This window comes from Monodelphis domestica, chromosome 6 (assembly GCF_027887165.1).
Source record: "Monodelphis domestica isolate mMonDom1 chromosome 6, mMonDom1.pri, whole genome shotgun sequence".
Lineage (NCBI taxonomy): Eukaryota > Metazoa > Chordata > Mammalia > Didelphimorphia > Didelphidae > Monodelphis > Monodelphis domestica.
The window spans coordinates 14,610,180-14,682,268 of NC_077232.1; the positions used below are offsets into that span (position 1 = coordinate 14,610,180).

Sequence of the window (72,089 nt, forward strand, 5' to 3'; positions counted from 1 at the left end):
ACCCTCTTAATGGGGGGAATGTAAAAATATCATTATTTAAATTGCAAAGTTTAAATTCTTTTTGAGAAGAATTTTAGGTAAAGAAGATGCTAGCTCTCTGAACCCAGAAACTGAACTGTTGGAGAAGACATAATGAAGATGCCTCCAGACCACAAGTTGCACAAAATTGAACTTTGGGTGTGGTTGATTGAACATTTATTTGTATGTATACTTTCATGCCAAAGGGGACTGCCCCCTAACGGCTTTTTGTCAATGCATTCAGTAATTATTGTTTTTTTTTCTCTTATCCTCAAATTACTGTAATCTTTAAATTGACTATGTTTTTATGATCCTTTGGGGAAGGATTTCTTTCCAAAGGATCAAATGGTGGAATATAAAAAATAGACTCGAATACAGGACTACAATCCCCACAAGACTTTGCTCCACTTCCCCAAAATGCTTTGTAATCTCACGGGAATTCTGAGGTGGGCTGAGATCGAGGAAGGATTTAAGCTGGTGGCAAAGGTTTTTGGGTCTCTTTTCTCTCTTTTGGACTTCCATTTTGGAGGAGAGGCATCTCTTCCATGATGTGAGGTCATTTTGTCTAGGCCTCTGGCCTAGGCACGTGTTTCTTACTTGTATATTCTTTAATCTTTAACCTTTAATAAACCTCTAAAAATATAATAATACTCCTTGCAGAGAGAAACTAATTTCTACCTGCCTCAGTCTCCCCTAAATTTTAACTGTTACTATATATATATATATATATATATATATATATAATATGCATATGTTCATATACATATAGCTTCAGGGTGAAATGTGTCATTTATACTTAAATAAATATATATTTGAATGTGTATACATATATGCAGGTATATTCATATATAGAGATTTGGATATTTCTGAATATCTACATATACGCATATGTATCCATGCATGTGTGTATGTATGTAAATTATATTACTTACCCCTCAACACGTTTACCTTCAAGATCACTAGGATAATAACCTGGACTGCTAAGAGATGAATCTGAAGTTGTTCTCATTGCCTTCCTATAGTAGAGTTCATAGTTAGCAAAATGGTATGAACAAAACAAACAAAAAATAAACAGTATTGTAGCATGTGAAATACAATCCACAATAAAGCAGAATAAATGGGAAACGCATGTAGACCACTCATTTCATTAAGTCCCAGGAAATAATTCAAAGATGTTTTGAACTCAGATACAAAGATGACACAAATATGACCCCTGAACTCTTAGAGTTTGTCGTAAGTATGGGATATCTGTGTGTGTGTGTGTGTGTGTGTGTGTGTGTGTGTGTATAGGTCCCTTTTACATATTTCTTTTCCTGTTGTCTTTCCCATTACATTGCAAACTCCTTGAGCATAAAAACTATTTTTGACCTGCTTTTGCATCCCTAGTACATAGTACAATCCCAGGCACACAGTAGGTGCTTAATAACTACTTATTGCCTAATAGATAAAAGTTCAGGAATATGATAAGTAACTTTTTTTGGGGGGGGGTTTGCTTTATAATATAGAATACTTCACTCATACTACTACTAGGATACAATAAAATTATTTTTATATTCATTTTACAGATTTGGAAGCTGAATTTCTGAGGTAAAATGACTTTTTCATTCATGACCACATAATGATTAAACAACAGAATAGCAATTTGAATCCAATAATCCAGGATACCTGTCCAACCACCTCTCTGTAATGTCACATTGCCTCTTGAAATAAAGACTGTCAGAGAAGAATGTAATGTTTGTCCACATTTTTGTTGTTCATTTGTTTTCACTGATATCCAATTTTATTTCTCGGGGTTTATAGTATAGTAAAATAAGATTTTTGTTCTTTGGTATCACAATGATGTAGAAACATAATATCAGTCTATCTCTTGGGGATTGGTGAAACCAATTGCAGCATATGAATAGGATGCAATATTTTTACCTCATAATTTTCTTTTTTACCTATTTTATGCCATATGAAATTATGAATATGATATTCACTGAGATATCTTGATGTATATTGAGAAGTTTACAGTTCAATTATTTGTCATATAAAAAAATCACAAAATCATTCATCTTATTACCTCAACAATATTGAAGAAGAAGACAACTTTCAAAACATCTATAACTCTTATCAAGGGAATGATGAATGCAGACTTCAGGAACTTGAAGAAGGAAATTTATTGATGCTAATTTTTCTTTTTCTGTTATGATGCGAATAGGTCCTTGTACTGCTGAAAAGAAGGAATGCATCTTTCTATTTCCATTTAATTGCTCCAGAGAACTTTAATATCTAAAATTTCTAAAATTCCATTCACCAAACTAACTTCTTTCCTGTCTCTTTTTGGTTAGGCTGAGGTTCCATACTAGAATTGATTTATTGTCTATTTCTTTCTCTACCTCATTTCACTTCACCTTTTTAAAATTCGGAGGCTATAGTAGATGATTAATGTTGATATTACTTCATTGTTAATTCCTCCTTACCAAGATATAATTTCTGTCTTCATCTCTTTTAATTAGATCTCCTTTTCCTTTAGGTATACCTGAGGTCTAGATTGCTAATCTTGCCTTTTTTACACCAGATAATACATTCATTCCAGTCACTGACATCTGCTCTCTTTCTATCTCCCTGCCTCAAATGTATTATTGTAGACAATATATCATAGAATTTTGATTTTTAATTCACGTTGTTATCTATTTCCATCTTAAGGATGAGTTCTTCCCATTCACGTTCATGGCTTTGATTAGTAAATGTGAATTCCCTTCCATCTTATTTTCCCATTTTGATCCTGCCCTGTTCTCCATTGACTCTTCTTTATCTGTACTGTTGGATTGGAACCATGCTAACTTGGAAATAACACAGAACTATCAAATAGTCAGAAAAAACAAGTCTTTAAGGAGGATAGAGAGAAGTCCAGTCTTTAATTCTCTACTCAGTCTGGCGCCACAACTTTTACAGGATATAAATCAGAAGTCCCCAAACTTTTTACAGAGCAGACCATTTCACTGTCCCTGAGACAGTTGGAGGGCCTGACTATAAAAAACAAACAAACAACAAAAAAAACCTCAACTATGAACAAATCTGTATAGTGCTGTCTAGGACAGCAGAGGCTGCAGCCCAGGCTGTGATGGGCCTGTCATAACTTGCACAGGCCCATCAACACCACCACTACACCAGGCAGCAGTATACACAGGGTGGAAATCCCTCCCCCAGATTGCCACTCACCATGCTGATGTCTTCCATTGTGCAGCCACATAATCTTTTGTGCAGTGCCTCGTTCTCCTTCAGTTACTCTCAGAACAAAGAGCCATGCAAAGGACTATGCCACCAGAAGTAGTATTGTACATGAGCAATGCCATGCTTTGTGGCACCTCCCCATAGAGTGTTCCTCTCACTGACCACCAATGAAAGAGGTGCCCCTTCCAGAAGTGTGGTGGGGGCTGGATAAATGGCCTCAGGGGGCCTCAGGGGGCCTCATGAGGCCCACAGGCCATAGTTTGTGGACCCCTGGTATAAATCCTGGACTCTGGGGATATTATCTTTGGCAGTGCCACCACAATAGACTCCAAGGAACAAAAGAATTTGGGGAACCTATATAGCATTTGGGGGAAATCCAAGGGCAGGGAGAGATGACGGACATTTCAATAGCTACAAAGGAAATCAGAGTGTTCAACCTACACTGACAGGATACAATCAAGCTTGAGAAAGGAATCCTAGCTAGAGGTAGGGTGTAAGAGAAGGGGATGCTTATAATGGATACTAAAGGATGGTTCCTGCCCAGGTATAGATCTTCTTGGGAAAAGTTCTGATACAATGGGTAGACTACCTAAGACAAAGAGGGTCCTTAGCATATGCTTAGTCCTACATAACTACAATTGTCATTCATCTGAGGGTCCCCCACTCAATCTGAACCTGCTAGACTGGGATCCCTTTCAGGGCAGATTCTCATGGGAACAGGGCACAAGTACAAACTTTGGAGTCTCCAACCTACAAGTTAGTCATGAAACCTGGGCCCACTAGGCCAAGGGGTTTATGGGTTTCATGTTGACAAGTACTATCTCCCTCACTTTATCTTACCTTCCATTAATTTCAACCCCCCCCACCCTCCCGCTTTGCTTCTGCTTCTTAGAGTGAACGTGTTGTGGAATACACCCTTCTCACCTCAGTGTAACTCACCCTCTCTGTCTTTCTCCCCAGATGTTTTCTATAAATAGTTGTTGTTTCATTCTGTTTCTGTGTTAGTTTTACTCCACGAGAAATCATTTTAATCCCTCTTTCAAGGTTATTTGTAGAGTAAAGTCAGAGAATTTTGAGCTTTCTTTGCCTCTCTTCCATCATCTTGGATCCACTTTGTAATAGTTAAATTTAGGGACTGGACATAAATTATATGGAAAAAATGTGGTTCCCAGAATTATTATATTTAAGTCAGAGATATTTACCAAATTATAAGGGAAACAACAAGGTAGAGAAACGTGAGAGAGGTTAGAGAAAATACTAGTCCTTAGCCAGGTGAGCTGGTAGTGATTAACTAAATGTCTTCCTCCCAAACAGAAGCTAGTCTCTTAGGAAACTAGGAAGAGAACCAGCTCTTTTTACTCACCCAATGAAACAGTCCAGGAGTCAGAATCTAAGTTGAAGCCTCAATTTACAATGCAGGCTCCAGTAAATTTCCCTCTAAGACTAACTCCATGAGACTCAACTTGACCAGACTGCCTCAGCCAAAGTGTTTTGTGGCTTTTATGATGGTTTCCTGTCTCCTCTTCACAGGGGCCAATCACAGTTTCCAAATTGTCTAGCACTGCTCAGAGGCAATGTCTGAGGGACTGACTTAACACTATAGGTGTTTACTCTCCTCCTAAGATTCACACATTTTTGAGTGTGAAAACTCTTATGTATGAACTCAAAAGTTTCTGACCATTTGAGTTAGAGGAAAAAAGGTAGAGTTCTATAGTATCTTACTGGCTTCTCATCTAAATCAAGCTTATGTTGATTTAATCAAAAGGTAGAAAGAGGAGAGTTAATCCTGTCCTCACAATCTTCAAAGGTTCTAAGTAGGGGTAATTCAGTTTATTGTTAACCAAAGGTTTAACTCCAAGTAGACAAAATAAAGGCTTCCTTTTCATAAGTGTGAACTCAAAGAGATCAAAGAGAAATTTGAATCTCCTTTCACAGTTACTCAGCTTTAACTCTTCAAAAGAATACCTTCTTTTCTTTAAAATGGAAGAGAAGTTAGCCCAAATTTCCTAAAAATCATGTAGAAGACCAAATTTTGTCCATATTTCCATATTTGAACTCAAGTGCTGTTATTTAGCCATCCTCTACTACAGACTACAGTCAAGGGTTTTTGCCTTCTCCCAAATGGATTTTGATAGCAAGAAGCCAGGCAGCATTTCTTCATCACCTTTTACATGTAAAGCACTGTTCAAGACATTGTGAATAGAATGGCTGGCCATGGTCCAGTGTAGCTGTAGGTAATCATGGGCTGAGAATGAAATTGTCCTTAAGTAGTTAATTCAGGAGGGGTCACAGGAATGAATTGATAGAACATTACATAGAAAACTATAATTCTTTAATGAAAAGAGCAACATTTTAAGAATAAATAATTTAATAGGTAGTATCAATGTGGGATTTGTAATAATAAAGGCCATATAAAGGAAACTAGTGTAGACATCATCATTCCTCCTTAGCAGGTGAAAAACATAAGTAGCCTGGATCACATGACAGCTGTAGCAAATAGATGAAGTGATAGCATATCCTTTGGTAACATTTGCCTGTGTTGATAAATTAGGTATACATGTAGAATAAGTGGTGGTCCCACAAAGGGAAACTGATGGGAAGATTAAGAAAAGAGTCTTCCAGAATGGACAGGTATATCTGGGTTGTGATCAAAATCTCTGGAAGAAAAATTCATGGTAAGATTATCATCAACTGTTGAAATGCTTTTTATTACTATTATGTATAGGTTCATTCAGGATTCACTTAGTGTGTGTTATCACAGCTGGATTCAACCCCATCTAGGAACTGTCGGGCCTTGTCATGGAAACTATCACTGACACTTTCGGCTTCTTCATACAAAGCTGGAATCTGCCTGATGTAATATCTGGAAATATCAAGTCATTGCAGTGAATTAGATTGGTGAGAGGGGAAGTCTCACTCCAGAAGTTCTTCAGTCAACAGCACTTTTGACCTCTCAAACCCCAGGGAAGCTGCTAATACAGCAGAGATTGAAACAGGGAAGCAGGTGGCCAAACTTATTTCATCACTTGAGTTTTTAACTCTGGAAGGAGGATGCAGGTGGGGAGTTGCAGGCCAGGACGGTCCCCAGATGCTCTCACTTTCAGACTCTGGTCAACATATTTTTTGACTAACACTCCAGAGGCATAAAGATGAGGACATTTCCACTCCCTATCCATGGGGAACAAGGTGAAAAATATCCAGAAGGCAAAAATGTCTCATAAATATACCCTACTCAGCTATCTTTTTCCTTTATCTTCAATAGAAGCCTGTGTCATGTCTCCTATTAGGATTTCCCAGATATGAGGAACTGTTCAAAATAGAACAGTTTAAAATATTATTAAAAAATCAAAATCTTTAGAAACAGAGAATGTGTCTGTAGATTCATGAAAAAAGATGCCCAATATTAGACTTCTCTTTTTTTTAATACTTCATATATTGTGCAGTTTGGACATGGATTTGAGGAAATTGGGGCTCTTTTTCTTTAGATTATTTTTCATCCTGATTTTTCAGGGTTTATTTTCTGAATATCAGATTGGGAATCCTCCTTGTCACTTAAAAAGAGATTATAGCCTCACTTATACAAAGGAAGGAGACATCGTTATAGGGGCCTTCCTGTCCTTGTATTTGAACCCTGAATTATGGATTGACAAGAAGTCTTTCAAATCCCCTCCAGTACCGTTAGCTGTAGAAATACCGTAAGTTGATATTTCTGTGTTATTTTTCTCATTGCTGAAATGTCATCATTCTCATTCCTGACTGACTGGTCTTGTGGGCAGAATTGTCCTTCACCTGGCCTCACAGCTTTGGGTAAGGAAAAGATTTGGCTTTGAATGTTACGAGGAAAATAATATTCAGGAAGCAGTTAAAATCATAGGCTTTTGCAATGTATATTGTGGAGGAAACAGGCAGACTGAAAGTATATATACATACTATGTGGCAACACAGATCATGAGGAATTTGTCACCATGGATGGAAGATAGTCATGAAGGGAAATGATTAGGTAGACAAATCAGGGAAGGAAAACACTGAATATTGGGATTCAAGTGGCACAATTAGGTTCCCCAAGAATACCCTTATTCGAGAAAAGGCTACGAGTCTCAAACATGGAGAGACAGACTTCTTTTCAGACACATATTGGTGAGGAAGTTTTTGCAATCAATTTCTTATCCTCTGATTGGATAAGTTTGCCAGGGGCAGTCTCTGAATCTGATGTACCAAATTGGAAGAAGAATCTACAATTGACTTACTAAGACACCAGGAAAGAGATTTAATTCAGAAATCTACAATCACTAAAGTTTTATCCAACCAAAAGCTTCATGTCTTACCTGTCTGAAAGAGATTTAACAGTAGAAATTTACAAAATGTTTATCTTTCCCTAAAAGCTTTTATGGACTTTAGGACAAGTTGATGAAAGTAATTGCTTATTGAGGTTTTATCATTATAATATATTAGAAAATATGAATAAAATACCAAGCAATGTTAAGTTTTAAATGTCCACAACGGCCCTGTATTTAGATGCCTGAATAATTTGTCAATTAAGAACATGGCAAAGTTAGCTATATTTGAGATTATTGTTTGTGTCAATAATTCCCCTTTTGAATAAGATTGCTCTTTTGCAACCTCTAGAGAGTAAGTATGTAAAATCCCCTTACTTTTTTTATTAATCCCAATCTTTTTACTCTGATTTCTCTATTTTTCTTTCTGACTCTTTTTCAACCTTCTTATTTTTTCTTTAGTTTTAGGAGAGAAGATGGTGATTTAATCTGATTTTAGAATCACCAATAAATGGTTATCACAATGTGCTCCATGTAAATGGCATTGTGTTCTTTTCTAGAATATATCCAACCAATATCTAATATATTGTTTGAAATGCATGATATTTCTTATTCCTCTCACATGTATTATCTAGTCAGCAGGGGGAGTTTTGCTAAGTCATGGGCATGGAAAATCACTCACAACTATTTCCCTTACTCTTATATTATTCTTTTCCTTTACATATGACAAGATATTATGGATCCTCATAGTCTTCTTCAAAGTTGTACTCCTTTTAGTCCTTCTATGAGTTGATAATTATCTTCTGTTTTGCCAGAATTTCTTCATCTTGTTTTTATTATGAACCTACAACACTGAGGATGGAGAAAGTATTTCAGCAATCTCATTAGGTTTTGTTATGAAGAAAGTATTTCTTCAAACTAATAACTGTTAAGGATTCTCTTTTTAAACATCTTCAATGTTAGTTACTGACAATTCTTCTGAATATAATGGGAGGACCCCAGACTTTTCCACCAATATGTCCTCCAAAGGCAATAATTTGATTTCCACCATTTTTAAGGGCTTGGTGAAGAACAAGACTGCAATCCATCCTGTTTTCAGAAGAAACGTAGCTAGAAAGTTTTAATAAAAGAATGAATGTAAAATTAGAACAAAAACAGTCCTGGAAGCTGGGTGATGGCAAAAGAATCAAGTAAGCAGAGACTTGGCTGTGTTATATGCAGTCTTTACTTTGCCACTAAAATTAACAACAGCAAAATAAAATGACTGACATGATTAAAATGAGGGGAAAATATTGGATAAATTTAGAGAGAAATGAAATGATTGGAAGAGAAGAATTTTCTTATAGTACAAAGAAAGTGAGAGTCTCTCAGTATAAAATTCTAGTCACACCACTATTGGAGGATTATGTTATATTCAGCATTATAGAAAATTCAACAGATGGTTGAAGAGGATGTGGAAACCTAGGAGAAATGTGTAAAGGTTATCATGTACAATTGGTGGTAAATTTGGACAACTCACTTCATCTTTTATTCTCTTGAATCAAGTCAATAAACATGAGAGCTGCTTTCAATTTGCCAAAAGAGAAATTTAGAGTTTTTAGAAAGAATGATCTCCTAATGGCTTAAGTGATGTAAATATTGATGGAATTCCTTTTGGATACAGTGGTGTCTTGAACCTTAAAAGAAAGCAGAAGACCTGATGTGTCTTGGAAAGTTTAGTTTTGGGTAGGAATGGTTGGGTCTCCACAAAGCTACTGGAATAATATTTGATGACATGAGTGTTTGTGCCAATATTATTCCTTGGCTCCAGGAACAAAGGAACATCAATGGCTAATTATGCCCAACAGTACCAAATTAGAACACATCTATTGCAATATTAGAGCTTTTCAGTCCCTGACACAAAAGAAATTTTCCTTTAAAGATTTATTGCCCGACAATCCTTTTCAAGTTATTGACTTTGAGTCTAAACTGATTTTCTTGCTTTCTTTCAGCCATGAAATCACAGCTCTTTCATGCTATTTCAACACAGTCTGTTACGTATGTCTGAAAGATGCTCTCATGATTACTCTATCAAAATACTTTTTCTTCCTTTAAAGCTGGCCATTTGTACTACATACAATGAGGATTTTACTTTGAGTCTTCAAGTTATTTTAACTAAATTCCTGAAATTTCTTTGTTAACATTTTTGTATATATTTTGTAATTTTAATAAATGTATAAATATATATATATATGTGTGTGTGTGTATAGGTATACAAGTTATTTCCTATGAATCAAATTTATAGAAAAATATGAATTAGAATTTAAATTTTATATTTAAATTTCTAGCTCCAGGAATGGTGTTTGGCAATGGAAAGGCATTTTACAAATAAATATGTAAATAATATATGACATACAAAAATCAGATAATAGGACAAGTGGTTAGTCCTTTCCACTGCCTGCCAAGTTGTGCCTAATTCTTACTTTTTCCTCATCACATTAGATACATGCTCAAACATTATCAAAATTTTCTCACTGTCCAATTCACTGTGGATGAGATCAACAATGACCCCCATTTGCTGCCCAACATATCTCTGGGATACCAGCTGCTCAATAACTTCCATGAAAGTGGATTGGCTGTGGAGAACTCATTGATGTGGTTGTCAGGGAAGGGGCCAACGATCCCTAACTATAGCTGTGACAGGCAGCACAAATCAATCGTTGTCATTGGAGGGATGTCATCTACACTGTCCATGGCCATGGCCACTTTGTTAGGACTATATAAAGTCCCACAGGTAAGTGAGGCAATACTATTGCCCATTTTCACCCCATACACTCTATGAGTTTATAATACACAACTCTTTATATAATCTGTACTGGCACCAGGGAGTCAATTCACATTCATCAAGAAGCCCTAGGCACAGATTTGAAAAAAGAAATAGAAAAAGTAGATAAAAGATGTCCCTTCCATGAATGAACTAACTCTGTCCTATAATTTAGGTGATGCTATATTGAATTATTCATTTTGAGTGATGTTTTTGAATCAAATAAATATCTTGATAAGAAGTAGTCCTATCCTCTCAGTTCACTTTTTCATATGGGAGAAAAATTCTGAAGAGTTTGGAGAGGTTATTTTTTTTCAGTTTCAGAACAGAAATTTGCCAGGGTAAGGACTATGCTTCTATATATTGTGAAATTAATTTGTACATTTATCCTGCATATATGAAGCATTTGTCTATCCCTTATGCTCTGTTTTAATAATTATTTTCTAATTCTGTTTTTACAGTGATTTTAAAATTTCAGCTCAGAGTTTGTTCCCTTCTTTAATCTGGGCTTGGTTTGTTAAATATGTGATGTATTATTTAAACACAAATTATTTATATTTTCAAGTAAATTCATTTCTGGGGAATAATATCAAGTGCTTGATATGCATTTTCTAATTGGATCTTCAGAGAATATTATGATGAAGAAGAAGAAAAAACCCTGGGTGTTCTGGATATAGAGTCATCATCATGACAATGAAGCGGAATCAAGAGTTGAATAAGTGCAAAGTCTGGTCTCCATTTACTTGCTTGTCCAAATTCATCCCTCCATAGGCAAGGAAGATGGGTATTTGCATTAGGAAAGTAAGAAATTACATATTTCAGTAAATTCCCTGATGTTTCCCTGCCACAACTCACTTATAATGTCATTGTTTCTTTACATTGCCCTTTGGTAGTTACACAGTTTTATTCTTCAAAGATCTTGGTGATGGTGATGCATCATCCCCCTTTTTTTAGCAACTTCCTATGAGTAGCAATTGTGAATATCAACATTCCTTTGAAGTTTGGATCACTCAAATAAATGACTAATTTCCCAACTAGGATTCAGTACAATTCCATTCAAACCACATTGAGAATACAGTGTCATGTGATATTCATAATACAAAAAAGTCACTAATAAGGAGAATACAATTAGTAAAAAATGAAAGTATCCTCATAATTTTATGTAGTTTTTATTATTCTGTTGGGTCAGAAAGGGGTGCACTAATTATGTTATCCTCATAAATTACATTTGTACTACCTTTGCTCAATAGCTACTGCATTAGCTGCCTTCATAGCCTTCGGAACAAATTGTTCTCATCGTCCCATTTTGATGCAGTAGCATTTCATTCCTAACTGAGTCTGTGGATGGGGCTGGACACTTACCCTCCACCAGGTTTAGACTGTCTGCCAATAGTTTTACTAGTAGGTGGTAACATTGCATGCTAGAGCTCCTAGTAGCTACAAATGAGTGTTGATAGACATTAAAAAGGTATTGGGTTTTCAGGGGAGGATTAGCAACTCCTATTAAGGCTGAGTCTTATTCAGGGTTGATCAAATTATTCTTATATACATCTTATATACACTTGATTGGGAACTTTTGTGGTCCAGTGATTAAAAACTCTTCGTCCTTCAAATTCTCCTTCTTACCTTGACATGAATAAAATCCTCGATGCAGAAAGGCTGGATAAAGGAAGGGTTGTTGTATAAAGTTAAAAAAATGATGAGATCAATTAAGATAATATATTAAGACATATAACTGTGCTCCAATATTGAACTCGTAAGTTCCTTCAAGATACTTAAAATCTGTTCTGTTTGCATCACAATAAAAGAATTTGGAGCAATGAGGAGATGTTCCATAGAAGCTGATTTTGAAAAAAAAAAGAATGTAAGAAAAAAGGCACTAAAAGAATAGGTGTAGTGTTTTTAAAGGAAAATGATATTACTTCATTTCAAAGTTTCAAACAGAGATAATTGTTTGAGGCCATATGAGTAAAAGGATATTTTATACAGTAGAGATTAGGAGTTCCTTTCAAAATGTCTCAGTTCTTAATTCTGTCATGTTGTGATCTGAATCTTAAGTCTTCCTAGACAATTGAACTCTATTAAAACTATTGTAGCCAAGATCTATCCAATTATATTAAAGATAATTTTTCAATACCTTCAATGTATGAGACTTTGATATTTGCTTGAGATGAAATTGAAAGAACTCAGAAATTGCCTCTATATAAGCACTCCAGTTATTTCTTCTTTCTATTCATGTAGCTCAGCTATGGCTCGTTTGATCTTCTCCTGTCTGATGAGGTCCTGTATCCATATGTCTATCAGCTGGGCAGCAGGGAATCCACTCTACACCTGGCAGCAGTTCAACTGATGCTACATTTTGGTTGGACTTGGGTGGGGCTGATTTTTTCAGGTGACCTGACAGGGGAGCAATTCTCCAAGCATCTAAAAGACGAGATGACCTGGAATGGTTTATGTCTGGCTTTTACAGAACAAGTTTCTGAAAAATTTAAACAAGGAGATGATGATATTAAATTCTTGGCTAGGATCCTTGGGTCCTCATCCAATGTGATTTTCATCTATGGAAATACAGCTTCCCTTAAATTTTTTTCTGAATTATTGATGATTTTCGCATTTTATGGGAAGATGTTTGTCATCAGTGCTTCCTGGGATTTTTCTGCATATTCTGATGATGAAATGATGAGCAATTTTCATGGTACATTAATATTTTCTCAATTCAAGAGAGAGATTCCTGGTTTCATAGATTTCCTAAAAAGTGTGCATCCCCGTGCCAACCCTGAGGACATTTTCCTAAAGTCTTACTGGGAGATAGTCTTTCATTGTTTACTTTCAGAAAGAAAGAATTTAAATATGACTTCTCAACAGTGTGATGAAAGTTTGACCTTTGCAGATGTACCTCCTATTTTTTTTGACAAGACCACAAAGGAAGAGAGTTCTAATATCTACAATGGAGTTTATTTATTGGCTCATACTCTCCACCAAATGCTTCAGACTGAGGCAAAAGATCTATCAGAACTTCTAGCATACCCGCTTCTTTCTTGGAAGGTAACCATCCTCTCACAACCTAGAATTTGGCACAGACTACTCCCAACACTTGTTTTTGTTTTATCATTATTTTATTTTAAGAACAAATTTGCATTTGTTTTCCAAAATTATATTATTCATGCTCTCTCCCTCTCTTTTTCTCTCCCCACTCCTGGAGTTGAGATACAATTCCATCTGGATCATACATATATTATTCCTCAAAATATATTTCCATAGTATACATATTTGGAAGTGAATAATCTTATAAAACCCCAAACCCAAACCATATACTAAAATAAAAAATACATTATTCTATGATGAATAATCTATCTTTGTATGACATTGCAATGATCTGAGACTTCAATTTGAGATCTTGCTCCCTATTTTTCTCTATTTTATTTGATTATATGACATTCTATGTAAAAACCATGGTATTCCCTTAGATCATCACCATTTACTCCAATTCTAATATAATAATCTTGGGGAAAATATTGATATTCTTCTTTATACACATTTTTCAGCATATAATTCTATGTGGTAGGAGAGTTCCATGAACTCAACTCAAATTTAGCATATTTATTCAGTGCTGGTTCACAATACTACTGTAAAAATTTAATTATAATTTCTAATAATAGAAATTATATATTGTAAAAGATTTTTAATGATAATTAGAAATCAAGGAATAAGGAAGATTCAAAATATAGATCATGTATCCATGGCTGATCAGCCAGTTCAAACAATCCCCATTATCACGACCAAGCTTAGGACATTAAGTAAACAGCTGGGACCTTCCACAACCCCACCTAATATCCTTTATCCATAGGTAGTACTTAATGACAGAAAGTCAGTGGGCTCCTGGGAAATGTAGGGTATTTTTGGGTAACAGATTTTCAATTATATACCCCACCTCAAGAACCAAGGAAGAATGATTTCTCTGATGGATCTTGTAAACATAACCAACTTTGAAATTACAATAATTTGGGGGAAAAAGGAAAAGTGAACAAAATCAATTATTGCTAAGTGCATTTACAGAAAGGCAGTTAGGAGGCAGTGCCCTTTTGCATTAGAGGATACATACAAAACAATGCATTCAATCCCACACAGGTCAAATCACCATATCCCAAAGTTCACTCTGGATCTTCTGGTGAAATGTGTGGTCTGTGCAGGCATCTTCATGGTGCCTTCTCTAAACAGTTAACTTTCTGGATTTGGAGAGGTAGCAAGTTTCTTAACCTAAAATTACTCTCAAAAAGAATTTAAACTTTGCAATTTAAAATAATACATGTCCCCCTGAAGAAGATGTTGAATAACACAGGGATAACTTAGGGATGCATGACTGAGTTATGAGGTATATGAATCAGTTATCAAAAGAAAAAAAGATAAACATAAAAGAAAAAGAAATGGAAGAAAAAGTAAGCTTTTATGGGAGAAAGAAAAAATTCAAAATCAGAATCAAAATAGCAAAAGTTTATGTACATATACTTTTGAGTAAACAAGAATAAATTGAAAACAGGCCCTTATATTAGGATTCAATTAAAATAATTTCTATCCCACAAGTATCTAGGACAAACCTCAGTATTAATTTACTTACCCATTTGCAGTCAAGTCTACAGGAAGTTGCCACACTATGAAAGACAGAATAGAGACTAGAATATGAGCCAGGTAGGAGGCAAATTTGAGATACTTGGTAGAATGTGGGACAAGGAAAACCTGCCTCTGATATATGTCAAAACAGCCTCAACCTCACACCCCAAACAAGTTAAAGTCCTCTTGTCTTGCCTCAAAATTATATCAATCCCATTGGAATTGGTTGTACTCTTTGACCTTGTGCTCAGTTGGCACTATGCAGTTTAGCTTTGTGTTTCTATGGCACTGTGCAAGTTCATTTTGTATTCTCTTGTCCTGGAATCAGACAGGATCATTAAGCAATGTCCCGTAATTATTTTTAATAAATGGCAGGTTTCTATACACTAAAGCTTTTGGGTATACATTCACATTATAGCAAATATATATTTAAACTTATATTACTACAAATTCAAAGAAAGTTAAAGAAAAATCTTCTCAATACTGTTGACATGTGCTTCAAATAGTAAAAGGAGAGAAAAATAAAACTGAAATAATGTATTGCACATGCAAGTGAAAACAATAATAAAAGTTTTTTTTTTTAATATGTAGCTTATAATCATTGACAGACTGTGTCAGCTAAGGAAATGTAGAGTATAAAGATTTCTCACCCAAAATATGAGATCCATTTCCTTTTTTTCTTTTTTTTTCATTTTCTTTTTTTTATTTTTTTTTAAATTTTATAGTATTTTATTTGGTCATTTCCATGCATTTTTCATTAAAGACAAAGATCATTTTCTTTTCCTCCCTCCGACCCCCCCGTGGCCGACGTGTGATTCCACTGGTATCATATGTGTTCTTGACTTGAACCCATTGCCATGTTGTTAGTATTTGCATCAGAGTGTTCACTCCGAGTCTTTCCTCTGTCATGTCCCCTCAGCCATTGTAGTCAGGCAGTTGCTTTTCCTCGGTGTTTCTATTCCCTCAGTTTGTCCTCTGCTTTTGGATAGTGTTTTTTTCTCCTTGATCCCTGCAGATTGTTCAGGGACATTACACCACCACTAATGGAGAAGTCCATTATATTCGATTATACCACAGTGTGTTTGTCTCTGTGTACAATGTTCTCCTGGTTCTGCTCCTCTCACTCTGCATCACTTCCTGGAGGTTGTTCCAGTTCACATGGAAATCCTCCACTTTATTATTCCTTTGAGCACAATAGTATTCCATCACCAACATATACCACAATTTGTTCAGCCATTCCCCAATTGATGGGCATCCCCTCATTTTCCAATTTTTGGCCACCACAAAGAGCACAGCTATGAATATTTTTGTACAAGTCTTTTTGTCCATTATCTCTTTGGGGTACAAACCCAGCAGTGCTATGGCTGGATCAAAGGGTAGACATTCTTTTATCGCCCTTTGTGCATAGTTCCAAATTGCCCTCCAGAATGGCTGGATCAGTTCACAACTCCACCAGCAATGAATTAATGTCCCTACTTTGCCACATCCCATCCAGCATTCATTACTTTCCATAACTGTCATGTTAGCCAATCTGCTAGGTGTGAGGTGATACCTCAGAGTTGTTTTGATTTGCATCTCTCTGATTATAAGAGATGTGGAGCACTTCTTCATGTGCTTATTAATAGTTTTGATTTCTTTATCTGAAAACTGTCTATCCATGTCCCTTGCCCATTTATCAATTGGGGAATGGCTTGATTTTTTGTACAATTGATTTAGCTCTTTATAAATTTGAGTAATTAAACCTTTGTCAGAGGTTTTTATGAAGATTTTTTCCCAACTTGTTGTTTTCCTTCTGATTTTAGTTACATTGCTTTTGTTTGTACAAAAGCCTTTTAATTTGATGTAGTCGAAATTATTTATTTTACATTTTGTGATTCTCTCTATGTCTTGCTTGGTTTTAAAGTCTTTCCCTTCCCAAAGGTCTGACATGTATACTATTCTGTGTTTACCCAATTTACTTATGGTTTCCTTCTTTATGTTTAAGTCTTTCACCCATTTTGAATTTATCTTGGTGTAGGGTGTGAGGTGTTGATCAATTCCTAGTCTCTCCCACACTGTCTTCCAATTTTCCCAGCAGTTCTTATCAAATAGTGCATTTTTGTCCCAAGACCTGGGATCTTTGGGTTTATCGTATACTATCTGGCTGAGGTCGCTTTCCCCCAGTCTATTCCACTGATCCTCCTTTCTGTCTCTTAGCCAGTACCAAATTGTTTTGATGACTGCTGCTTTGTAATATAGTTTGAGGTCTGGGACTGCTAGGCCCCCCTCATTAGTGTTTTTTTTCATTATTTCCCTGGATATCCTTGATCTTTTGTTATTCCAAATGAACTTTGTTATGCTTTTTTCCAAATCAGTAAAGAAATTTTTTGGGAGTTCCATGGGTATGGCACTAAATAGATAAATAAGTTTGGGCAGGATAGTCATTTTTATTATGTTGGCTCGTCCTACCCATGAGCAGTTAATGTTTTTCCAATTGCTCAAGTCTAGTTTTAGTTGTGTGGCGAGTGTTTTGTAGTTGTGTTCATATAGTTCCTGTGTTTGTCTTGGGAGGTAGATTCCTAGGTATTTTATTTTGTCTAAGGTGATTTTGAATGGGATTTCTCTTTCTAGTTTTTGCTGCTGAGCTGTGTTGGAGATATATAGAAAAGCTGATGACTTATGTGGGTTTATTTTGTATCCTGCAACTTTGCTAAAGTTGTTGATTATTTCAATTAGCTTTTTGGTTGAATCTCTAGGATTCTTTAAGTAGACCATCATGTCATCTGCAAAAAGTGATAACTTGGTCTCCTCCTTGCCTATTTTGATGCCTTCAATTTCTTTTTCTTCTCTAATTGCTACTGCTAGTGTTTCTAGTAGGATGTCAAATAGTAGAGGTGATAATGGGCATCCTTGTTTCACTCCTGATCTTATTGGGAATGCATCTAGTTTATCCCCATTGCAAATGATATTAGCTGATGGTTTTAGATATATACTGTTTATTATTTTTAGGAATGACCCTTCTATTCCTATGCTTTCTAGTGTTTTTAATAGGAATGGGTGTTGTATTTTATCAAAGGCTTTTTCTGCATCTATTGAGATAATCATGTGGTTCTTGTTGGTTTGCTTGTTAATGTGGTCAATTATGTGGATGGTTTTCCTAATATTGAACCAGCCCTGCATCCCTGGTATAAATCCTACTTGATCATGGTGGATGACCCTTCTGATCACTTGCTGAAGTCTTTTTGCTAGTATCCTATTTAAGATTTTTGCATCTATATTCATTAGGGAGATTGGTCTATAGTTTTCTTTCTCTTTTTTTGTCCTGCCTGGTTTTGGAATCAGTACCATGTTTGTGTCATAAAAGGAGTTTGGTAGAACTCCCTCTTTGCTTATTATGTCAAATAGTTTGTATAGTATTGGGATTAACTGTTCTCTGAATGTTTGATAGAATTCACTGGTGAATCCATCAGGCCCTGGGGATTTTTTCTTAGGAAGTTCTTTGATGGCTTGTTGGATTTCATTTTCTGATATGGGATTATTTAAGAATTCTATTTCCTCTTCTGTTAGTCTAGGCAGTTTGTATTTTTGTATATATTCATCCATATCACTTAAATTGGTATATTTATTGCCATATAATTGGGCAAAGTAATTTCTAATGATTGCCTTAATTTCCTCTTCCTCAGAGGTGATGTCCCCCTTTTCATCTTTGATGCTGTTAATTTGCTTTTCTTCCTTCCTTTTTTTAATTAGATTGACCAGTACTTTGTCTATTTTGTTTGTTTTTTCAAAGTACCAGCTTCTTGTCTTATTTATTAAATCAATAGTTCTATCACTTTCAATTTTATTAATTTCTCCCTTAATTTTAAGGATTTCTAGTTTGGTTTTCTGCTGGGGGTTTTTAATTTGGTCACTTTCGAGTTTTTTTTATTTGCATTTCCAATTGATTGATCTCTGCTCTCCCTAGTTTGTTAATATATGCACTCAGGGATATGAATTTACCTCTGATTACTGCTTTGGCTGCATCCCAAAAGGTTTGAAAGGATGTCTCGCCATTGTCATTTTCCTCGATGAAATTATTAATTGTTTCTATGATTTCTTCTCTAACTAAACGGTTTTGGAGTATCATATTGTTTAGTTTCCAATTAGTTTTTGATTTGGTTTTCCATGTACCATTACTGATCGTTATTTTTATTGCCTTGTGGTCTGAAAAGGCTGCATTTATTATTTCTGCTTTTCTGCATTTGTGTGCCATGTTTCTGTGACCTAATGTATGGTCAATCTTTGTGAATGTGCCATGTGGTGCTGAGAAGAAGGTGTATTCCTTTTTATCCCTATTTATTTTTCTCCATATATCTATTAATTCTAATTTTTCTAAGATTTCGTTCACTTCTTTTACCTCTTTCTTATTTATTTTTTGATTTGATTTATCTAAATTTGATAATGGTTGGTTCAAGTCTCCCACTAATATGGTTTTACTGTCTATTTCTTCCTTCAATTCTCCTAGTTTCTCCATTAGAAATTTGGGTGCTATATTATTTGGTGCATATATGTTGATTAGTGATATTTCCTCATTATCTAAAGTCCCTTTTAACAAAATATAATTACCTTCCCTATCCCTTTTGATCAGGTCTATTTTTGCTTTGGCTTTATCAGATATCATGATTGCCACTCCTGCCTTCTTTCTGTCACTTGAGGCCCAGAAGGTCTTACTCCATCCTTTAATTCTGACCTTGTGGGTGTCTACCCGCCTCATGTGTGTTTCTTGGAGACAACATATGGTAGGGTTTTGGATTCTAATCCATTCTTCTATTAGTTTACGTTTTATGGGTGAGTTCGTCCCATTCACGTTCAATGTTATGACTGTCACTTGTGGACTCCCTGGCATTTTGATATCCTTCCCTAATTCTAACCTTTCTTCTTCAGCTCTACCTTTTAGTCCAGTGATTTACTTTAAATCAGTCCCCCTTGTATTTCCCTTTCTACCCCCCTCCCTTCTAATTCCCTCCCTTATTTTCCCCTGTAGTCTTTTTAAAAATTCCCCCCCTACCCTCTCCCTCCCTTGTACTGCTTCCCTCCCCACCAGTCTGTTTTTTACCCTTCTACTCCTCTATAGGGCGCAAATCTATTCTCTTCCCCAATGGATTGGATTGTTCTTCCCTCTTTGGGTCAGTTTCAAAGTACGTAAGAGTTGAATATTTCCTATCTCCGACCTCTTTACCCTTCCAGTGTATCGATGTTCTCCCCCCTCCCGCCATGAGCTTCTTTGTGACATATAAATTTACCCCCATTTGTTTCTTTACCCATTTCTTTTAGTCATAACCTCTTTTCTTTTTTAGCTTTAGTCATGTATATATATATTTATATATATATACATACACATGTATAAGTATTTATGCATGCATATCTCTATATACCTATTTATGTCTTGTCCTTTCATCCTATACAGTTTGTCACTGTTCCCTCTGAGTGTAGTTCTTCTAGCTAATTAGGTGATAGCAACAGTTTTTAAGAGTTGCCGATGACCTCTTTTCTTATAGGGATACATATCATTTTAACTTATTGAGTCTCTTAAAAAAAACCTTTGTTGTTGTTGTTGTTTTTCCCCTCTCTTTTAATTACCTTTTGATGATTCTCTTGAATTCTGTGGTTGGACTTCGAATTTTCTGTTCAGGTCTGGTCTTTTATTTATGAATGCATGGAATTCCTCTGTTGTGTTAAATGACCATACTTTCCCCTGTAAGAATATAGTCAGTTTTGATGGGTATTTTATTCTTGGCTGTAGGCCTAGTTCCCTTGCTTTCCGGAATATCATATTCCATGCCTTTCGGTCCTTCAGTGTCGATGCAGACAGATCCTGTGTTATCCTCACCGTGTTTCCATGGTATCTGAATGGTTTCTTTTTGGCAGCTTGTAATACCTGTTCTTTTATCTGATTGTTTTTGAATTTGGCTATAACATTTCTTGGTGTTGTCAGTTGGGGATTAAAAACAGGGGGTGATCTGTGGATTCTTTCAATCTCCACTTTCCCCTCTTGTTCTAGGATTTCAGGACAGTTTTCCTGGATAATTTCCTCTAGTATTATGTCCAGGCTTTTTCTTTTGTCGTGGTCTTCTGGTATTCCAATTATTCTTAAATTGTCTCTTCTTGAACGATTTTCTAAATTGTCTGTTTTGTGAATGAGATGCTTCACATTTTCCTCAATTTTTTCATTCTTTTTGTTTTGTCTTATAGTGTCCTGCTGCCTTGTGAGGTCACTTGATTCTAGTTGTTTTACTCGGGTTCTTAAAGATTGGATTTCATCTTTTGCTTTTTGGTCGTCTTTTTCCTTCTGGTCTGAGTTTCTTTGAAGACTGTCTTTCATCCTCTTTATCTCGTCTTTCATCTCCTTTGCTTCATCTTTCATCTCCTTTGCCTCATTTTCCAGCTGGATGATTTTGGCTTTCAGGACACTATTTTCTTGTTTTAGTTCAAGTGCCTCTGTTTCCAGATGACTTATCTTAATTTTTAAGTTCTTTTCCCAATTGTCTTCAGCCTCTCTTAGCTGTGTTTTGAGTTCTTCCACAGCCTGTATCCAATTCGCTGGGATTTCTGGTTTATCGTTTGCTGATCTCTCCCCCTCTGTTCCATTTGGTGAGTAGTAGCTGTCTATTGTAGTTTCTTTCTTCTGTTTCTGTTGTTTGTTCAAATTCACCCCTTCTTTCCTCCCTGTATTTGTCTGTGCTCTTGTTCCTCTCATTTTTTTTTGTTTTTTAGGGACTTCTATCAGTCTCCCCTCTTGGAGCTTTAACAGAGGATCTCTTGGTGTAATCTCTGAGGGAGGGTTGTTGGGGGTTTGAGCTTTCCTGTCCTCTGGAGGCTTTTGATTGGCTTAAAGTTCAGCAGTCAGTGAGGATGGATGGGGAGCCTGGGCTTCCCTATGTTCTGGAGACTTTTGATGGGATTGAGTTCAGCTTATTTGGGATGGGTTTATTCTGAGTTTTAAACTTCCTGGACGGCTGGAGCAGATATGGAGGATCTCTAAAGCTCTGGCCAGGCTGCCAGGTCTATGCTCCTTCTAGGCTGCCATCTTGACTTCGCCTCTAGGTTTCTGTTTTTTCAGAAGACCCAGCTCTCTAAGGGGGGAGGGGTTGTGGCTTGCCTGGACTCTGAGGGCTCCTGATGAGATTAGGTTCAGGTGGTGTGGGCCGAAAGATCCCAGAGCCAAAAAAGGGAAGGGAAAAAAAAACAAAGCAGCCACCTCCTCTTCCACAGTCTGTGTTGAGTGCCCAGAGACTGGCCGAGTTACTTTCAAGGAAAGCTCTTTGGAGCAACCCCTTTGCCAGCCCTGAGTTTTCTGTCCTTTCAGTAGCTCTGAGGGCTCCTGATGGGATTAGGTTCAGCTGGTTCTTTCAGAAGACCCTGCTCTCTAAGGGGGGAGGGGTCGTGGCTTGCCTGGACTCTAATGGCTCCTGATGGGATTAGGTTCAGGTAGTGTGGGCCAAATGATCCCGGAGCCAAAAAAAAAGAAGAAAGAGAAAAGCAGCAACCTCCTCTTCCACAGTCTGTGTTGAATGCCCAGAAACTGGCCCGGGTTACTTTCAAGGCAAGCTCCCCGGAGCACCCCCCTTGCCAGCCCTGAGTTCTCCGTCCTCTCAGCAGCTCTAAGGGCTCCTGATGGGATTAGGTTCAACTGGTTCTTTCAGAAGACCCTGCTCTCTAAGGGGGGAGGGGTAGTGGCTTGCCTGGACTCTGATGGCTCCTGATGGGATTAGGTTCAGGTAGTGTGGGCTGAATGATCATGGAGCCAAAAAAAAGAAAGAGAAAAGCAGCAACCTCCTCTTCCTCAGTCTGTGTTGAGTGCCCAGAAACTGGCCCGGGTTACTTTCAAGGTAGGCTCTTCGGAGCCACCCCTTTGCCAGCCCTGAGCCCTCTGTCCTTTCAGTAGCTCTGAGGGCTCCCGATGGGATTGGGCTCAGCTGGTGCCCAGAAGCTGGGTCCTCCCCCGAGACCCAGAGGGAAGAACCCAGCCAGGGGGCCACAGGCTTCCCCCTTCTCTCTATGCTTCCCTGCCGTCTGTGTTGGGCGCTCCGGAGACTGGCTCGGGTTGCTTTCAAGGTGAGTCCTCAGAGCCCTGAGGTTCCCGCTGCTGCCTTGGGCTCAGCACTCTGGGTTGGGGGGGATGGGTCCTGGGACCTTCTTTCTGTCTACCCCTTAGATCTGAGTGATCTAGGGTTCTGGCTTTTGGGGTACGGTACCTTTTGATCCAGGTCCAGGAGGAGGTTTCCCCAGGTCTATCCTGTTGTTCAGCTTGAATTTCGGTGGCCTAGGAGCACTTTGTTTGTGATCGGTAGGGAAGGGTTTCGGAGGTCTGAACTTTCGCTGCTTCTACACCGCCATCTTGACCAGAAGTCCCCATTTCCTTTTTAACATAATCACTGTGTGAGTACAAATGATTTTCAGAATAAAACAGTAATACAGTAGATAATGCACATTCAAAGGAGTGCCAAAATCCCCCAAATTCACATTAGCCCAGTTAATAGCAAATAAACCCAATATCATATTTCATATAAATTGCTGAATAACAAAAAAAACCTATCTAAACTGATGGATATTTGTTACAATATTTACAGATGCAGCAAATCTTTCAACCTTGGCATATATATTTTTAAACAAAGTAAAACTTATTTGTGTCTAGAACATCACCAAGAAATCTACATTTTTCTGGTGAAGTCAACTAAGTTGAAGAGGTTTTTCAGGAGCTCCCTTTTTGACTTCCTCATTCACATAAACACTTTGGTAGGAATATTTCTTACTTTCTCTAACTCCAATACAGTGTTCTTAAAATATAAGTATGAAAAAATTAATCCATTCAGAAACCACTAGTTAATTAAAATTATTTCTGAAAACCCCTTAAAATCACCATTAAATTCTTACCTTATTAAATTCTCTAAAGGTTGTTAGCTAGGTTGAGTCCATACAATATCAATGTGACAATTAACAAATAAAAAATGGGGGAAAAACTGTTTTTGGACTTTTACATTTTCTTCAGTAGCCCTATGAGAAAGGCAACAGAATATATCTAACAGTTAAAACACACAGTAGATTAAAATGATTCAGGTTAACAAAATAGTATTGAATACATTAATATATGAACTGAAGACAAAATGAAATCTTAAACAAAATAGTCAGAAAAATACAATAAAACACAGAGGACTTTATAAAACTTTGGAGTCTGAAAAGGCCTTAAAATTTCACCTCTAGTCTCTTTAAAGTTCCTTTTTATTTCCCTTGAGATTCCTTTTGTCAGTACTGGGAGAACATGGGTTTTAGGAATCTCAAACTGGGCCATCCCAAATGGCAAAGAGTTGCAGGGAGATGAATGTCTCCTTTGAATCGCAGGTAAGATAAGTGAAAGCATCACTGCATTCATGAATGGTAGAAGCTATTTGAAATATGCAATGCACTGCTCTTTCATAGAATATGCCATGTTTATAATCACATTCCAGTTTGGAAGAGTCTCTTCCTTCTCCGCATCCCCCCACCCTCCCCAGCTACCCTGCCATGGCAGGTTAATTGTTGCCTAAGGAAAGAACACCCCAGGTTTTTACCATCTGCCCTGACTCCTAGGTTCTTGCTGGCAACAATCAGCAACAGCAGTAGGGGTCCATCAGGGTCTGTTCAGAAGGCCAATTTTATGAGCATAGCCACAGGGGACCTGGGACTGTGGGCCAAATAAGTGATTGTGGTCAGGGGCTGGGGGAAGCAATGTCAACAATGCCATAATCAGCAGCAAGGAACAAGGAATGAAGGAGGAACAAAGAATGAAGGACTCAGGCAGAGGGGCAAGAGTAGCGTTTTAACTCTTCTTCAACAAGAGTCCCCAGTCTAAAAAAAGCCAGACCAGTAGAGCCAGCAAGCAACCGGGCAAAAAGTAGGAAAAAATTTTGCAGCAACTATAAACAGATTTGGAGTTTGTGGGGCTGGGTGGGGAGGGCAAAAAGCCTTGGCAGGAGTGACTTTAAAAAAAAATTATCTAGGCTATCTTTAAAAAAAATGGAAGAGGGGGCACCTCGGTAGCTAAGCAGATTGAGAATCAGGCCTAGGGATGGGAGGTTCTATGTTCAAATCTGGCCTCAGACACTTCCCAGCTGTGTGATCCTGGGCAAGTCACTTGACCACTATTGCCTAGCCCTTACCACTCTTCTATCTGCCTTCTGCCAATACTGTGCATTGGCTCCAAGACCAAAGGTAAGGGAATTATAATCACTAATAATAGAAATGTTATATTTTAATGGATTTGTTAATGATCATTAGAAATCAAGGAATAAAGAAGCTACATTATGAAGACTATGTGCCCATGGCTGATCAGCCCTTTCCCCACCAAAATCAGGACAGGAAGTAAAGAGCTGGGACCTTCCCTGTCCCCGCCTATTATCCCATATCTACAGGAAGTACATAATTACAGGAAGTCAATGGACTCCTGCGAAATATAGTTCTTTTTTAGGGTAACACATTTTCAATTATACACTACCAATACTATGATGCTTATATACAGTATCTCATTGATCAATTTTGTTTTAACTTCTAACAACAAATGAATGCTGACCAAAATATGTTATATTTACACATGAATAATTATACACACAGTTGCAAGAAGGATACATTTATTTCTTAACAGGTAGAGAACCCTTTAGTGAAAATTGTATTCTATGTCTTATTCCTACATGCTAGAGTAACTGGTTGCTTTGGTGGACATTTTTAAGGAATCTTCTTAGCCTGGTAGAATTCATAAAATAAGTTCACGTATCTGGGTACAGAGAGCCTAGACTTTGCATGAGCATATTTCAAATACAATTACACAGAATATTTGCTATGAACTAAAATTCTATGGGATCAGTCACCACAGAACTGACTAGAAGTTCAAAGAATTTTATTCATTGGCCATTAAGAGAAATTTAAGGAAGAAACATATGACTTTCTTATATACACTAATGATGAGGCAGAGAAAATTACGTACCATAGGAGATGCTTGTTACAAGATCACGAGAAAGAAGTTTAGCCAGGTAACAGATGATCCAGAAAAACAAATACAAAAAATGATGAAGTTTCTGTCCTTTGTGTCCTGACTTCACTACCTCCCATCTCTTAAGTAACCAGTGTATTGATTTAGAATCTTGAACCTTAGAGACTACATTTCCCACAATACCCTTTTCATTTTCCTGTTTGTGTGTCTCCTTACATAGGGAGAATTTTAAGTTCCAGTTTCTACCCACCAGTCTCTGGGATACATGGTGGAGGGAGGAGCAGCTCTTGGTTTTTGCTAGCCTTAACTCCTTATGCTTCAAGATAAATATTTAATAAATACTATGAAATAGAATGCCTGGAGTACTGGATATTAATTTTAATCTTTATATTTTTTGGCAGATGATGAAGAGATTTGTAAAGATTAAAAATAGGGAAACTGATGCAGGTAGAAATTAGTTTCTCTCTGCAAAGAGTATTATATTTTTAGAGTTTTATTAAAGGCTGAGAATTTAAGAAAATATACGTAAGAAAGCATGTGCCTAGGCACAGAGAGGACTAGACAACCTCACCTATATTATGAAAAGAGATGCATCTAGTTGCAAGCTGCAACACTAAAGAGAAGACACCCCGCCTATGGCAGAGACCCTTTAAATAATCATTTGTTCTCAGCCCAGGTGAGAATTCAGTGAGATTACAAAGCATTCTGGGGAAGCGGAGCAAGGATTTCTTGGACTGAAATCCTGGATTCAAGTCTCCATTTTTATATCCCCTTGTTTGATCCTCTGGGAAGAAGGACTTCGCCAAAGGATCATAAAAACATAATCAATTTAATGATTACAATAATTTGAGAGTAAGAGAAAATAAAGAACAAAACCAATAATTGCTGGATACATTGACAAAAAGCTAGTTAGGGGGCAGTCCCTTTTGGCATGAAAGTATACATACAAATAAATGTTCAATCAACTACACCCAAAGTCCAATTTGGATTTCTTTTTTGTGCAGCTTGTGGTCTGGAGGCTTCTTCATGGTGTCTTCTCCAACAGTTCAGTTTCTGGATTCAGAGAGGTGGCCTCTTTCTTTACCTAAAATTCTTCTCAAAAGGAATTTAAACTTTGCAATTTAAATAATGATATTTTTTTTACATTACCCTCTTTAAGAGGGTGATTGGGAAAAACAAAAACAAAAAACAACACAGGATTATTTAGGGATTAATGGCTGAGTTATGAGGTATATGAATCAGTTGGTAAGAGAAATCAAAAAGACATAAGAAAAACCCAAATAAAAAAGAAATATTTCTGGATGAAAACGTAGACTATCAAAGTCTGATGTGTAAAAATTCTAAGTAAAAGAAAAATAAATCTATAACAGGTCCTTGAATCAGGGCCCAATTAAAATGATGCTTAGATCATTTTGCAATGATGCATTTACCCAGTCAGTAGCCAGGTCTACAGAAAGGTACCACACTATGAAAGGCAGAGAAGGGGACCAAATTATAGGAGCCAAGGTTTTGGGTATATTTGGTAGAATGTGGAACAAGGAACACATGTTAAACAGCTGCAACCTCGAACCCCAAATACGTTCAATTCCTCTTTGTCTAGGCTCAAAATTATATCAGTCTCACCAGGATTGGTTGATCTCTTTGACCTTGTGCTCGATTGGCACTATGCAGTTTAGCTTTGTGCTTCTTTGGCACTGTGCAATGGCTCTTTTGTGTATATTTTGTCCTGGAATCAGACAGAATCATTAAGCAAAGTCCCAAATTTTTAAAAAATAATTAGTGGCATCATTTTTATAGTCACAAGGTCTTGGGGCATGCATTAGCAATGTATCTTAAACTTGTATTACTGAAAAATCAAAAAGTTAAAGAAAATCTTAATGCTGGTGACATGTGCTAGAAATATAAAAATGAGAGAGAAAAACTGAAAATGTATATTGCACATGCAAGAAAAATATAATAAAAGTCTTTAAAAAATTAAAAAAAATATAGCTTATAATCATTGACACCCTGTGTCAACTAAGAAAATAAAGATTACAAGGCTTTCTCACCAAAAATGAGATCCATTTCCTCTTCATATCTGGCTGTGATCCACTGTAATTACTAGTCTCTCGGTAACTGAGGATGATAATTGTCTTTGTGCGTTTTCATCTATGGTAAGACACTTGTGCTTGAAGGAGATTTAAATGGAAAAGTCGTTGCACAGAGACAGTCCCACTCTCTTGGCGTTGGAAGCCTGGGTCCAGTGGCATGAAAGGTCCTTACACCTAGAGACTTCCTCAGCTGCATTGGATGGCCGTGTTGTCTTTTGTGCTCCAACATGCCCTAAGCACTCCAGAGTGCTTTGCTGCGTCGCCATCTCAGCCGTTGAACCTTCTTATTGGTTTCTTCTGTCTGCTCAGCTGAAGCAGGCTTCACATGCTGGGTGAGCAAAATCTTGGTTCCCCAGTGGTCTACGACCTGATGGCTACCCTCACAATGTTTAGCTGGCCGGTTGAAGCTGTTGCCCGGGGTGTGGCCGCTGCCACATGCTAGCAGCTAATGGGAGCCACAAGTGAGGTCTGGGTGTCAGGTGGGGATCTGAGGCTGGAGAGATGCCCTAGAAGGGCAAGACAAGCCCTCTATACCAGAGATATTACCCCTCCCTGAATACCCCATACACCCCACTGTAAGTATGAGCAAACGAATTGAACAAGGTAACATTTTCATTTTTTTTCTGCTTATAAATTCTTTTTTTTAAAACATTATTTTATTTGGTCATTTCCAAACATTATTCATTGGAAACAAAAATCATTTTCTTTTCTTCCCCCTATCCCCCACCTCTCCCATAGCCGGCACATGTTTCCACTGGGTATCACATGTGTTCTTGACTCGAAACCATTTCCGTGTTGTTGGTATTTGCTCTCGAGAGTTCATTTAGAGTCTCTCCTCAGTCATATCCCCTCCACCCCTGTAGTCAAGCAGTTGCTTTTCTTTGGTGTTTTTACTCTCACAGTTTATCCTCTGCTTGTGGATAGGGTTTTTTCTTCTAGATCCCTGCAGATTGTTCAGGGACATTGCATTGTCCCTAATGGAGAAGTCCATTACCTTCAATTGTACCACAGTGTATCAGTCTCTGTGTCTAATATTTTCCTGGTTCTGCTCCTTTCGCTCTGCATCACTTCCTGGAGGTTGTTCCAGTCTCCATGGAACTTCTCCACTTTATTATTCCTTTTAGCACAATAGTATTCCATCACCAACATATACCACAATTTGTTCAGCCATTCCCCAATTGAAGGGCATTCCCTCATTTTCAAATTTTTGGCCACCACAAAGTGTGCGGCTATGAATATTCTTGTACAAGTCTTTTTTCCTTATTATCTCTTTGGGGTAGAAACCCAGCAGTGCTATGGCTGGATCAAAGGGCAGACAGTCTTTTATCGCCCTTTGGGCATAGTTCCAAATTGCCCTCCAGAATGGTTGGATCAATTCAAAACTTCACTAGCAATGAATTAGTGTCCCTACATTGTTGTATCCCCTCCAGCATTCATTACTTTCCATAGCTGTCATGTTAGCCAATCTGCTAGGTATGAGGTGATACCTCAGAGTTGTTTTGATTTGCATCTCTCTGATTATAAGAGATGTAGAACACTTTTTCATGTGCTTATTAATAGTTTTGATTTCTTTGGCTGAGAACTGCCTGTTCATATCCCTTGCCCATTTATCAATTGGAGAATGGCTTGATTTTTTGTACAATTGATATAACTCTTTGTAAATTTGAGTAATTAAACCTTTGTCAGAGGTTTTTATGAAGATTGCTTCCCAATTTGTTACTTTCCTTCTGATTTTAGTTACATTGGTTTTGTTTGTACAAAAACTTTTTAATTTGATGTATTCCAAATTATTTATTTTCATTTTGTGACTCTTTCTAAGTCTTGCTTGGTTTTAAAGCTTCTCACTTCCCAAAGGTCTGACATGTATAATATTCTGTGTTCGCCTAATTTTCTTATAGTTTCCTTCTTTATGTTCAAGTCAATCACCCATTTTGAATGTATCTTGGTGTAGGGTGTGAGCTGTTGATATAAACCTAATCTCTTCCACACTGTCCTCCAATTTTCCCAGCAGTTCTTAAGAAATAGTGTATTTTTATCCCAAAAGCTGGGTTCTCTGGGTTTGTCGTATACTGTCCTTCTGAGGTCACTTGCCCCAAGTCTATTCCACTCATGCTCCTTTCTGTCTCTTAGCCAGTACCAAATTGTTTTGATGACAGCTGCTTTATAATATAGACTGAGATCTGGGACTTCAAGGCCCCCTTCCTTTGTATTTTTTTCATTATTTCCCTGAATATCCTTGATCCTTTGTTACCTTGTCCTACCCCTGAGCAGTTAATGTTCTTCCACTTGCTCAAGTCTAGTTTTAGCTGTGTGGAGAGTGTTTGGTAGTTGTGTTCATATAGTTCCTGTGTTTGTTTTGGGAGGTAGATTCCTAAGTATTTTATTTTGTCTAAGGTGATTTTGAATGGGATTTCTCTTTCTAGTTCTTGCTGCTGAGCTGTGTTGGAGATATATAGAAATGCTGATGACTTATGTGGGTTTATTTTGTATCCTGCAACTTTGCTAAAGTTGTTGATTATTTCAATTAGCTTTTTGGTTGGATCTCTAGGATTCTTTAAGTAGACCATCATGTCATCCGCAAAGAGTGATAACTTGGTCTCCTCCTTGCCTATTTTGATGCCTTCAATTTTTTTTTCTTCTCTAATTGCTACTGCTAGTGTTTCTAGTACAATATCAAATAATGGGCATCCTTGTTTCACTCCTGATCTTATTGGGAATGCATCTAGTTTATCCCCATTGCAGATGATATTAGCTGATGGTTTTAAATATATACTATTTATTATTTTTAGGAAAGCCCCTTGTATTCCTATGCTTTCTAGTGTTTTTAATAGGAATGGGTGTTGTATTTTATCAAAGGCTTTTTCTGCGTCTATTGAGATAATCATGTGATTCTTGTTGGTTTGTTTGTTGATGTGGTCAATTATGTGGATGGTTTTCCTACTATTGAACCAGCCCTGCATCCCTGGTATGAATCCTACTTGATCATGGTGAATGACTCTTCTGATCACTTGCTGGAGTCTTTTTACTAGTATCCTATTTAAGATTTTTGCATCTATATTCATTAGGGAGATTGGTCTATAATTTTCTTTCTCTGTTTTTGACCTGTCTGGCTTTGGGATTAGTACCATGTTTGTGTTGTAGAATGAATTTGGTAGAACTCCTTCGTTGCTTATTATGTCAAATAGTTTGTATAGTATTGGGATTAACTGTTCTCTGAATGTTTGATAGAATTCACTGGTGAATCCATCAGGCCCTGGGGATTTTTTCTTAGGCAGTTCTTTGATGGTGTGTTGGATTTCTTTTTCTTATATAGGATTATTTAAGGAATCTATTTCTTCTTCTGTTAGTCTAGGCAATTTATATTTTTTAAATATTCATCCATATCACCAAGGTTGGTATATTTATTGCCATATACTTAGGCAAAGTAGTTTTTAATGATTGCCTTAATTTCCTCTTCATTGGAGGTGAGATGCCCCTTTTCATTCTTGATGCTGTTAATTTGCCTTTCTTCTTTCCTTTTTTTAATTAGATTGACCAGTATTTTGTCTGTTTTGTTTCTTTTTTCAAAGTACCAGCTTCTATTCTTGTTTATTACTGCAATTGTTCAATCATTTTAGATTTTACTAATTATTCCCTTAATTTTTAGGATCTCTAGTTTGGTTTTCTTCTGGGGGATTTTAATTTTTTCCTTTTCAAATTTTTAGATTTGCCTTTCCAATTCATTGATCTCTGCCCTTCCTAATTTGTTAATAAATGCACTCAGGGATATGAATTTTCATCTAAGTACTGCCTTGGCTGCATCCCATAAGGTTTGAAAGGATGTCTCACCATTGTCATTTTCCTCATTGAAATTATCGTTTCTATGATTTGTTCTCTAAGTAACTGATTTTGCAGTATCATATTATTTAATTTCCAATTAATATTTGATTTGACTCTCTCTGTACCTGTACTGAACAATATTTCTATTGCTTTATGATCTGAAAAAGGTGCATTTATTATTTCTGCTTTTCTGCATTTGAGTGCCATGTTTCTGTGACCTAGTGTATGATCTATTTTTGTGAATGTGCCATGTGGTGCTGAGAAGAAGGTGTATTCCTTTTTGTCCCAATTTATTTTTCTCCATATGTTTATTCACTAAGAAAGTGAAAATAAAGCAGTTTAAATTTGCAAATGCGTCAAGGGAAGAGATTATGGAGAGAGAGAGAGTAGGTTGTTTTTAAGTATATCATTAACAGATATCTCCTGTGTTTTTTCCCATAACATTTTAATACTTAAATACACTTAAATTACAATATTCTTTTCATTTTATAGTTTCACTTCTGAACTCACTCCACCTTTCCACCTTCCACCCTTACTTCCATTCACTAAGAGGCAAGATAAATGATGAAATATACATGTGAAATCATGCAAAACTGTTCCGTATTAGCTTTTTCTCTGAAGAAAAAGCAGGACGAATAAAAAAGTGAGAAATTAAAATCCATTTTACAGTAGGAGTTCATCATTAATCTCTTTAGTAGTATATAGTATGTTTTCATGTTATTGATCAGAGAAGTCAAGTCTTTCACAATTAATCATCACAGCTAGAATGTTATTACTGTGCATAATATCCTGGTCCTTCTTCTTTCACTTTCCAAAAGTTCATAAAAGCTTTTCCATGTTTCTCTGAAACCAACCCCATTGGTATTTCCCTTAGTACAATAGAACCCCATCACAATTATTTACCATAATTTATTCAGTTTTTTTTTCCAATTGAAGAACATTCCCTCAATTGGTAATTCTTTGTCACCTGGAAATGAGCAGCTATATGCATTTTAATAAACATAGATCCTTTTACATTTTCTTTGATACTTTTCACCTATAGATCTAGTATTCTTATAGCTGGGTGAATGAGTATTAGTAATTTATATATCTTAGGGCATGAATCCAAATTGTTCTGCAGTGTAAAGGGAGATATTTATTGCTCCACTAATAGTTACCAAATTATTTCCCTCATAATCTTCAGAATGTTTTTTTCTATAATCTTAAATTGGCGCATCTCAGTTGATTCAAAATCTACTTTTTTCATTTGTACTTAGATAGAGCATTTTTCATATGATTGTATTTAACTTTGATTTCTTATTCTTAAAAAAGTCTTTTTGTATTTTCTGACCATCTATCAAGTGAATATTTTAAATGTTATAATTTTAACTCAGTTGTAGATGAAATATATATTTCAGAAATGAAATCTTTACCAGAAGATCATGATGTTAAAATTTTTTATATTATTTGTTGCCCTTTGGCATAACAAAATTTCCCTAATTTTCTCTTTTAATTAGGTCTGTTTCAGCTTTTGTTTTGTCAGAGATCTTGATTGGTACCTTTTGATTTTTGACCTCAGCAAATTTGTGTACTTTCTGCTAAAGCCGTTATTTTAATTCTAAGAACTTTATGGTTCCGGTATTTTTTATGGCACACAATATATTGTCTGACTTTGATTTCTAATGCATTGTGCTTTGATGCTATTTACGAGTGAATCCATCTCATTTACACTCTTATTCATGTTTCACTCACTACTGCCTATTTCTCTCCATTATATACATTTTTTGTTTTTCTTTTGTATTCTTTTTGTGTCCTGTCTTTTCCTTAAAACTCTGTTTTCTTTCATTTGCTTTGTATTTTACATTCTTTTATTCCCTTCACTAGTACTTGTCAGAGTTTCAACTATTGCTTGCTCATTTTTCTTTTATTTCCACTGCAAAAGTTCTTTCTTGAGTACCCTTTTATATAAATTAATCTCTCTATTTGTACTCTCACTTCCAATAAAATAATTATTTTGGTATTTTTAAAATGATTCTCTCTCAAATCTTCCTCAATTTTGTTATTATTTCATTTTCTTATAATCTATCGTAATGCAACAACATCTTTCCTTTTCTCTTTTACTGGAATTATTTTCCTTTATTTTGATTCAATGAACTTTTTGGAATTGTTTACTCATTTAAGTATCTATATTTTCCTTTTCTTCTTTACCTTGAATTTCAGCAGTATGAATTGAAAGAGTTCTTTAATCCTAAATTTACCTAATCAAATATTCTATAGATTTTGGATGGACATTTTTTCTAAGGAAAAAGACTTCTTCTTGAAAGCCATATATTGTCTGTGAATACAGATTTTTACAAAAGAACTTGGAATGCCAGATATCAGAGGTATTTCAAAGAAATTCATGATTTGTTGAAGGGAAGTTAAAATTACATCTGAGGTTGGTTCATTATCTAGAACATTACTCTTATGGCACCTATGACTTGCTAGGAAAAAAGTGAAATTGAGTGTGGAATGCTGGGTAAAACTCAGTAAGAAGAATTTATGAAAAAAAAGAATAATAGTTTTTGTAAGCTTCCAACACATAGCCATTTTATGTTGATTATCAAGACTTAGAAGTGTGAATGAACCCTTCTTTCCCTAAGGAGTAACAAACTTCTGCCCTTGCCTTCAGCTCCTCCACTTTCTAAAGTGCGTTAATCCTGTCAATGGCATCAAAGATGACTTATGTGTAGATGGACCCTCCATGACTGCTGAGACATATGATATCCTGAATTTTAGATCATTCCCTGATAAGATTTGGTCAGAGGTGAAAGTTGGAGAAGTGATTCCTCATGAAAAAGTGTTAAGCATTAGTGAAGAGGACATAGATTGGCCAGAAGATTTCCCCCAGGTAAGAGTCAGGTGAATGAGAGCTACATAGATGAGGCTGTTAGAAGCCTGGACACTGCTGTCTTCTCATTAGACCTTAAAACTTCCAAGAAGACATTGTGAATGACTAGGACAGGACAGAAACATCTACTTTCCTTTTTTGCTATCAGTAAGACAGAAGCTTGATTCCTCTCATTTCTTTTTCTCAATATTCCTTTATTTGTTTACCCTCAAAAGAGACCTGTAACACCAAAGTATAGCTTATATAAGCATTTGATCATGAATTTGTCTTCCCAAAAGTCCCATGACTGCTTTTAGAGGCTCTTAATTACAATGTTCCTGCATAACGGGAAGAGTGTCAGGAGTCAGGGAGGCTCCTTTTCTCCAATTCAAATCTGCCTTCAAATACTTACTAGCTCTATGAGTCTGGGTCAGTCTCTGAATCCTTTTTCCTTCAGTTTTAATTTTGGTAAAATCTGTTGGAGAAGGAAATGGTTAACCACTCTGGCATCCTTGGCAAGAAAATCCCAAGTAAGTTTGTGAAAAGTGGCACAAATGCAAAATGACCAAATGACAAATCGAATGTTGTGGGTATTTCTTCTTCAGATATAGAACTTCTATATAGATTCAATTCTATTTGTCTATGTGAAGTCATAAATCCCAGTTTCTCTGAATCATCAGAGGTACCTCCAGATGCCACACTAAGAAACAAGATCAACCATTCAAATAACTTGATTCTTATTAATCAAGCAGATTCATTCAAACAAATATTAATTATTTATTGCTTTAAATTTTTTAAAATTATATTTTATTAAAAAATCTGTAAAGTTAAGACTCCCTGAAAAAAACACGATACCTTACTCAAATACCAAGAACAGGACTTTTTTAGAGAACAAAAATATAAAGAAATATTTCCTCTTCTATGAGCAATATGTTACATCAACATTCCTAGTACAAAAAGAAGTTCACTGTAGAGATGTGCTGTCACATATTTGGTGGAAAATGTACTATTAACATGTTTGTATTTTAAAAATTGGAGCAGTTGTAATGTGTCTTGGGTCAACTGTGTTTATATTCATGTCTTTAGGAAAAGATGAGATAGAGTACAAGAGGGATAATTGGGAGACAATCTCCCTTCAGAAATATATCATCCTTGTTTTTCCCTACTTCAAATATTTTATTCTAAAAGTCTCCTGCAGAAGAAGTCTTAAATCACCATTTCCTCATCTTGCACTGATATTTTTTCTCTTCCTTTTATGGAAACTCAGATTCCTAGTTCTACCTGCAGTGTGGCCTGTGGCCCTGGCTTCAGGAAGCAATTTCGTGAAGGCCAGCCCATCTGCTGCTTTGACTGTACCTTGTGCCCTGATGGGAAGTTTTCCAATAAAACAGGTGGGTGCCTAAAGAGAAAGAGTTCTCCCAAATTATAGGCATTAGATTTTTTTTTCTTTTTATTTAATTTTAGTTTCATGGCTGAACCTCAGAAATTTTTCTCTTACCACAGTAATATGGAATATTTCTATGTCATTTGGTGTCCTAAGAGTATTTACTTCAATTAGCAAAATTCCATTTACCATAGCTTAGACCTTGAAAATTATATTCCCATATTTTCCATTCAATTATTTTCCATTCATTTTTTACTTATCAATTAAAACTAACTTCATTTTGAGGCTTTAGAATATAGAGAATATATTGCAGCAGATTTATATTTATGTATTGTCATTATATCTTTAATGTATTCTATACATTTAAAAGGTTTTTTAATTATAGCAAAATTATTTTCAAATTAAGGTTCTGTTTATTATAGTGAACTTCATATTTTCTTTAAAAATATTCCATTAAATATTCAATTGTGTTGAGATAACTGTTGGCATTATCTTATTGGTAAAAAAAGATCAATCTATACTCTAATAGCATCCCCTGTTTAAAATATATTTTAACTGTAATTCTGAAACAAAGATTTCTTAAATTTCAAAAACACAAGATAAATTAGAAATAGGGTATTAATGTACAATATGATATATTTAAAACGAAGTACAAAGAACAGTAACAAAAACAATTCCTTATTCCCTGATAAGTATCTTTCATTTAAACTAGAAAGAGATGACAGAATTATTGAGCATTTGAAACTAATGAATATAATATTTGGTTCACATCATTTTATTTCCCTTTCCCCTAATTCTTCCATTTGCAATGCATGGGCAGAATAGTGTATATAAGACTTAGAACCATCTTTTATGGTGTTTGTTTCCTTTATTTTTCTTCCTTGTTTGCTAAGATTGAATAAAATAATGAGGGTCTAACATACTAAGAATCCATTACTTTCTCCATTTCTTCCCTGGGAAAAAGGATTAAAAGATTATTAATATCATAGTGCTAATATTCAAATGAAATGAAAAAACTGAGTATAAAAATGCCATGTATAAATCACAAAGGGTGACTGGTCACTCTTCCTTCTACCTATTATTGATTTGTTTTTCTTTTTTTTAATTTTTTCCCAATGCTCAATGGTAAAAAAGAGTTTATATCCAATACTTGCAGATTATGATGAAATTGACATCCACCCTCTAACTGAATAATGAATGATTTCTAATCCACCACATTGTTTGAATAAATGCTATTTAATCTAATTCCTTTTTCCTATAATATTTCTCTTGTAGAGCTCTAAATTTCACTCTCTACCCAAATCTCATGAGCCCAAAAAATTTCTACTTAATAAGTATATTCTTTATTAATAGTTCAGGTAAAATAGAGCAAAGAATTAGTACTTATGTACATTTATAAGAAACACACTTGGTGAGAGTAATAGTCCCTGATGACAAAATAATGCTAATGCATGCAATAAAAGTATCATCCTGATGAGTGAAAATCATGAAAAAGAAAGATTTGAAATCGACATTTAATAACCTGAAGAAAGTTTGGAGCCATTGCTATAGATTATATTTTTAAAAATCAAAATAATTATGAAAACTATCTTTAACAACATTCAATGGGACATGTTTGATTACCATAAACAGAATCCTGGACCTAAAGAACCCAGAGGACTTGCAATTGTGCATTTTCTTTAAAGAATTTTTATAATAGATAAAGATCACAGAATAAATTCTTCTCTATTTCATTACTATTGTGATAATATTGTATACAAATATAAAAATATACACATACACTATATATATATATATGTATATATATATATATATATATATATAGTCCTCACATAGGCCTTAAGGTCTTTCTGTGAAGAGTTAAATTTTGGAATGGGTCATAGTTTAGATTTCATTAAGAAATATGTGACAGAATGAATAATTAACAATTTTTTTTCCCACAAGTAGAGATAAAGAGAAACCCAAATATGTTTTTTTTAATTTCATTGACTGTCTAGAATTCTTATTCTTCTGATTGAAGAGGAGTCCCCCAAAAAGTTGAGGTTTAAGTGGAATGTCTAATTTTGACCTTATTGGAGAAAGAAAAATATACTGCATATAAAACAGAGTGAGATTAATTTTTATTGTATTTCCAGATGCAGAAGAGTGCATACAATGCCCTGAAGATCAGTACCCAAGCCAGGAGAAAGATAGATGCCTGCCCAGGACAGTAACTTATCTGGCTTATGAAGAGACTCTGGGAATGATTCTGACCTCTGCAGCTTTCTGCTTCTCCATTCTCACAATATTTGTCCTTAGAGTGTTTGTTATACACAGAGATACCCCCATAGTAAAAGCCAATAATCGCAGTCTCAGCTACATTCTGCTCACCTCTCTCACCCTTTGCTTCCTTTCTTCCTTGCTCTTCCTTGGTCGTCCTACACCAGCCATCTGCATCTTAAGACAAACCACATTTGCCATTGTGTTCACGGTGGCCATTGCTTCCATCTTGGCCAAAACCATCACTGTGGTTCTGGCCTTTAGGGCCACTAAGCCAGGGAGCAAGCTCAGGAGGTGGCTGAGACCAGCAGTATCTCATTCCCTCATTTTCCTTTGTACCCTTATACAGATGTTCCTCTGCAGCATCTGGCTGGGGACATATCCCCCATTCTTTGAGATGGATACACACTCTGAGGCTTCCTTCATTGTTATTCAGTGCAATGAGGGCTCCCTTGTGACCTTCTACTGTGTCCTTGGCTACATGGGCTTCCTGGCCTTGGTCAGCTTTACTTTGGCTTTCCTGGCAAGGAATCTGCCAGATACTTTCAATGAAGCCAAGTACCTGACATTCAGCATGCTGGTGTTTTGCAGTGTCTGGATTTCCTTTTTGCCCGCATATCAGAGCACCAAAGGGAAGGCCATGGTGGCCATGGAGATCTTTTCCATCTTGGTCTCCAGTGCTGGGATTCTCATCTGTATCTTTGCTCCCAAATGCTATGTGATCCTTCTGAGGCCAGACAGAAATACCCTGGAGATATTGAAAAACAAAGCTAGTCCTTGAGGAGCAATGTGTTCTGAAGCTCTTCCTCTCAAATCTTAAAGATATAGCTCTTCCTTCTTAATGAATGATTTAAAATACTCTAGCTTTTATACCATTTATTTTCTGTTATCATCATGTCTTTCTTTTGTCCTAAATTCCAAAATTATATTGAAGAAAGTCATATTGCTTGATTTCTTAAGAGTTAAAATTACTTACTCTGTATATAAAATGACCTCTAAAGAACAGAACCTTAATATGTTGATGAAATGAAAACAATATTCTAAAAATAAATTACATATTTGTGTGTTTGTGTGCATGACTGTGTGTGCGCCTGATTTTGGATTCTTGGTTTAGTATTTTTCACTTTTCTATCTGTAAAAATGGAGATTTGAACCTCAGACTTCAATCCCCAGACGTCAGTCCCCAGAAGTTCTTGGCACTTCCCAGGATGCCCTATAATCTCACCTGAGTACAAGATCAACATTTGTATTTAAACTGACAGCAATGCCTACTTGCGTCTCTCTGATTCTCCTTCTAAGCACACACATCTCTCAAGATGTAGTAAGTGAAATTGAATGGGCTTAACAGCCCTAGGTTGTTTTTTTTTTCTATTTTTCTTTTTCTTTATTCTTGATTTCTAATAATCATTAATAAACCTCTAAAATATAATACTTTTAGTAGAGAAACTAATTTAACTGTTACAGTTCTGGCAACCACTAGATGGGATGAAATTTCTCATTTTTTTTTAAAACCCTTACCTTCCATCTTGGAGTCAATACTGTGTATTGGCTCCAAGGCAGAAGAGTGGTAAGGGCTAGGCAATGGGGGTTAAGTGACTTGCCCAGGGTCACACAGCTGGGAAGTGTCTGAGGCCAGATTTGAACTAGGACCTCCTGTCTCTAGGCCTGGCTCTCAATTCACTGAGCTACCCAGCTAGCTGCCCCTCATTTTTTTTGAAGATAGACTAGATAATGATTTCTAAGCCACATTTCTCCAATGCTTTTTAGAAAAGCATCTTGATCAGCTTCAGCCTGCTTGCCTGCACTCCTACCTGCAGCCATCCACTTTGGAGTTTATTTATTCAGATTGCTCACCTGGTCCCAGTCCTGTCCACCCAGGCCCACTTCTAGGCTCCTATAATCAGGACCTGTATGACCCAGATCCGCTCTCCCGGTCCCAAAGCGCCCAGCCCCAGCAACTCTGGCCTCCAAGCGGATCACTCATTGCCCCAGAGCCAGGACTCACTTCCAGCAACTGGTAAAAAACAGGGGTGATTTTTCCTTTGAGTACAATTAGCCTCCATGTGGCAAAGGCCAGGGGATCACAGGTGGGGAGAATGAAGAGAAGGAAAAGACTTTTCCAAATAGGAACTTACAACCATGGCTTTAAACGGATATCTTTTAAGTACACTGGTCCTTTTATTCATCTCCCCAGATGCTTCCTTATCTTTGGAAATACCTGATGAATCTTTAAATTTACTCCCTGTAATTCGCTCAGAGATTCAGGAGAAAAATTCAGCTCCCTGCCATCCTTTGGCCCAATTTGAGATTCCAAAAACCCACCCTCACTATGGGGAGGCAGCTCAGTGGCTCAGTGAATTGAGAGCCAGGCCTAGAGATGGGAGGTCCTGGGTTGAAATCTGGCCTCAGACACTTCCAGGGAGTGTGGCACTGGGCAGGACATTTAACCCCATTGCCTACCCCTTATCACTCTTCTGCCTTCTTACATTAGGCATCTAAATGGATAAAAAAAAAACAAGGAAATTTAAAGAGACTGGAGGTTATATTTTAAGGCTTTTCATACTCCAATGTTTTAAAAAACATTTTATTGCATTTTGCTGATTGCTTTGTTTATGATTTAACTTTGTGATTTTAAGTTCATATAGGAATATAATCAATACCATTCTGTTATGCTGAATAATTTATTGTATGGTTTTAACTACCGTTTAATTCTGTTGTGTTTCCCCTAAAACTATACTGAACAAAAAATATTGAGTAAACCCATATACAAACAGCCTTTCTTTTTTTGACTTTGTAACTTGTCACATAGAGGATAGATGGACTCCATCAGAACATTGCTACAATTATATAACAACCTTTGGAAAATATAATGAGCTAAATATCTCAAATTGATTTTAAGGGTTCGTTAGAATTTTTTTCCCCAACAATATCATTTTAATTGGGCCCTGATTCAAGGACCTGTTATAGATTTATTTTTCCTTTACTTAGAATTTTTGCACATAGGACTTTTATAGTCTATATTTCATCCAGAAATTATCTTCTTTTTTATTTGGATTTTTCTGATGGTTTTAGTTATTTCTCTTGCCAAATGATTCATATATCTCATAACTCATCCATGCCTCCCTAAATGATCCCTGTATTTTTCAATCACCCTCTTCAGGGGGGTAATGAAAAATTATTATTATTCTATATTGCAAAGTTTAAATTCCTTTGGAGAATAATTTAGGTTAAGAAACAAGCTACCTATCCGAATCCAGAAACTCAACTGTTTGGAGAAGATACCATGAAGATGCCTCCACAGACCACAAGCTGCATGAGAAAGATCAAGAATGAACTTTGGGTGTGGTTGATTGAACATTTAATTTGTATTTATATTTTAACACCAAAGGGGACTGCCCCCTAACTGGATTTTTGTCTATGTGCCTAGCAATAATTAGGTTTGTTCTCTTCCCTCTTATACTCAAATTATTGTAATTGCAAACTTTGTTTGTTTACAAGCCCCAGCTGAGAGATTAGTCTTCTTTGGTCCTCAGGGGGGTAATGTAAAATGGAGATTTAAACCCCAGACTTCAATCCCCATAATTCCTTGGTACTTCCCATAATTCCCTAAAATCTCACCTGAGTCCCCACCTGAGCGAGATCTGTTACAAGGGAATCACTTTAAAAGACTGATATATATTAATTTAAGGTCGCCAAGGAATCAGCTATGTAATTCCTAAATGAAAAACTCAAGTCAGCCGTCAGCCTTTTTTGGAGTTTAATTACAATAGGAGCAAGAAAGGAATTAGAGATATATATAGAGAGAGAAAGGGGAGAGAAGGGAATAGGGCTTAAATACCCCTTCTGTTTAGGCTGGGCCAAAAGGCCCAAGCCCTTAGATAGCTGGGGCAAAGAAAAGAGATCAGTCCCTTTCACTCACGTGTCCAAAATGGAGAAACAGTCTCAGAGGCCCCCACCTTCAGCTTCCTTCAGAGCAAGCTTCCTCAGAGCCCAGGAACCACAACCGACCAAAAACTCAATCCTCTCTCCCGAGTCTCCAGACCCTCCTATCTTTAAGGACACCATCCAAGTTGCCTCCCCTCAGTCCTCACATCTACCAATCACTCTTCATCAATTTCCCTGTCAATGGAGGCTCTCGCTTAACCCAGGACCGCCCAGAGGTTTCTGGCTTTTGCACATGTCTGTTGAAGGTCATATTTTTCAAATGATTAAATCTTTACTCCTTTGTTCCAGCCCTTTCTAAATCCTGTTAACTTGAGTATGGTAGAGATTGGAATAATTAAATTTTGATCTAGGCTGCAGCCCTTACTCAATCTTATTAGGACTGAATAGGGTGGAGTATCTCCATTGTATCAATTCTAAAATCAATCAAGACTCAAAGAAATTCCTGTTCTATGCTTAAGCATAGGTCAAAGTCCTTTCCATTGTTCAGCAAAAGGTTTTTGTCCTAAAGTAATCTTAAGAAGGGAAGAGAAGGAACCTCCCATGCCAATGGAGTTCCCATTCCAATAGACTATCAGTAAGAAATTTTCCAAGTATGAAATATCCCAATGGTGAAATTTCCAACATTTATAAGTCTAAGGAATTTTGAGGTTTACATCCCCCCTGATGATCATTGGGAGACTAGTCTCCCCATTGATCATTTAACATAATCATTTTGTAGTTCTAAATTCACTTCTAACTAAAGATATACACAATATTCAATTTTCTAAGAGAAATTAGAATAGTGAGAGAGGAAATAGAAAAGAAAAGAAAGCAAAACCAGTGTTTGCTAGGCGCATTGACAGAAAGCCAAATTAGGGGCAGTCCCTTTTGGCATAAATGTTACAATAAATGTTCAATCAAAAGTTCAGTCCAATCAATCACATCCAAAGTTCATTCTTGATCTTCTTGATGAAGTGTAGGTTTTTGGCATCTTTCTGCAACAGTTCATTCTCTGGATATAAAAGTTTCAAGCTTCTTTCTTGAAGATCTTTTCTCGAACAAAATCAAAATCTTTGAAAATTTTTTATAACAGTAAAATCTTAAACAAAAGTCTTGGATTTTTATAAAAATAAAATCTCAAACAAAAAAATTCAAAAATTCTTAGATTTTAAATTAAAATACAATCCCCCCTGAAGTAAGTATTTAAAAAAAATATATCAAGTTTAGCTCAGAATGCAATGTTCAGTTATGGGGGTGTATGTGTCAATTATCAAAAGAATAGAAAAATAATCAAAAACATAAGAAAATTTCAAAATAGACCTTGTATAGGTCCAGTTTAAAGTAATTTCTATCCCACAAGTATGTAGGACAGAATGCAGTAATATTTCACTTAGCCATTTGTAGCCAAGACTACAGGAAGTTGCCATAATATAAGACGAAAAGAATTAGAATTCTATTTTGATGGGGAAATGTCATTCCCTTGTCTGATTTTTTTCCTTCAGAGATATAGGGAGCCAGCATGATAGTCAAGCTTTGTACTTGTTTGAGTACTTCAAAAGGAGTGTAGATACAAGGAAGTCCTACGACTTAAACATAAGTTAAGCGTCGCAACCTTGAGTCTCACTTTAATATTTCATGTGTGCTCTATTGGCACTATTCAGGTTTTGTCTGTGCTCCTTGTTTTTATCCCTTTTCCTGGAATCAGACACAAACATTAATCACAGTCCTATAATATTTTATCAATAAATGGCAGATTCCCATAGTTTAAAGCTTTTAGGCATATATTGATATTATAGCAAGAGTATATATATTAACTTGTATTACTGCAGGGAAAAATAATATTAGTATTAATTATGTGTACCTTCAGTACAAAAAATGAGAAAAAAATCAAATATTCTGATAAAAAAAATAAAAGAAAAGAAATAAGAAAAAATAAGAAAAAAAATCAGTAATTCAATATATTCTTGAGAGAAAAAAAACCAGCATCCATTTGTCTATGGATTATTATCTCCAATTCTTATGATAAGATAGAGTCACAATTCATATGATAGGATAGAGTCAATCAGTCTCAGCAGAAGATGCTTTCTTCACATGTGAGCAGTGAATCCAAGAGTCTCTTTCTCCAATCTTTATAGATGTTGGAGTAGTTAATAATATTTGGAATGGTCCTTCCCATGAAGGTTCAGTTGCTCCAGTTCGCTTGAAATTCTTGATATAAACTTTATCTCCTGGGTTCAGGTCATGCAGAGAAAAGTCTAATGGTCCAGCTTGTACTGCAGCTCCGGATTCATGAAGTTCACGTAGTTTGTGCTGTAACTCCTGTATATAGGAAGCAATAGTAATATCTCCCCCTAATAGCGATGTATAAGCCGGGGAGAAAGGCTTAGCCTGTATAGGTGGATGTCCAAAAAGCATCTCAAATGGTGAAATATGTAAGTCTCCTCTAGGCCTGCTTCTAAGATAAAATAGGGCCAGAGGGAGAATTTCAGGCCATTTTAAATGGGTCTCAGTGCATAATTTGCCAATCATAGTCTTAAGTTCTTTATTCATCCTCTCCACTTGGCCTGAGCTCTGGGGGTTATATGGAACATGGAATTTTGGAGTTATCCCCAAGCAAGAATATATTTGATTTAAGACAGAATCGGTAAAATGACTCCCTCTATCGGAGTCAATACGTGCTGGTAGGCCAAAACGAGGAATAATTTCTTTTAAAAGTATCTTTGCAACAAAATCTGCTGTGGCTCGGGTCGTAGGAAATGCTTCCAGCCATCTGGTTAGTTGATCTACAATTACTAGACAAAATTTATAATGTCCAGCCTTTGGCATTGTAATGAAATCTATCTGTAGATGTTCAAAAGGTGTGTAAGCCAGAGGATGTCCCCCAAAGGCTTTTCCACGATATGCATGTTGGTTATATGCCTGGCAAATAGGGCAGGCTGAACATACTTTAGAGGCTACAGTAGTTATACCAGGGGCTATCCATACTCTCTTGACAGAGTCCACGATGCCCTGGGTGCCAAAATGACCATTTTTATGAATAGATTGGCAAATTTGGTTATAGAAACTTCTAGGGAGCAGGGGTTTTCCTTCAGGTGACACCCATACTCCATTAATTTGTTTTGCTTTAAATTTTTGTTTCCATTTTTCCACTTCCTTTTCATTATAGGAGAGTGATAAATTTAAATTATCAGTGGTTGTTAATGTTAAAATTAATCCAGGTCCTTCTATGGCTGCTAGTTTTGCAGCGGCATCTGCTCGGTCATTTCCTCTAGAGACAGGGTCAGAGCCACCTGTATGGGCAGAGCAATGAACTACAGCTAGGGCTTTAGGCAGTTTGAGAGCAGAAACAACTTCATTAATAATTTCTGCATTAGCTATGGATTTTCCAGCTGAGGTTAAAAATCCTCTTTGGAGCCATAGCATTCCGACTGAGTGACAAATGCCGAAAGCATATCTAGAATCCGTATAAATTGTTGCCTTTTTATCCTTGGCAATTATACAAGCTTGTTTTAGAGCTATGAGTTCTGCTCCTTGAGCGCTAATGTTAGAAGGTAGTGAAGCTGACCATTCAGTGGCAAATTCTGAGACTACGGCAGCTCCAGTGTAACGTATGCCATCCCTCATAAAAGAGGAACCATCGGTAAATAAAATCAGATCTGCATTGTCTAAGGGAGTGTCCAAGAGATTATCTCGAGGCTTTTCTGCCATGGACACTAATGTTTCACAGTTATGTAGTGGTTCTCCTGAAGTAGGTAAATCTGGAAGCAAGGTGGCAGGGTTAAGAGTTGAACAGCGTTTCAAGGTAATATTTTCACTATTTAATAAGGTTATTTCATACCTTGTAATTCTCTGATCCGAGAATGCCTGTGTTCTATGTTTTACCAATAATGCTTCAATCTCATGTGGGCACATTATTGTTAATGGACATCCCAATACTAAATCAACGGTTTTTGTTACTAGTAAGGCTGTAGCAGCTACTCCTCTAAGGCATGGTGGTGCTCCTGCTGCTACTGGGTCTAGTTGGGCAGAATAATAAGCAATTGGGCGCTGAGAAGGTCCCAAAGTCTGAGTTAACACACCAGAGGCTACTCCTCTTCGCTCATGCACATATAAAGTAAATGGCTTGTTGTAATCTGGGATGCCTAGAGCAGGGGCAGACATGATAGCCTTTTTCAGATCTTTAGAGCTGACAAGTGTTCAGGCTCTAATTTGAGGGGTTCAGGAACTGAATCCTTTGTTAATGCTATAAGGGGTTTAGTGATTTCCCCATAGCAAGGAATCCACTGTCTACAAAACCCTGTTGCTCCTAAAATTGCTCTCAGCTGTTTCTTAGTGGTAGGAGCACTCAATTTTTGAATGTTCTCAATTCGTTTTGGAGAAATATAACGAGCACCCGCAGTCAAGATGAATCCCAAATATTCTACTTTTTGGAGACACCATTGAACTTTATCCTTAGAGATTTTATGTCCTCTTTTATGCAATTCCAAAAGAAGGTGTTTGCTATCTTCTTGACATGTTTCTGCATCTGTTGAAGCCAAGAGTAGATCATCTACATATTTGATTAATTTGCTATTTTTAAATGTTATATTGTCTGTGTCTTGGCTCAAAATTTGCTCAAATAAGCTCGGACTTTCGACATAACCCTGTGGCAGCCGACACCAGGTATATGTGAGCCCTTCCAGGTGAAAGCAAAAATATGCCTGGAGTTTTCATGTATTGGTATGGAAAAGAAAGCTGAACACAAGTCTACTACTGTAAAGTATGTAGCTGTGCTAGGAATAGATGAAATAATAGTATGTATGTTAGAAACTACGGAGTGTCTCTTTATAACGTGATTATTCACTGCCCTTAGATCCTGTACGAATCTATAGATGTGTTTGCCATCGGGTCCTTTTTTTTGTTTTTTAATTGGCAGGATGGGCGTGTTGTATTCAGATTTGCAAGGGATTATTATTCCCTGTTCTATTAATGAGTTAATAACTGGTGTAATACCCTCAATTGCCTCCTTTGAGAGGGGATACTGAGGGATAGAAGGAGGTGGGCTAGATTTAGTTTTTATCTGCACAGGAACAGCAGATTTAAGTAAGCCTACATCAGAAGAAGATGTGGCCCAAAGAGACTCCGGTATATCTTTAGGTATTTCAAAAATGGAAGGTTCTTTTGCCTCCTGGTTTTCCGAGAGAAGTACAGGGAGTAAATTTAAAGATTCCTCTGGTACTTCTAATGATAATGAGCCATCTGGGGAGCAGGTTATTGTGGCTCTGAGTTTGCATAGAAGGTCCCTCCCCAGCAAATTTAAAGGGGAGTCAGGCATCAAAAGGAAGGAGTGTTGTACCTCTAGGGGTCCTACAGACACCATTCTAGGAGGAAGTCTTTTAACTCTTTGGGTTATTCCTGATACTCCCATTACATTCTCTGAGCCAATAGAATAACATTGTAAATCAGGTGTTCTCTTTAATACAGACCAGGAAGCTCCGGTGTCTAATAGACAATCATAATAGGTGTTACCCACTTTTAAGGTAACATGGGGTTCATTAGTATGGGGAGGGCAGTGGATAGGGACAACGGGTAGTAGGACATCAGGGTCTGGGAAATCAAAGGTTGTATCCTCTGATTCCTGTGCCCCAGCCCCCCCCGGGCACCATCATTGTGTTTGGGATATTCCTTGGGCACCCCCCTGAAGGGCACCTCTCTGAGGGTCATTAGTACCTCGAGTAATTTTTGGACGAGCGCCATTTCTCATATATTGTTGAGTATTATCATTAAAATTTTCTTCAATTTGAGCATTGTCATTAAATTCCCAATTCCTATTTCTATAATTCTGGTTTCTAAAGTTCTTATTTCTATATTCATTATAGTTATTTCCATAGTCATTATTATAATTTCTAGAATTCTGATTTCTATAACCATTATCATAATTTCTATAGTTATTATTTCTAAAACTATTATTAAACTGTGTAATCCTTCCAAACATCTTAAGAAAGGTTCTACATTCCATCATTTTGTGGCCCTTCTTCTCACAGAAGTGGCAAGTAATGGATTGATAATTGAATTTCTGGAGAGGGGCAATTGTCGTTGGTTCATTATCATGCCCACTTTCTAATTTAGTTATCCTATCTATTACACATCTCATTTTTTTCTTCATTTCCTCCATGTCATCATTATTCTCTTTCTCCTTTTCTTCGTTTCCCTTAAAAACATATATAGCTGTTTTTCGCAATTCTTCAAGGTCCATATCTGACCATCTTGGGCATTGTGTTTTAAAATAATTTTTAATTACTTTGCAAGAATTGTTTACAAAGATTCTTCTAACTTGTCTTAAACTATTCTCTTTATTTAAGTCCCAATCTAAGTATCTGTCCCCAAACTCGATAATTCTGTCCATAAATCTGGAGGGTGTTTCGTTTTCCTTTTGCTTAATTTTTTCCAGTTCCATCCACTTATCTGTACTGTCCGCACATTCCTTCATGGCCGTGAGGATGGCCTCTCTACAACGGTATAGTTGTAGATAGTCCTCAGGATTATTATAGTCCCATTCGGGATACTGAGATGGCCAATGTGCTGCATTACGCCCCCGGGTTTTGTTGACATGAGCAATTATTTTATTTTTTTCACGTTCACTTAAAAAAGCCTGTAGTAAGCTCTCAACGTCCTTGTAAGACGGATTATACTGAAAAAATATGTCTCCCATCTTTTTTGTTACTAGAAAAGGATCTTGTTCATATGTGGGGATATTTCGTGTAAATTCATTTATTTCTTGGGGAGTAAACGGTATCCTATGTCTTAAAGTCACCACATCCCCATTTCGTCCTATTTCAGGTACTTCTCTTAGAGGAAACAGGCCTCTAGTTGAATTTTGCACCTGTGGGTCAGTTTGACAAGGACAGGTTTCTCTAGGAGGACAAGATCTCCCTTGCATTGGAATTTGGTTTTCTGTAGGAGAAGGAACATGAGAAGCTGGGATTGCAGGGGAAGGGTTTTGGGGACAGATACTTAGTCTAAGGAATTTTGAGGTTTACAGATCTCATTTTGTTTTTAAACTGGCTGTAACTCCTACTTCGGCCTCCCTCTTCCTCTATTCGGACATAGCAAGATTTAGTGAGTAAGATGTGAATGGGCTAATGAGCCCTAGGCACATGTTTGATTATTTCCTATCTCTGATTTCTAATAATCTTTAATAAACCTCTTAAAATATAATACTTTTATTGCTAGAAACTAAATTTAACTTTTACATTATAAAACATTAATAATCTATCAAAACAGAATGCTAAACATGTTGGGTCATTCCAGAATTAATGTCAGACCATGTTTCCATTTTAGTGTTACCTGAAAAAGAGCTGTAGAAAATACAATTGTAGATGTCCATGTTATGATGATGGAGAAGAAATATGAACTCTCCTTATCTCTCCTAAATTACCATACAAAAACTTTGATGAGTCACCTTTAAATTAATGGCTAAGCAGTATAAAGCCCCCTCAAAAAAAGGCAGCATGGACCAATATTCTATACAAGACCACTTTGAAAGTGATCAGGAAAGATCTGTCACCCTTGTATTGCAGTTGAACACAGCCTAGTACAACAAAGCAGAATTCACACAGTCAAGTCACAACAGGTCTGGGGAAAGCTAAATTAGTGGCAAGAGTTCCTGGAGCTTTCTGGCCCCAAATGGTAAGTTGATCACCCAATGTATCCAACAGGAATTATGAGAGTCCTTTTTTCTGGCTCTCAGTACCGGACTCTATTGCTTTACTCCAAACAGATCCAGGCTATATTCCCACTGGGAAGCTGAGTACTACCACACCAGTGCTTGTAGTGAGAGGAGTATATAGATCTGAGGTCATCGTAACAGGGTGGAAAATTGTGCTTGTAGGCTCTCACAGCCCTGAAAAAGTTTAGAAAGATTTGAAACAATCCTGTCCTTAGATCATACCCACCTGGAAGAGCTGAAAACTTATGAATCTCCAGACCTAGCTCTGAAAGCACTTGCTCAAATAAACTCAAGCTTTTCAACTCAGGAACAGAGATTAACTTTAACATTTTTTAAATTAAAGATAAAACCATGAGAAAGGCTATAAAATGGATAAAAACAAAAATGAAATACAATACAGTGTTTTATTTTGGTGACAGTAGAGACCAGATCGCAAACCCAGAAGAAGAAAAGAAAATCAATATTGCTATATCCAAAGCCTCAAAGAAAAATTAAATTTTTCTTAAGTCCAAAAGGAATTCTAGGAAGCACTCAATTCCCTTACTTTGTGCACAGTGATTGGAGAACTTGGGATACAAATTAGGGTAGTTAGCAGCGGGGCTGTCAGTTGCTGTGTTTTCCTTCTCACTTGCTAAGGCTGTGAGTTTTCTAGGAGACTAGAACCTTTCCTGGGCCTGGTATCCACTCTCAGGGCTTTATTCAATTACTGAGTTCAAGGTACCATGATTGTTGGGGAGGCTGTAATGTCATTAAACATAGAATATTCTCTTTAAATTATAAAGTGCAAAAGGGTGGTATTTGGGGTTGGGATTGGAAGGATGCAATTGGGTCGGTGTCAGTAGGTTGACTGTGGTTGAAGGCTAATAGACACTCTGACCAGGGCAGAGCCTGCTCTGAGATCACACACAGACCACTCAATAAAATTGGACAGTAGCTTAATGAAACAGGGAAGGGTTAAAAGGGATTGGGATAACTCTAATGCCAAACCCCTCTAACTAGAAGTCCCAGGATCTAATGTCTCCTCATGGAGATTCTTCTCAGAGGTTTATGTCTACACTAATCCCTCTCCTCTCTGCCTAGATCAATCCCAGCCCTAGTTCTTGATAAACTACAACTAAATCCCCTCTTAGATGATATTAAGGAACTGGTCTGTGTAAGCCTGGTAGGGCCCTAGGAAGGTCCTGGATCAAAAAAGGACCCAGACCTGGTCTCACAATCACTGCAGCTTGTTGGTCAGATTCCCAGGTTCTTCTGGGATGAAATTAAGCACACAAGACCACCAGCAGGACAGGAATAAGGATAGGATGAGCCCCTGAGGAAAAGCAACTGCTTCCTCCAGAGAGACAGCAGCCCCCTCAGACTAACCCTTCCTTCAAAATTCCAGAATCTCTTCTTGCTGGTCTCATGCCACTCTCCTTTGCAAACTGATACACATTCCTTCTTGACTTACCTTTTCCTTATAACAGTTCCCCACTTTGCACAAAGCCAAAATAGTGTTGAAAACAATGTTTTGGCATTTGTGCACCAATAAACTAAAATTACACCCAGACTAAAATTCTTACCCAAAATAATAAACAGCCCACACTGACTTGTCTCATCCTATCTAACACTACCTTACTCTAGGGATTCAAACAGTGAAAAGGAAAAAAGAATAATTTTATAATGTGCTGTCCCAAAGCTCAAAATGTAATATAAGCCTATGCAAAAGCAAAACAAGCAAAGAAAATATTGAAATAGAAATAGAAACACAAAACTTCATGTAAAACAATGAAGTCCGAAAGTACTATCTTTATAAACTTGAGAGAGACAACCCAAGTTTGGGGCTTAGGAACTGAGGCAAAGGTGCAAACTTTGTACGTAATATTCCAGGTCTAAGGACAAAGGTTGGAATGTCATCATCTCCCCAATCCCAGTAGACAATACATATAATATTTGCGTACATGTTATACACATACATATATTTGTATATGCATATAAATACATTATAATACAATTTTTGAACCCTAAGATACACACTATTTACTTTATATATCTTTTTCATATTTATTTGATACATAATACATACTATATACTATATATAATGTATTGTGTAAAATGAAATGTTGTTTCAAAATAATTTTCTACCCTACCTTAACCTATCATCCCTAAACTCTAATCTAACTACATCGCTATCTACTACCTAACATCATCAAAATAGAACGTTGACCTACGACATCCTATCTTAATGTGATCTAGTAAAAAACCACCTACCTACCTATGCTACTACTCTTCCAACCTATCTAAAATCTAAACAGAATCCATTTATCTACATGACATTTATATATAAATAAATCCTATAACAAGTAGTTTTTCATGTATTCACTACTTGAATCCATGTATACTAACCATGTTTATGTTTATGTTTATATCTATAGGTTTAGGTTGTGTTGTGTTATGTTTCTGTTGTATGTAACATACCTACCACAACTTCAGATCCTCCATCTTCTCATCCTTTCTGATGAAATCTCTTCTTCTCCAAAGTCTATCTTAGTAATATGTACTGCTGAATGCATTGCAATATGGATATGTAATATTACATTCCAAATTCTTACAAGCAATTGTCCATTAATCACCTGATCCTCTTCATTGAAAAATCTTCTTTATGTGTGTTTTAAAATTAATAATCAATCATTAAATATTATATTTTATAAAGTTTTATTAATAATAATTAAAACAAAAGAACTTCCTGACTTCAGCCCAGTTGTAGGTCACAGGTTCAAGAGAGATACGAGGGAGGAATTACAGCCACTTAAATACAGTCACGCAAAATGTGGAAATGCAGGAAAAGGGAATTTTGGGAAATATTTTGGGACTCCTGGGGGATGAAGCCAAAGGCTGAAAGTTGCCATTTACACATAAACCCCTTGTGATCCTATTGGGAAACTGGTTTCCCAAAAAGGATCATGGAAACCTAATCAACTTAAAAATTGCAATAATTGTTGGATAAAACGAAAAGAGAACAAAAACAATGATTACTAGGTAGACAAAAAGCCAATTTGGTAGAAGTACCATTTGGTATAAGAGGATACATTCAAAACAGAGGTATTTCAAACCCTTCATAGTTCAATTAACATCCAAAATTTCACTCTGGATCTTCGGGTGAAGCATGTGGTCTCTGTAGGCATCTATCTTCATGGTGCATTCTGGATTCTGGGAGGTAGCAAGTTTCTTATCCTAAACTTGCTTAAATTTAAATCAAAGTTCACAACAATAACTTGCCCCCCCCAGGTGAAGAATAATAAACATAGGGATCACTCAGGGATGCATGGCTGAGTTATGAGGTATATGAATCAATTTGCAAAAGAAAATTAAAAACATGAAAAATCCAAATAAAATAGAAAAATAACTTGTGGATGAAATACAAAATGTAAAAATCTTCTGTCTAAAAAAATCTAAGTAAAGGAAAAACAAATCTATAACAGGTCCTTGAATCAGGGTCTGATTAAAATGATATGAGCAATTAAGCATTTACCCAGTCAGTAGCCAGGATTACAGGAAGTTTGCCACACCATGAAAGACGTAAAAGGGACTAGATTATAGGAACCAGGTATGAGTCAAATTTGAGATACTTGGTAGAATGTGGGGCAAGGAAGACCTGCTTGTGACATATGTTAAAGAGCCTCAATCTCAAAACCCAAACAAGTTCAAGTCCTCTTGTCTTGACTCAAAATTGCTTCAATCCCACTGGTATCTGATCTCTTTGTCCTTGGGCTCTTGGGCACTATGTAGGTGCTCTGTGTTTCTTTACCACTGTACAGAGGCTCTTTTGTATATTCCCTTCATCTGGAATCAGATAGAATCATGAAGCAAAGTACCATAATTCTTTTAAACAATCAATGGCATGATTTTTATAATCTAAAGTTTTTTGGACATGCATTAATATCAGAACAAATGTATTTACAACTTATATTACTGAAAAATAAAAATAATTAAAGAAAAATCATCCCAATACTTTTTCCATGTGCTTCAAATACAAAAAGGAAAGAAAAATAAAACTCAGATACTATATTTCACATGCAAGGAAAAATCATAAAAATAAGTTTTAAAAATCAAAAATCTATAGGTTAAAATCAGTGACACTGTCAGTAATGTGTGAGTACAAATGGTTTTCAGAATAAAAAAGTAACACATAAAATAATGCACATTCAAAGAAGTACCAAAGTCCCCAAAATTCACAATTGCCCAGTTATTTAAAATAGCAAACAAACCCACTATAATATTTCACATAAGTTGCTGTATGACATTAAAAATCCCTATGAACGGATGGGTATCAGTCACAATTTTTACAGATGTAGCAAATCTTTCAACCTTAACAAACATTTTTAAACAAAGTAAAATTAATTTGCATCTAGAACAACATCAATAAATCTAGATTGTTCTGCTGGAAGTAAATTAAAATGAAGAGTTTGACAGGAGGTCTTTTTTTTTCCTGATTCATAGAAAAACTTTGGTAGGGCCATTTCTTTGTTTCTCAACTTTTAATACAAAATTCTTATATATATATAAATAATCATCCACCATTCAGAAACTACTAGTTACTAAAATTATTTCTGAAGACCTCTTAAAATGACCATTTAAATTCTTAGCTCATTAAGTCCTCCAAAGTTGGCACACAATTTAACCAGTTGTGTTGAAATCCATCCATCATCATCTATGTGAAAATTCCCAAAGGCAACATGTGATCTTCAATAGATCTAGTGACAAGAATTTTAGGCAAGATATTCATGGACTTATACAGTGATATTTTATTCTTCAGCAGATGTAAAAGTACAAATTAAAGATCAATATAGGCAAAACATAGTAGCTTAAAATGATTCAGTGTTACAGAAAGTTATTGACTAGATTAATATAGGTCAACTTAAAAAAATTTAAACCTTAAAGCAATCAGTAAACACAATAATATAAACAAATGAGAAGGTGCAGGCAGTGCAGTCAAAATCGTTTTTTACCAATCCCAATAGATTTATTCTATATTATAGGAGGAGAATAAACTCAAAATAGTTAGCAATAAGCTTCCAGATTTCTTTTAAAGTTTCCTTCCCCTCCCCCCACATTTATGATCCATTTAGATTTCATTCATCAGAGGTCTGAATTTTTTCATAGAAGCACAGGGCAGAATCTCATCTCTGCCTATTGAGAGCAGTTAGGATTTTTAGAACTTTGTCAAAGTATTTCAGATTGTTTTGTAGCATGAGCAGCCGAGCTTGTGGCATATTCTTGAGGAGAAGGAAATAAAGTGGGAAATCTCCAATGAAAATAAAAACTCCCAGGAAAAGAATTCAGTAGATCCAAACTGTACTTTACAGCTCTACCAACTCAAACTGTTGAGTTGTTGAGGGGGGGAGGAAAAGAAAATTATCTTTGTCTCTAATGAATAATGTTGGAAATGTTCTGATAAAATATTATTTTTAAAAAAAAGTGGGTGTTTGTTGCCATTCCCCATTCTCCATGGAACTTCCTACATGCCTTGGAGAATAAACGTGGTTTGGGACAGAGTCCCACAAAAAAAAAATAGATTTGATTAGAAGAGAGAAGGAAGATAATTATATCCTGATGAAAGGCAGAACAGACAATGAAGAAATATATGCACTAAATATTAGAACATTTAAATTTTTAAAGTAGAAACTATTGGAATTTAAGGAGGAAATAGAGAGTAAAATTATAATAGCAAGAGACCTCATTCTTCCTTTGTCTGATCAAGATAAATGAAACAAAAAATATAAGAAAGCAGAGAGGTGAACGAATTTTTATAAAATTTCATAAAAATTAGTTAATAGATATGTAAAAAAGTGAATTTACTTATTAAGTACTATATCTATCAAACTATCAAAAAACTTTTTAAATAGAATTAGAAACAATTTTACATATGTAATCTGGAAGAAGAAGAGATCAAGCATATCCAGAGAAGAAATTAAAAAAATGGGAAGGATAGAAGCCTAGCAGTATCAGATCTCAAACTGTACTATAAAGCAGTGAAACAATATGGTAGTGGCTAAGAGATAGAAGATAGGATCAAAGGAATAGACTCAGAGTGAATGATAGCAGCAAGATAGTGTTCAATAAACCCAAGAACCTAGTATCTGACAAAAACTGCTGGGAGAATTGGAAAACAGTATGGGAGAATTTACGTTTATATCCATATCTCATACCCTATACAAGATAAATTCAAAATGGGTAAATGACAAATAGAAAGAGGGAAATTATAAACAAATTACATAAACATTGATGAGTATACCTGTCAGATCTATGAGAAAGGAAGAGACCAAGCAAGAGATAGAAAACATTACAAAATTTAAAATGAATAATTGTGAAAAAAACTTGTCATAATTAATTAGAGTAACAAATTGAAAAATGATATGTTTCAATCTGCATTCAAACATTTTCAAACACATTCTAGGGCAGTCAAAAGGCTTTGATATCATGAGTTCCTTCAGGTTGTCCTGGATCCTTGCATGGCTGATAATAGTCAATTCATTCACAGCTGATCATTCAACATTTTTGCTGTTACTGTCTGAATTATTTCTCTAGTTCTGCTCAGTTCATTGTATATCATTTCCAATTAGTCTTTCCAGTATTTTTTGTTTCAGAAAATTGCACAATAGTATTCTATAATAATCATATAGTAAAAATGTTTCAGTTATTCCAAAGCTGTTGAACAATATTTGTTATTTTCCAACACAAAAAGAGCTACAGTAAATATTTATGTATATGCATGTCCTTTTGCTCTATGGAAATGTTTTATAATACAGATCTAATAGTAGTATAACTGTGTCAAATGCATGGGCAGTTTTATGACCCTTGATCATAATTGCAAATTGTTCTCTAGAATGATTTTACCAGTTCTCATCTCTAGAGTATATTAGTGTCCCTACTTTTCCTTATCCCCTTGAACATTTATCATTTTCTTTCTTTTTTATATTAACCAGTCTGATAAATATGACAAAACAAGGTACTTTGTGGGTTTTTCCTTTAATGAGTGAGACTTATATATCTCCACTCTACCTCTATTACTTCTTCATGAGGATAAGGAGAGTTATTCTTCAGATATGTGTGTATATTCAGTATGTTAGGACTAAGTGCCTGACCTGCCTTTTGTCAAACACATTAGGGAAGTTATTCTAATTTATAGATACAGAAAAACTTCTTCCTTTAACAATATTCTGTAACAAAATACAAAATGTCTTAGCCCAGATTGGAGCCTTGGGTTCTAGTAGTAAAATATTTTTTCTATCTACTTTTTCTATCTCTATGCTGAACTCGGTTGGCATGTTTTACTCCCTGACTTTTACTCTTGATTTATTGATTAGGACAAGGTTTGTTTCCTTTTCCAAATTGTTAAGGGAAGGACTCTTAGGAGTCTGTAGGCTGATTTGATGCTAATGATTTAATTTCCTCCTTTATTTTTAAAAAATCAAATTAACCAAAAGTCTATTCCATTTACTCTCCTTTCTCTCCAAAATTATTTTCTATGGCTAGGGATTTTTTAAATATTTCTTCATTTTCCTAGCCTTTTTTCTTGACTTTTATTTTCTGTTAAAGGTAGGTAGAGAGGGCACTTTCTTAAACATCAATTTTTTCTTGGTGCTACCTTCACTTTTAGCTATGGGTTTCTGAATGTTTCAGTTCTTCTAGAGTGGTATGATAGCCTGTGAACCATTATCACCTCTATTATTTAATATTGTACTAGAAACACTAGCAGTAGCAATTAGAGAAGAAAAATAAATTGAAGGTATTAAAGTAGGCAATGAGGAGACCAAGCTATCACTCTTTGTGGATGATATGATGGTCTACTTAATGAATCCTAGAGAATCAACCAAAAAGCTAGTCAAAATAATCAACAACATTAGCAAAGTTGCAGGATACAAAAGAAACAGGCATAAGTCATCAGCATTTCTATACATCTTCAACCCATCTCAGCAACAAGAATTAGAAAGAGTAATTCCATTTAAAATCACCCTAGACAATATAAAATTCTTAGAATCTATCTGCCCAGAGAAACACAGTAACTATATGAACACAACTACAAAATACTCTCCACACAATTAAAACTAGACTTGAGCAATTGGAAAAATATTAACTGCTCATGGGTGGGATGAGCTAACATAATAAAAATGACCATCCTACCCAAAATTATTCATTTATTTACTGTCATACCCATAGAATGTACAAAAAACTTTTTTTACTGAATTGGAAAAAAACATAACTAAGTTCATTTGGAAGAACAAAAGATCAAGGATATCCAGGGAATTAATGGAAAAAATGCAAAGAAAGGTGGCCTTGTAGTCCCAGATCTCAAACTATACTATAATGCAGTAGTCATCAAAACAATTTGGTACCATCTAAGGAACAGAAAGGTGAATCAATGGAATAGACTTGGGGTAAGTGACCTCAGCAAGACAGTCTATGAGAAACCCAAAGATCCCAGCTTTTGGGACAAAAACCTAGTATTTGATAAAAGCTTCTGGGAAATTGGAAGACAGTGTGGGAGAGACTAGGAATAGATCAACACCTCACACTCTACACCAACACAAACTCAGAATGCATGAATGACTTGAACATAAAGAATAAAACTATAAGTAAATTAAATGAACACATAATAGTATATATGTCAGATGTTTGGGAAAGAAAAGATTTTAAAACCAAACAAGACTTAGACAAAGTCACAAAATGTAAAATAAATAATTTTGATTACATCAAATTAAAAAGTTTTGTACTAACAAAACCAATATAACCAAATTTAGGAGGGAAATGACAAATTGGGAAATAATCTTTATAACAACAGCCTCTGACAAAGGTCTAATTACTCAAATTTGCAAAGAGCTAAATCAATTGTACAAAAAAATCAAGCAATTCTCCAATTGATAAATGGGCAAGGGACATGAATAGGCAATTTTCAGTTAATGAAATCAAAACTATTTATAAGCACATGAAAAAGTGTTGTAAATATCTGATAATCAGAGAGTTGCAAATCAAAACAACTCTGAGGTACCACCTCACACCTAGTATATAGGCTAACATGACAGCAAAGGAAAGTAATGAATGCTGGAGGGGATGTGGAAAAGTAGGGACACTAATTCATTGCTGGTGGAGTTGTGAATTGATCCAACCATTGTGCAGGGCGAATTCAAACAATGCCCAAAGGGCACTAAAAGATTGTCAGCCTTTTGATCCAGCCATAGTACTGCTGGGTTTGTACCACAAAGAGATAATAAGGGAAAATGCATGTACAAAAATATTCATAGCTGTGCTCTTTGTGGTGGGAAAAAAATTGGAAAATGAGGGGATGCCCTTCAATTGGGGAATGGCCGAACAAATTGTTGTATATGTTGGTGATGGAATACTGAGACTGGAACAACCTCCAGGAAGTGATGCAGAGCAAAAGGAGCAGAACCAGGAAAACATTGTACACAGAGACTGATATACTGTGGTACAATCGAAAGTAATAGACTTCTCCATTAGTGTCAATGCAATGTCCCTGAACAATCTGCAGGGATCTAGGAGAAAAAACACTATCCACAAGCAGAGGACAAACTGTGGGAGTAAAAACTCCAAGGAAAAGCAACTGTGTGACTACAGGGATTATGGGGACATGTCTGAGGAGAGACCCTAAATTAACACTCAAAGGCAAATACCAACAAAATGGAAATGGATTCGAATCAAGAACACACGTGAAATCCAGTGGAACCGTGCCTTGGCTATGGGGGGTGGCCTAGAGACAGAAGGTCCTAGATTCAAATTGGACCTCAGATACTTCCCAGCTGTGTGACTCTGATAGTTAGATAGAAAACAGCTGTTTTAAATCTTAGCAACAGGACCCTAAAGTCCTGGCTGGGAGAGCTGTTTCTAAATATCGTTTCCCTTAAGGAACAACTGCCTAGATTAGGAGTAAAAAAAAAAACAAAAACCTGTGGAAAGTTTTTTGCTTTGTCCTGCTCCCCACATGTTTTGTGAAGATTGTTAGAAATATAATATAATATATATATATATATATGCATACATATATATATATATAATGAATACTATATTCTTTGACATTTATATGGCAGTTGAAGAATTAGGGGCATTAAGGAATGCAGGATACATCCAATTTTTTATATTAATATGTAATGTCATTTTTGTACTCCTCAATACTGTATTTAGAGATGCTAAAATGAAAAAAAAAATGAGGATAAAATGCAAGCCCAATTAGAAGATCTAAAATGTTTCTTACAGGATCAATGGGCAAACACCCACTCTACCAGAAACAGACCTGTTTCTGAACCTTTGAATGAGTAAATTTCCTTCCCTGAAATAGAGATGGAAAAAACCTTCCCTATAGCTCAGTTAACAGACTGCTTCTCTCATGTAGTGCAAATTTTGACTGAATTTAATCTCCAAAACCCTTCCCCTGCCATCCCAGTTTCTCATGTTCCCTCTCATACAGAAAACCAAATTACAATGCAAAGGAGATCTCATCCTCCTAGAGAAACCTGTCCTTGTCAAACTGACCCACAGGTACAAAATTCAACTAGAGGCCTGTTTCCTCTAAGAGAAGTACCTGAAATAGGACGGAATGGGGATGTGGTGACTTTAAGATATAGGATACCATTCACACCCCAAGAAATAAATGAATTTACATGAAATATCCCCACATATGAACAAGATCCCTTTCTAGTAACAAAAACATGGGAGACATATTTTTTCAATATTATCCATCTTACAAAGATGTTGAGAACTTGCTACAGGCTTTTTTAACTGAACGTGAGAAAAATAAAATAATTGCTCATGTCAACAAAACCCGGTGGTGGAATGCAGCTCATTGGCCATCTCAGGATCCCGAATGGGACTATAACAATCCTGAGGATTATCTACAACTATACTGTTGTAGAGAGGCCATCCTTATGGCAATGAAGGAATGTGCAGACAGTACAGATAAGTGGATGGAACTTGAAAAAATTAAGCAAAAGGAGGAAGAAACACCCTCCAGATTCATGGATAGAATAATTGAGTTTGGGAACAGATACCTGGATTGGGACCTAACTAAAGAGAATAGCTTAAGATAAGTTAGAAGGATCTTTGTCAATAAATCTTGCCAAGCGATTAAGGATTATTTTAGAACACAATGTCCAAGATGTTCAGAGATGGACCTTGAAGAATTATGAAAAACAGCTATATATGTTTTAAAGGGAAACAAAGAAAAGGAGGAAGAAAATAGTGATGACATGGAGGAAATGAAAAAAAATGAGATGTGTAATAGATAGGATAGCTAAATTAGAAAGTTGGCATGATAATGAACCAGCGACACTTGCCCCTCTCCAGAAATCTAATTATCAATCCATTACCTGCCACTTCTCTGGGAAGAAGGGCCACAATACAGTACAGTGTAGAGCTTTTCTCAAGATTATAGGAAGGAATATTCAGTTTAATAACAACTATAGAAGTGATATTTATAGAAATAAATATAATTATGACAATGAACACCACAACTTTAGTAATGATGACTATAGGAATGGATATTGGGAAAATGATAACTCAAATGAAATAACTCCACAACAAAATATAAAAAATGGTGCTCATCCAAAAAATACTCAAGGTGCTAATGCCCCTCAGGGGGGTGCCCTTCAGGGGTGTGCTTTTCAGGGTGGTGCCCAAGGAACTTCCCAAATATAATGAAGGTGGTTCTTCTTAGACTCTATTGATTTTTTGATGTTAATTAACCTTTTTCAGTTTTTTTTTCCTCCACTCCAAATAGTAGGAAAGGATGAATGAAGAACTTAAAACTATGATTGGCAAATTATGCACTGAGACCCATTTAAAATGGCCTGAAATTCTCCTTCTGGCTCTATTTTATCTTAGAAGCAGGCCTAGAGGAGACTTACATATTTCACCATTTGAGATGCTTTTTGGACATCCACCTATACAGGCTAAGATTTTCTCCCCGGCATATACATCACTATTAGGGGGAGATACTACTATTGCTTCCTATATACAGGAATTACAGCATAAACTGCATGAACTTCATGAATCTGGAGCTGCAGTACAAGCTGGACCACTAGACTTTTCTCTACATGACCTGAACCAAGGAGACAAGGTGTATATTAAGAATTTCCAGCATACTGGAGCAACTCAGCCTTCGTGGGAAGGACCATTCCAAATATTGTTAACTACTCCAACATCTATAAAGGTTGGAGAAAAGTACTCTTGGATTCATTGCTCACATGTAAAGAGAGCATTTTCTGCTGAGACTGATTGACTGTATCCTATCACATGCATTGAAGATAATAATCCATTGACAAATGGATGCTGTTTTTTTCAAAAACACATTGAATTCCTGATTTTTTCTTCTCTTTCCCTTATTTTTCTATTATTGCTTTTCTTTTAAATATTTGATTTTTATGGGACTATGATTATGGGACTATGTTATGGGACTATGTTATGGGACTATGATTAATGTTTGTGTCTGATTCTAGGAAATGGGATAAAAATAAGGAGCACAGACTTTATCTGAATAGTGCCAAAAGAGCACACAGCAAATACTAATGTGGACTCGAGGTTGCGATGCTTGACATATGTTAAGTCGTTTGAACTTCCTTGTATCTACACTCTTTATACAAGTACAAAAATTTGACTATCATGCTGGCTCCCTATATCCTTGAGAATAAAAAAAGTCAGACCAGGAACTGACTCTTCCCTATCAAAATAGAATTCTAGTTCCTTTCCTTCTTGTAATATGACAACTTCCTGTAGTTTTGGCTGCAAATGGGTGAGTGAAATATTACTGCATTCTGTCCTACAGACTTGTGGGATAGAAATTACTTTAAATTGGACCTTTATAAGGGCCCATTATGAAGTTATTCTTGTTTACTCAACATTTTATCCATAGATTTTGGTATTTTGATTCTGATTTTGAAATTTTTTTCTTTCCTTTCTCCCAAAAGTTTAACTTTCTTCCATATTTTATCCTTTTATATATTTTTGTTTTTTGTTTGTTTTGTTTTTATTGTTTTTGAATCCTTTTAATAACTGACTCATACACCCCATAACTCAACAATGCACCGTGAGCTGAATTGGATTTTTTTAACACCCACTTCAGGGGGGATTGTATTTTAATAAAAATCCAAGATTTTGAAAAGTTTTTTTTTTTTTGAGAAACATCTTCAAGGAAGAAGCTTGCTAACTCCTAAATCCAGAGAAAGAACTGTTGCAGAAAGTTACCAGAAAACCTACATTACATCAAGATCAAGAATGAACCTTGGGGTGTGGTTGCTTGAACTGCAGGTTGATTGAATTTATTTTGAATGTACACTCTTCTGCCAAAGGGGACTGCCCCTAATTGGCTTTTGTCAATGTGCCCAGCAAAACAATGGTTTTGCTGTCTCTCTCTATCTCTCCTATTTTTCCCTTATCTCTAACTATTGTAATTTCATAACTGGTATGTTTACAAGACCCATTGGAGAGATTAGTCTTCCTTGGGCCTCAGGAGGAATTGTGATTTTCAAAACTACTCAACCCTGTTCAAACCATTCTTTAGAGGATGGGATTTGGCTATTTCCTGATCAATAACAATAGAGATACTTGGAATGACAGAATCAGGACTTGGAAACTACAATTTCCACCCTACTCAAGGTAACAGAATTTAGAAAGGGCTACAACAAAGCTCAAGATTTAATTATTTGAGAATATGGCCTTCAACAGACATGTGCAAAAAGGACAGACCTCTGGGTGGTCCTAGGTTAAGCTAGAGCCACCATTGGCACAGGTGAGAGACAGGAAATGAGGTAGAGGACAGCTCAGGAGTGCTGGGGACTTCCTGTGTGGAGGGAGAAAGGTGATTGTAGTCTGGTGCTTGGTGTGGGGGAGCCCACAGACTGTTCTCCATTTTGGTCACTTGAGTGATAGGGACTGATTTCTTTTCTTTGCCTCGGCTATCTAGGGCCTTGGGCCTTTGGCTCAACTTAAGCAGAGTGGGTATTTAAGCCCTATTTCCTTCTCTCCCTCTTCCCCCTCTCTCTCTTTCCTTCTAATACTTTTTCTTCCTCCTGTTTGTAATTAAAACACCATAAAAAGGTTGACAGCTGACTTGAGTTTTCATTTAGGAATTACATAGCTGAATTCCTTGGTGACATTAAATTAATATATATCAGTCTTTTAAAGTGATTTCCATATCACAGAGCAGAACCAGGAGAACAATGTACAAAGAGACTGAGACACTGTGGTCCAATCAAACGTAATGGACTTCTCCATTAGTGGCAATGCAATGATCATGAAGAACCCGGCGCTATCTATGAGAAAGAACACTATCCACATTCAGAGGAAAGCTGTGGGAGTAGAAACACTGAAGAAAAATAACTGCTTGATTAAATCAGTCGAGGGGATACGATTAGAGATACAGACTCTAAATGAACATCTTAGTACAAACATCAACAGCATGGAAAGAGGATCTGATCAAAGATGCATGTAATATCCAGTGGAATTGCGTGTCAGCAAAGGGAAGGGTGGGGGAAAGGGAGGCAGGAATAGAATATGATTTTTGAAACCAAGGAAAAATGTTTGAAATTTAGCAAATTAAAAGAAAAAGAATTTCACATTGTTGTCTCCTTTAATGTTCATAACAAGCCTGCGACATTGGTGTCATTGTTATTCATACTTTACACATGAGGACGCTAAGGCAGATAGAGGTTAAATGACTTGCTCACCCAGCTCATAAGGGGAAGTGGAGCAAAGGCTTGTGGGGACTGTAGTCTAGAGTTCAAATCTCAATTTTACATACCCCCGTTTGATCCTCTGGGAAGAAGTCCTTCCCCAAAGGATCATCAAAACATAATCAATTTAAAGATTACAATAATTTGAGGATAAGAAAAAAAACAATAATTGCTGAATGCATTGACAAAAAGCCAGTTAGGGGGCAGTTCCCTTTGGCATGAAAGTATACATACAAATAAATAATGTTCAATAAACCACACCCAAAGTTCATTTTTGTGCAGCTTGTGGTCTGGAGGCTTCTTCATAGTGGCTTCTCCAACAGTTCAGTTCTGGATTCAGAGAGGTAGCATATTCTTTACCTAAAATTCTTCTCAAAAGGAATTTAAACTTTGCAATTTAAGTAATGATATTTTTTTTACATTCCCCCCATTAAGAGGGTGATTGACAAATACAGAATCACTTAGGGATGCATGGCTGAGGTATGAGGTATATGAATCACTTGGCAAGAGATATTAAAAAGACATCAGAAAAATCCAAAAGAAGAGAAAAAATTTCTGTATGAAAATATAGACTATCAAAGTCTTATGTGTAAAAATTCCAAGTAAAAGAAAAATAAATCTATAACAAGTCCTTCTATCAGGGCCCAATCAAAATGATCTAAGCAATGATGCATTTACCCAGTCAGTAGCCAGGACTACAGAAAGGTACCACACTATGAGAGGCAGAAAAGGAGACCAGATTATAGGAGCCAAGTTTGAGATACTTGATAGAATGTGGAACAAGGAAGACCTGCTTTTTAACACATGTTAAATAGCCCCAAACTCGAACCCCAAACACATTTAAGTTCTCTTTGTCTAGGCTCAAAGTGACATCAATTTCACCAGGATTGGTTGGTCTCTTTGACTTTGTGCTTGATTGGCAATATGCAGTGGCTCTTGTGTATATATCTTGTCCTGGAATCAGACAGAATCATTAAGCAAAGTCCCATAATTTCTTTAAATAATTAGTGGCATCGTTTTTATAGTCACAAGCTTTTGGGTATGCATTAGCAAATGTATCTTAAATTTGTAGTACTGAAAAATCAAAACCTTAATGCTGGTGACATGTGCTTCAAGTATAAAAAAGAGAGAAAAAGGGGAAAAAACTGAAAAAGTATATTGCACATGCAAGAAAAATATTATAATAAAAGAGCTTTAAAAAATTCAAAATATTGCTTATAATCATTGACACTCTTGTGTCAGCCAAGAAAATAAAGATTACAAGGCTTTCTCACCAAAAATGAGATCCATTTCCTCTTAATGTCTGGCCATGCTCACTGTTAGTAGAAGGCAAATGAATTGAACAAGGTTAACAATTTTTCATTTTTTAAAATACAGTAGTACAAATATGTAGTTATCAAAATTCCCAAAATTCTCAATAGCCCAATTAATTACAATAGCAAACAAACACACTTTCATATTTCACATAAGTTGCTGTATGACATTTTTAAAACCTATGAATTGATGGACATTTGTCCCATTTTTTACAAACATAGCAATTTTTCAACCTTGGTGTATAAACATATATATTTTTTTAAAACAAAGTAAAACTCATCTTGGGTTAAGAACATCATCAAGAAATCTATATATCATTCTGGTGCAAGTAAAGTAGTGAGCTGAAGAGCATAAATAAAGGGGTGCTCCATTTTCTTGGAGGCTTATAGGGATACAAATGCCCTGAGATTAACTGCCCAACTTCCATTCACATGTGGGAAGGTTGGGGGTTATAAAATACATTTCACTTCAGCTACTATTGGCCTTACCTCATGGTAGGGCAGAAAGCAAAAATAACCAGACTGTTAAAACAAAATTCCAAAAATCATATTTAAAAAACCCTTTAAATCATTTGAGGTATTTAGCACATTAAAATTTCCAAAGGTTGTTAATACAATTATAACCAGTCCTGAAGTCCATCCATGTGATAATTTACAAAGTCAAAATAGAAAAAAGCTGGTTTTTTTTTCATATGGGCTTAATCAATAATATTTTTTCAGCACAGTTATAGGGTAAAAACAACAGAATTTCAAAAACTCAGTACATTCAAAATAAATTTAATCAACCTTCAGTTCAAGCAGAATAATATTGAATCCAGTAATATATGAACTTAAAACCACAAAGTTAAACCATAACAAAAAATGCAATAGAATACAGAGATTTTTATAAACCATTGGAGTCTGAAATGCCTTAGAATATAGCCTTTAGTCTTTAAAGTTCCTTAGGTGTGTTTTTTTTGTTTGTTTGTTTTTAATTATCCATTTAAATGTCTATTGTCCGAAGGCAGAGTGGTAAGGGCTATCGATCTGCTCAGAGCCCCACAGCTGGGGAGAATCTGAGGCCAGATTTTAACCCAGGACCGCATGTCTTTATGTCTGGCTCTCAATCTGTTGAGCCACCCAGCTGCCCCTCCAAAGTTGAATCCTTGGGCTGAGTCTGCTCCCTGACAAGCAGGTGAAGTCAATAAAATTACCAGAAGAGTCAAAAAGTTGCTCATTGCTTTTTAGTATGTTTCTTCTCTCTAGTCTCTCTTTCTCTCTCTCCCTGCTCTGATACCTCCTCCTGCTCCAGTCCACGTGGTGGACCAAGTGGAGCCAATACACCCCCTTTTGCTTGGAGGCTTAGCTTAAGGGAAAATTGCCCAGTTCTTCTTTCCCTCTCGTCTCTCCCCTCAGCCCATGTGGCCAATACTGTTACCAACTGATATAAATGAGTCCTGAGCTATCTGCCCCAAGGATCTGGGTGATGAGCCTTCTGGGTCACATTCGTGGGTCTGGGGCTGGGGTGATGAGCCATCTGGGTTGGAGGCCAGATGGGTGAGAGACAGACCGCAGGGGTGGGTAGGGCCTGGAGCTGGAGAGCAGAAAAGAAGAAGCCACTGCGGGGGTGGGCAAGGCCTGGACCAGGTACCAGGTGAGGATGATCGGGGCTGCAGGCAGGAAGCGACGGGGCAGAGCCAGATGGCAAACGCAACAGGTCTGGAGCCTGTAGCAGCTTTGCGAGGGTAGAAAACCTTGGCCAGAGAGATATGGCTCAAAAAAAATTTTTCTAGGTACTAGATATTAAAAGTTGAACTAAAGATCAGAAAAGAAATCAGAAGATTGAGGGTTTTTTTTCCCATTAGGTCGCCAAAACTATTTTAATTATAACAGTTAATCCCCCCTTAACTAAATTAAATCCTACACCCATCCCCCCCAATGTGGGCCTCAAGCCTGTGCTAGCCACTTTTCAACAGGGGACACACAGCATCGAGCAGCAAGTCCACACTACCTATCCAACCGCAGCCTGGCTCATCCAGGAGAGCTTTTTTGCTGTTGGATGTAGACTGAGGTATGATGGTGCCACAGGTTTTATACTTAGGGGGAGGAGAAGGAAGTTTGGGCTTCTAAACTATAGACAGGAAGTAGATATTGCAAGCCTGGCCCAGTTTTCTGCCTATTTCAAATAGCTCCTGTTTCAGGAGAGCCCTACCAAGCTCACACAGCTTGCACTATTGGAGTGTCTTTTCTTACTCCCATTCCTGAGTGCACTTGTCCTTGTGGTTAGCTTATGTAATCCTTTGATTTAGGGGTGAGATGCATCTCCCTATATTCCCTTGACATTTTGCCCTGCCCAGTCTCTGCAACACATCCAATATGGGATTCATCCACACTATGCCCAGTTTTGGTTTGCAGGGAACCCCAGAAATGTGACCAAATGAATCTAGATGGATGATGATACTAGGGAGGGAAAGGAATCTTAAAGAATCTGGAGGTAAATTTTAAGTCTTTTCAAACAACATTGCTTTATTGATGTTAACTATTTGAGTTGGTATCCCCTCCAAAAATACTGAAGAAGTCTCTGTATTGGAATTAAAGAAAAGGACTCTATTTCAATGCTTGTATCCTGTCACATATATTGAATTTGCTAGTTGTTTCAAGATTTAATTTTATGTTTGTTTTGTAAAAAATAGACACGAATCCAGGACTTCAATTCCAAGAATGCCCCGTAATCTCACTGCATTCTCACATGGGCCAAGATCAAGAAGGTATTTAAACCTGGTTGTGAATAGGCTCGCGCTCTTTTGGACTTCCATTTTGGGCAGATGTGGCCCTTTTCATAATGTAGGTGAGGTCTTCTCTAGGCCTCTCTGGACTAGGCATGTGATTTCTAATTCTCTATTTTCTTTAATCCTTAAACTTTAATAAACATCAAAAATTATAATACTCCTTGCAGAGAGAAACTAATTTCTACCTGCCTCAGTCTCCCCTAAATTTTAATCTTTACAGTTTGGTTTTTTTAAGTTTACATATTAATCTGATCTCTACTATTCTGTTACATCAAATCATTTTCAGTTACTGTGTTTTGGCTATTAGGTATATGTCCTGTTACATTGTCTTCATTTGTACTTCCCCTTCTATTGGACTGGAGAAAATACCATTGTAAAAGTCCATAAATAACTTGTACAAAGCCTTTCCAATGGCAAAACCATAGAACCTTATGAATGCTGGGGTTGTTACCAGATCCATTGAGTTCACAGGTGTCTTAATAGGCTTTTGTTCCTTTAAGTTTTTGTTAATTGTAACAAAGATGATAATAGATGGACTCCATCAAACTGGTTATAACCTATATACAAGCTGTGGAGAATTTAATGAGCTACATTTTATTATGAAGAATATTCATATAAATAAATTTGAAATACTATATATTCAATACGTACATATTTTTAAAAGGGATTCTTTATTCCTTTTTAATTTAACAGGGGACCTGGAGGTCCTCTTACCTGAGATGTGTAGCGATTAACCAGTCCACAGTGACAGGAAGTAGGAACTGGGGACCCCTCTACTGGGCCAATGTCAGTTGGTTGGGGCTGTCCATTGCTGACAGTTGGGGCTAACAGTTTGGTGGGTCAGTTGTGACAGTTACGGTTGGGAGTTGTGGGAAAATTGGCTGCTGGGAGTATTTTGGATTGGTGGTTGGCATTTAGTTGTGGGAATATAAAGGTGCTCCAGAGCTTACCAAGAGGACTTTTGACTTTAGCTTTTAGAGAGCGTTTTGGCTTTTGGTTTGGGGGCTTTTGGTTTGGCTGTTAGTTTCATTTTTTTTTCCTTCCTTGAACTTTTTGGAAGGTGGCTGTTCTTTGTTGACAGACTTAATTGGAGTTGGATTAAGCATTGATTGAGTTGGTTTTGATTGGACTGGATTGGATTGGAACTTTGTGTGGTGGTTGTTATTAGTGATAGTTATAGGCAGTTTTAGGTAGTAATTAATAGGTAGTTAAATAGGATAACTTGTATGGAAATTGGGGAATTGTCTTTCTCTACATTTTTCCTATATTTCTCTCCTTTATTATATTCATTTTATTGTATTCTCTTATCTCTATTTTAATAAACAAAATTGTTAATTGTTAAATGCTGAGAGAACTTTTCTCTGCTTTAAGGAATAATATTATTTTATGACTCTACTATATTCTCACTAAAACTTAAATTATTAAAAGCTGCTCTCTTATTTTGACAAACCCCTATTTTATGCTTTACAATATGAAATATCATGGGAAAACATTAACAACTAGAAAGAGAAATTTAGGTCTTTTTTTTTTAGCAAGTGGCATTGGATTTGAGATTTGAAAATAATTATGGATTCTAATAACTCAAGCTGAAAAAGAGGTACCTGTTGGCAAAGAATTGGAAATTGATGGGATGTTCATCAATTGGAGAATGGCTGGACAAATTGTGGCATATAATGGTAATAGAATTCTATTGTGTTGTAAGAAATGAGAAATAGGATGATTTCCAAAAAAAGCTGGAAGGACCTTCCTGAACTGATGCAGAGAGAGTAAAATATACAGACCCAGATCATTGTACACAGTAGCAACAATATTGTCAACTGTGGAAGGCCTGGCTAATCCCAGCAATACAATCATCTAGAACAGTACTAAAGTACTTAATACTTGTGCTAAAGAATGCCATCTATCTCCAGAGAAAGAACTAAAGGAGTTGGAATGCTGATCAAAGCATATTTCTTGTTATTTGTATTTTAATTTTAAGGTTTGGGTTTTTCATGACTAATCTCTTAAAATAATAAACAATATGGAAATATATTTTGCATGATAATAAATGTATCTCTAATTGAATTGCTTTACTTCTCTTAGCAGGGGATAGAGAAGGGAAGGAGGGAGAAACTTAGGATTGTAAAACTTCAGAAAATCTTTGTGGTATGTCATTATGACATATATTTGAAAAATAAAATATCTAATGGAAAGAAAGAGAAGTGCCTGGGAAATTGGGTTCTAGAACTGAGGAACAACCTCAGCAAAGACTTGGTAATGGGTAGTATAATGTGGTGTACCATTAATTGGTTTATAAAGAATATAAAATACTTAAAGGATAGTAATGTATAATAAATTGCAAATATTAATTTTCTTAATCATAACTATTAATTATGTAGTACTTACTGTATGCCAGGCACTCTGATAAGTACTTTATAATTATTATCTCATTCAATAATCGAAATAACCATGGAAGGTAGATGTTATTATGTTCCCCATTTTATAGCTGAGATAACTGGGCAAACTGAAGTGGTGACACTGAATAACATACAGTAACTGTATATGGTAAGATTAGAACTCTGGTGTTCTTGACTTCCAGTCCAAATTAGTCTACTTTGCACCACCTAGCTGAATGTTGGGGAACTTTGGAAGACAGTGGAGTCATTTATTTCATCCTAAAGGCAATAGATAGATACTAGATTTTCTAAATAGAAAGATATCATGGTCAAAAGCAATATATTTTACTGATGTGAGAACAGTGTGAAAATCCAAACCTCATTCCCCAAAAGGTAGTCTCTACAGAATCCCTGCAAGGTGTCATCTAGCCTGTATGTGAAGTTTTCCAAAAGAGATACCAATATCTCTCAAATTCACTCACTCCAATGATAGATATCTACAATTGGGAGAAAGATTTCTTCTTCATAAACCTTAATTTGTTCATGACTCCCAATGATTTTTCTGTATTTTCTTTACATTCAAGAATAGGTCAATAAATCTTTTAAGTCAATGCACTGCAATTTCCCATAACTTCTCTGTGCCTAGGGAGATTTCCCTTCTTCCTAATGAACTCTCACAATTTCACAATCCTCATCCTGATATGCCAGATATAAAATCATTTCTATTTTGTTCTTCTAATGCTCCCACTCTTCAGAGTACTTATTTATATTTAATATCCAGAATGTAATAAAATATTCCAATTGTTATGAGATTATTTCTCTTACTAAGAAGAAATAATAATCAGGATAATAGTAGTAGTAGTAGTACTAATAGTAAAAGTAGAGTCATAGTAGTAGTAGTTGTAGTAGTAGTAGTAGTAGTAGTAGTAGTAGCAGTAGAAGTGGTGGTAGTGGTAGTAGTAACAATTCAGCTAGTTCATT

The 72,089-nt window shown here is 36.2% G+C and overlaps 1 protein-coding gene across 2 annotated transcripts; it reads left to right on the forward strand.

Annotated features, from left to right (window-relative positions):
- Positions 1 to 6,684: 6,684 nt before the first annotated feature.
- VN2R630 (vomeronasal 2 receptor 630) lies at positions 6,685 to 39,388 on the forward strand. 2 transcript variants are annotated; one of them, XM_016422766.2, is made up of 6 exons: positions 6,685 to 6,929; positions 9,990 to 10,281; positions 12,553 to 13,356; positions 34,460 to 34,678; positions 35,925 to 36,048; positions 38,177 to 39,388. In XM_016422766.2, exons 1-6 carry the CDS (start codon positions 6,685 to 6,687, stop codon positions 39,079 to 39,081), a joined length of 2,589 nt encoding a protein of 862 aa, XP_016278252.1. In that variant the 3' UTR covers positions 39,082 to 39,388. The 2 variants fall into 2 exon arrangements, with proteins under 2 accessions (XP_016278252.1, NP_001093049.1); NM_001099579.1 differs by lacking the exon at positions 6,685 to 6,929 and having other exon boundaries at positions 9,994 to 10,281; positions 38,177 to 39,081.
- The last annotated feature ends 32,701 nt before the right edge of the window (positions 39,389 to 72,089 follow it).

Excerpts from the sequence above, each read along its gene's own strand:
- VN2R630 (XM_016422766.2), top strand. The coding sequence starts at position 6,685 with ATGGATTTGAGGAAATTGGGGCTCTTTTTCTTTAGATTATTTTTCATC. Across the intron at positions 6,930-9,989 it reads CCGTTAGCTGTAGAAATACC|ATACATGCTCAAACATTATC; the intron begins GTAAGTTGATAT and ends TCATCACATTAG. Across the intron at positions 10,282-12,552 it reads GACTATATAAAGTCCCACAG|CTCAGCTATGGCTCGTTTGA; the intron begins GTAAGTGAGGCA and ends CTATTCATGTAG.